The sequence below is a fragment of the Bemisia tabaci genome, chromosome 4, assembly GCF_918797505.1.
Source record: "Bemisia tabaci chromosome 4, PGI_BMITA_v3".
Taxonomy (NCBI): Eukaryota; Metazoa; Arthropoda; class Insecta; order Hemiptera; family Aleyrodidae; genus Bemisia; species Bemisia tabaci.
Genome location: NC_092796.1, coordinates 22465689 through 22537777, shown reverse-complemented (window position 1 = coordinate 22537777; position 72089 = coordinate 22465689). Strand labels below are relative to the sequence as shown.

The 72089-nt window shown below is 39.9% G+C and overlaps 1 protein-coding gene across 2 annotated transcripts; it reads left to right on the top strand.

The window, feature by feature from the left end:
• Nucleotides 1–21944: 21944 nt before the first annotated feature.
• On the top strand, nucleotides 21945–65771 carry RunxA (Runt related A). 2 transcript variants are annotated; one of them, XM_072299518.1, is made up of 5 exons: nucleotides 21945–23946; nucleotides 39726–39839; nucleotides 55851–56003; nucleotides 63324–63533; nucleotides 65052–65771. In XM_072299518.1, the coding sequence occupies exons 1-5, from the start codon at nucleotides 23553–23555 to the stop codon at nucleotides 65537–65539; spliced, it is 1359 nt and encodes a 452-aa protein (XP_072155619.1). In that variant the 5' UTR covers nucleotides 21945–23552; the 3' UTR covers nucleotides 65540–65771. The 2 variants fall into 2 exon arrangements, with proteins under 2 accessions (XP_072155619.1, XP_072155620.1); XM_072299519.1 differs by having other exon boundaries at nucleotides 21949–23946; nucleotides 55866–56003.
• Nucleotides 65772–72089: the final 6318 nt, after the last annotated feature.

Genomic DNA, 72089 nt, shown 5'->3' with positions numbered 1-72089 from the left:
AGAAAATTCCGAGTGCCCGATAAATTTCGCGTTGTTTGCTAAGGGATGGTCCCTCAAACGTTGAAAATTAAAGCTTCTGCGACTTCATAAGAAAATATACATAAGCCATCCTCTATATGTGAAGGGCTATGGATTTTTATGAGTAATAAAAACGTGTGCCAGAGATGCATACTTTTTTACAATTTTATTTATCAGGGGCTACTTTATTTCAGGACTCAGTCCTATCATCAGAGCATTACCTAAAAATACATTGCTAAGTTACCCATTGGAAAAATATTACAGACTTACAAAACCAGAGTTAAAGTGGAGGTGTAGTAAAGCGGGATATTAATAAAAATTGCGTAATTGAAACAAAATGCAAATACATGATACAAATTGAACCGTACCGATTTCTGGGCGGTGATAATGATAACAGCATATTGGTAAAACGAAGAGTATGAATTTTTCCAAAGAACATCAGCATACCTGATAATTTCTTTCAGGTATACATTCGTCAACAATGGAAACACACTGGAGATGTTAGGATGTATGAAGGGATATGCGGTAATAATACCATTTAATACCGGAGAGAGCTGAATTAAAAAATAAATATGGCCGTGTCAAGTGAGTCGGCGAGAGGTAAAAAATGATGTTACTTACAAAATTAAAAAAAAAGAATTTTTATTACGAACGCAGTATCAATTAGGCAAGTACTCGAGAGAGCAGAGCCACCCCCTCTCCATCCGCGTATGAATAAATGAAAAAGTGGAAACGGATGCATTTCACGGCCGCTTGCAATATCTCCACCTCAGCTCCCCCCAAAACTACTCATGATGAGGCATGCAATAAGAACACATTAACCGTGATGCTGTTAAGTTCTGCATAATTATATTATGAACTCTTGAAAAATAGAAAGCTTGAATTCAAGCGATGGGAGAGAGAAAAGCATAAAGATCTGGGACTTGTATTGGAAGTGGAACCATATACAAAAACGTGTATCTTAATGAAACTTACAAACCCCCCTTAAACTTACAAATTAACATAGGTACATTGAAGATCACAGGAAAGCATTTGAGAATTTACAAGGTAAATTACCATTTCATGTTCATCAGAGATCTTTACGTATTTAACAATTAAACCACACACATGAACCACCTTCGATTTTTACGTAAGTTTCAAGATCCGATTTGTAAAAGAGACACTTCCTCCTTTTTTGATGAGCATGTTATTATTTTTACCTTGAGATGCTGCGCAATCCTCACAGTAAGCTGCCTCCATAGTTGCGTACTTTGCACCTTCATCAACCTTGCAGTGAACTCTGTAAGCCCCTTTTTGGATCTTATGCTCCAGAGTTATTCTAGCAATGATGACAGAGTGTGCCCTCCCGCTTCAGCTGCACATAGCCGATCTCGTTATCTGAGTAGGTGTTATAGAAGTTTTATAGGTGTTGTTGGTAAGTTATTATCTCTACCTAGAGATACTGCGCAATCCTCGTAGTCAGCTACCTGCATAGAGAAACAAAAGGAGGTGTTCGCATTTCGGGCATCTTGGAATTGTTTTGATGACGTAGGTCGGTACGGCGACTTTTATCAGTTTATGGAAAAAATGTTTTTTACGTAAAGTGTTTGAAATTATATCATGACTTGATTTAAGCAAAAAAATTGGACGTTAAGGTCCGTTTTTCATACTTCGAATTCCGAATTTTTTTGACCAGGTTGTACCGACCTACGTCACAAGGTACTCAATCTTCAAGATGCAAACACCTCCTTTTTTTCTCTATGAGGTGGCTGAATGGTTGGATACTTTCCACCTTCATCCACCTTACAGTGAACCCGGTACGTACCTTTTTGAATTTTATACTAAGGGATAATTTTGGCAATTACGTGGCAGAGCCTGCCCTCCCGCTTCAATTGCACATAGTCAATTGTATTGTCAGGTTGCGTGCGCCGCATTGATCTGAAATATTATAAAATCAACGAGAACTTTTTTAGGTTTTTAAAAATAGATTCAAATCGGGCATTTAGCACATCCTCTTCTTCAGCCTGTGATCTCATATCTTTTTCAGAACTCATGAATCGTAAGTTAAGGATATGTAAGTGAATGGCCAAAAGCAGTTACTAGTAAACAACGCACATTAAATTAATACTTAATACTGGCAAGATAGTGGGTGTTCATTGAAATCTTACTAGTTTTTCCTTAAATCCTTTTTTCTTCAATTTATCATTTGCCTCATCTAGTTTAGCATCATTATCTATCGGGAGGCACTTAAAAAGAGGATTCTTCTAGAGAAAGGCACTGAGCTTGTTCTCAATCTGAGGATATTGCTACATATTTTCTTCATCCTTTCTATCGGTGGCACTAATTGGATGGATAGTAAAACGTCTTATTCAAGTTTTTCATCCAGTTTTTCTGGTCCTCTTGTATGTATTAAGTGTAATAGCTTAATTAGGGTCTTTGTACCCCTCTTTTATCCTCTTTATCAAAAGGAACTTTCGATTTGTCAAACCGAACAGCCAGCTCATGAGATCAAACTCTTCGATTGGACCGAACCAATGATCGAGACACAATTCCATGTCGAGTGTCGGAAGTTCGATCCTACGAACCGAACATTTTGATGGATGTGCGAACAGTTGGCTCTTACGATTGACCTTTGTTTTTCAATGTACAACGTAATTATGAGTGAATCAGTATACTAATTGAGCCTCACTGCCCTTTATAAAATGTAAAGTAATTTTTCCGAATTTGCTAAGAGCTTTTTTAGAACCGCTATTTTTTTTTTTTTTTTTTTTTTTTTTTTTTTTTTTTTTTTTTGGTACATGTTTGAATTCAACAATTCACACTTCCCTCTCTTTTCTACCATTTGCCACCCTGCTATTTAACTGATGCTACTTTAAATTATTATCAAAATGGATTTTCCCTCTCGATTTATCTATTTTTTATGTTATCTTTCAATATTCTTTTCACCGAAAATAAACAAAGAAAAAAAGAATGGATGAACAAAAAACCTGCACGCGACATCGCAGCCCACCTGTCCATAAGGTTGTATCCAAAGAGCACCTCTTTCATTTAAGCCATTATTCATGGTTTCAAGTCAGATAATTTTATCTCGCTATTATGTTGCCCACAGCGTATACGTGCGACCGAGAACCGACGCGACGGCCCGAGTCCGACAGAAAGTCGAACTTCCTGAAGAAAAAGAAAAAACCTCCTAAATCAAGTGTTTAACCCGATACAAATGCGTGATTTTTGCTTAACGCAGGAGCAAAAAACGGCGCACGCCGAGTTAATATAAAAAATGAGACGTATCATCCAGCACGAAAGATCCATCCCTCAAAATTTGGAAGCAACAGATACTTTCGACTCGGTGCCTCTCAAATCATAAAAGACGCCGAATGAAATCTATATTCGGATTATGTGGCCATTTTTTTCGTCTGGTTGCACGTTTTGTTCGTAAAACCATTCCGTCGTGCACGGTTGACGTTTTCGTAAAACGATACTAAAAATGGACCGTAAGCTACGTAGGTTTGAGGTAAGATTTTACAACGCTCTCATCTGACCAGTGGACTCTGGAAGCACTGGTATACTGACCCTTGAAACGTTTTTTTGTTGGCGAACTCCTGGGCTCCTTCAAGCTTCATTGACTCTTTTGGGCAGTGCTCACAATATTTACATTGTTTGATGAGGTGGGACGTAACATTCCCCAGTTTCTTTTACCGTCTTTCATCATATTTACTGACACACTCGCACGCCCCCGTGAGCTCAAGGGCTCCTATAAATTGACCTTCCTCAACATGTTCTTTATTGAGATCAGGGCTCGAATGGTTTCGGGAGAGCGTATACTGGCATTATTGTAGTCCTTGTTGAAAGATGACATCGTTTTTGAATTTTTAGAACCATGCAGTTTTCCCCGAAGTGAAATATTGCTTTTGCAAACATTCGCTATACGGATAAAAGGAGAGATATTTTGCAAAAAACGTGCTCAAAAATTACATTAAGTCTAGATTTTCATTCATAATTTTGCTCAAGGAATTCTCGCGTTTTTATGCTTCCTGCTTAAAAAAGTACGTACGACAAAAATAATAATAGTGTTTACTAAATTCCTAAGTTTATAGTAATGTTCGCAAGTACTAAACATAGCTCAATATATGATAAAGCCAACACCAACAGAAATATAGTACAGTTCACTACAGTACCTCAAAATCGTACATAACCATAAAGATGGCTAACACTTTTTCCCCCTCAGTATACGCAAGTACTAGGCCTTTTTTTCGCAGTATACTCCATGTAGAGCTTTTTCAATTGCACTCTGGCTTAAACATGACTGATTGTGAGCCTAAATAAAACTCGCCATTTCAACGCTTTCATAATGTAATGTCTGCATTCGGCAATAAGTTGAATGTTGTTGAATTAAAATGTGTCAATGTGTATCTTTTAATTGCTTAAAGTGACTCAAAATGAGCGCTCAAGTCCATTTCCAACTGCGCTCTTGTTGTATTCCTCCGGTTTATTTTTCATGTTTTCTTAAAAAAAAAAAAAAAAAAATTAGGGTTTCTGATGTAAGATAACCTTTCAGCTTTTTAAAACCTTTGTGGATTTAACAGTTGTATTTGGTAATTTCGTGATAAAAGCAGATCTGTACAGACCATGTTATGCAGTCCATGAAATTGTATATTTACATCGAAAGAGAAAAAAGCCTTCTTTTAATTTTAAGAATTCGATAAAAACAAAACCGGCCTAGAATGAGAAAAATATTTGTATGGGAATTTTTCTTACTCATTGCTTTCGAATTCGAAAGGATCTCAGATAGGGTGCTTCATGTTCATCCCAAAAACGCGTAAAAAGAGACAGTGAGAGCATGCAAGCGCGAGCCTCGCGGCGCTAAGACTGCCCTCGTTCTCGGCGCGAGCTTTTTTCCAAGCTCGAATGATGAATCTCCATGCTATCTAGCGGGAGAACTCTGAACTTTTTCCACCGGTCAGCTTTTTAAATGCTGGACATGGTTTCGCACCCTCTCCCTGCAAGTGCTTTAATCGCTCCCGTCCCTCCAATCAATACGCTTTAATCATTTTAAACGTCATTTGCACCACCGCACCGACCACGTTCAACTTTCCACTTTATAGTGTCCACTCTCGGCACAATGAGGGACAATTTCTGCATCACGTACTTTTCTAGGGGCGCAGCAAGGAAATAGCTCACTTAGCAACAGTCAGAGAACTAACGATACTGTAATTTTCACAGATTGACTCCAGTGTCATTAGTCTTAAAGGGAAAAAAAGAAGAAATGGAGCCTTACTTGGTTAGGAAACTGAGTAAGCTAATTTTGAATACCCTTTATTCATAACTATTATGACTTTGTCAATTTTTCACCAAATTAGCAAGCCCACCACTCAAGCTTGCAGACCACTCAATCACAAAATACACTCAAAATACAAAAAACCATATATTTCTCCAGGATCTCCGAAGCCAAAAAAGGACCAAAAAAGCACGAATTTACCTTCTTCCTTCTTTTCGATTTTGTCACGTCTTCTTCCTTCACGTCGCCTTCCTCATTTGTTCTTCATCGAGCTCTCTTTGTTCCTCCTCTTCGATCTTTCTTCTTTGTTCCTCCTCCTCCAGCTTCCTTTTGGCTTCTTCCACTCTGGCCTTTTCTGCTTCAACTTTGGCCTTTTCTGCTTCCATTTCAGCCCGAACCTTTCTCTCAACTTCTTCACGCATCTTCCTCTTGTCTTCTTCTTTGGCACGTCTCTTCTCTTCCTCGAGTTTTCTTTTCTCCTCTCTTTAAAGTAATGCCATTCGAGAAATGGCCAACATGTTATTTCAGACTCCTTTGACATTGTTCGCGCCTCTACACACAAAAAAAATAATGGGAACATCATTGCATTTTAATTTTAGTGGAAACAGATCGATCGATTTTCTCCACTATTAGCAGGTATTGTTGTGGGGATATTTGCATTTCATCCCTCCTTAATAATATGAAACAGAATCATCACGTAGACCATTCCTCTTCGTAGCGGTATTAACTCCTGAGGTTTTTTTTTTCACACAAATTTTTCAAAAATTGCTAGTTTCACTCTACATTTTTGTCAAAAACTGGACTTATTACGCCTCAATTTTACTATTACTATTTACTGTGCTTTACTATTTAGCTGTATTTCTTCCCCTAGAATATTTTATTTGAACCCTGACACAAATCTGGAAATCTGCGAACGCGAAATGTATCATTCGATGAGTCAACCCGAATGGGTATTATTCAGCGTTCGAATATTTTCAACTAAACGAGATATTTTGAGAATAATACAAGTCAAATGTATATCTAAACGTAACGAATCAGCTTTTTGCGAGTGATGAACGTAAAGAATCCAGTATTTTAGCAAAGTTTTTATTCAGCGTTTGCATCTTTTCAACTTCGATTCAGGTTTTAAAAACGAGATTGTTTGGGCTTGAAACAGGTGAAATGTACTTCCGGGCGTAATGAATTGACTTTCTGCCAGAAAATGAAGTGAATATAGCAGTACTTTAGCAAAATTTGTTCGGTTACACCATATTTGCTCACTTCCCATTACACGTTCATCTAAGGGTGATTCTGAGCTACTTCATGCATTAGCTTTCATATTACAATATTGCTTCTCAAAGACATAGATCATGCTTTAGCTCAATGCAGTGGCTTATCTCGTCGAGACATGATAATCGACCATCGATACTTCCGTATTTGAAGCTATGCTGAATAATCGATCATTATGGCTCTCGTTTCGAACGTCCTGATGATCGATCCTTTTCCATAGGTTTCGATGGAGATTAATCGATCCATCGCCAAAAGCACGTCACATCCCTGGTCCATACCATATTGCATTTGTCATATCACTTTTAAAAATCACCTTAAAAGGAAGACTACGCATCTCGTGCCTTCCGGAACGAGCTTTTCTACAATGATTGTGCATTTTATGGACCCCGTTCAGCAAAAAGGAACCAAGCCACATCAGATACTGCCAAATTTAATCATAACAGGCAATTTAATGTGTTACATGAAAACGGTCGTGTGGATTTTTGTGCAAATTACAGTGAATTTCCTGCCTAGTGCGAAGCAAAGTCCTGAACATTTTCAAAGGAATTTGCAGAAGTTTTCTCCCGCACTGGAAAAAAAACACATTGGATCTAGAGTCCAGACTCTTAAAAACATCGACAAAAAAAAAAATACTCTTGATTCAATCAGATTTAAGCTTAAATCAAGAACCAAACCTCTTAATTTGAGCGGATTTCCTTTTGATTTAAGCTTAAATCTGGCTTGGAGTAGAATCAAATAGCCATCTTTTTTTAAAAAAGTGACTTTAGTTATTTTAAGACTTCAGCATGTTTTCTGAAGTCCTCATACTCTTGGAAAGTCGATTTTAATAGTGGTCAATCTTCGTTTTCAACAGACATTTTTTTTTGGCCTCTTTTATCACTGGAAGTTAAATTTTTTGTCCGTACCGTAGACCAACTAAACAGGCTTGTTTTTCTATGAATACGTTTGATAATAATACAGTTTTAAGTTTTTTTGCACTCATAGAGCTATATTCTTGTAGAAGAATAAAACAAAATATCTTTCAAAGTTTTTACTTTCAAAAGTTAGCCCCCAAATTGCTCTAAAGTCCGATTTCTAGAATTTTGCGCCATCATTTTTCTCCTAAAAAAGCCAGGAAATGTAATTAAACGCTTAATTTTAATTAATTTCTTTAGAACTAACTTAGAAGATGTGGTAGACAACTTTATAAAGAATTTCTACAGGTTTGCTTTTTTTAAAGCTACAAATTGTACAATTTTTTACTGGTCTACGGTACAGGACAATAACGTTACGGTACGGACAAACGGGCTACGGTAAGGACGGAGAGGCGGAAGAGGCATTCGTAAATATTACTGTATGCAAAAGCCGAATTATAAAGAACTGAAATTCATAGGGGAGTAAACTGCTAAGTTATAGCATAGCTTATAAAAGCCACTTACATAAATAATACAGGCAATAAAGGTAAAAAGAATAAGTATATCAGTTTTTCAAAAATAATGAACTGCTTTTATTTTAAAGTAAACGCATTAAATAATTAGGGACAAATCTTAGAAGCTGAGTTCTTAAAACAAGCTTGACAACGTTAGAACGTTTTAGGTGCACTTTTACAAAAAAAGGAAAGAAAACAAAAAAAAAAAAGGTAACTTTATCGAAAATGTGGTCACAAATCACCTTAAATAAACATTTAAAGGACAATAAGAAAAAAATAAGTTAGATATTAACGAATAAATACTAAACGAATAAATTGCTATGAACTTCAGACGAAAAAGAGGACTCAAAGTTCTAAAAGAATAAATGAAGAAAATAAAAAGATGGCGATCCTTATTCAATCATCGAAAAAAAAGCCTCCTTCTTCTAAGTCGCGTCGTACTAAAAAAAAATACGTCTCTTTTTTTTTAAATTCCAAATTTTGGTGATAGATAAAATAAAGTAAAGTGGGATGATCTATCAAATAGCGCACCGATTTTTGGATGACTTTCGCATTTTGTCCGTACTTACCGTGGACCCGGCCGCATCGCGCGTGAGCTACGAGCTACGGTACTGGACGGCTACGGTGCGGACAAATCGTGTGATTATTGGCAACGGTGCTCGGGCATATTCACGCATGTGGTTGAAATTCTGGATTTGAGGTTAAGATATCAGAGCGTATCAAAACATACCAAAATTCGAGAGTTTGAAGTGATTTATGCATTCAAAAGGTAGGTATACGGTAAGGACATCCTATATGGTCGTTAAACCTAGAAACTCATGAAAAACGGTCAAAATATACCTTTTCATTCCGGTTTTTTCCTCCTCTCGGCTACAACGTGCACGACAGTTACGAAAACACAAAAAAAAGTAAACAAAGTTCTTCAGTGCTGCACTATAGCGGACGAAATGATGCTGAAAACAGGGGGCTACGGTACAGGACGCGAATTCCGCAGGCAAGGCTGCTTGACGCAAAGACGGTTAATATTTTCACTTATCTGGATGAATATAACTGAAAATAATAAGTTAGGTACAAGTTGAGTGTGAATTTACAGCAGAAGTGGAAGTATTTAGATGCAAGATGATGGTTATGAAGCGTTAAAGTTGCGCACTTGAGTCGCAGACAGGCTATGGTACAGGACATTTCAGCTGTTTAGGGCCAAAATTCTGATATTAAATGGCAAAAACTGCCTAAAACGATGTTGGGATCTGATTAAGCGTAAAATTTTGAACAAATTTAAAAAAAAAGGTCAGATTTTTCCATTTTGAAGGGCTAAAAAGTCGGGAGACATGGTAGAGCAAAACTTATTTGATTCTACTCCTTGAATCAATAATAGTATGTTTTCTTGTCAATGTTTTCAAGAGTCTGGACTCTAGATCCAATGTGTTTTTTTTTCCAGTGCGTAAAAAATTAAAGTGCCTAGCTAAATTTTGCAATAGCTGACGTGGCTTGGTTCTTTTCTGCTAAACGCGGTCCATATTTCCAAAACTCTCCCGGAATGCGGAGTCTACGGATGGAAACTCGTCGGACGCGGAGATCAAAGGGGCATCTTGAGACGATGGGCGGGCAGCGAGGCTAATTCAAGCTTAATAAGCTCATCCGGGCTGAATGATCGCATCACGGGAGGAAAAGGCGGAAAGCCGAACTCGGTGGCGAAAAGCCGAGCGCCTGAGGGGTAGATAATAAGCCGAACACGGAGTCGGCGGCGAAGAACCCGTTTCTGGCGACGCCCGACGGGAAGATGAACGAGACGGGGCGTAATCAAGGCAAAAGAGCGCGACAAGTAGGTACTTAAAGTTGAGTCAAACGGAGGAGTTAAAAGAGCAAATTGTAATAAAATGAGGGGCAGATGGTGGCGCGCCAACTCGCGAACGGCGAGCCCAAGTTTGACACAGATATAAATAATAACTTCATCCCTCCGCGACTCCGCGCGCGGCGAGGGGCTCCGCCGCGTCGCAGCGCCGTAAAAATGATTAATACAACCCTCAACGCACGCTGCCGGATAGAGCTCCAAAATCGTCGCTAAAGTCGTCGATGAAGATATCGTCAGAATCGTCGGTGAAGAGATTGCTTGATTCCATGTTATATAGTACACTGGAAAAAAATTTCTTGAGGTATAATTTTCACTTAGAGTGTCGTTTTGTTATCTTTAAGCTTAAGATAAAAAAACAATAATAATGCAAAGTTTCTTAAACTTCAAAACGCTTTAAGTCAAAATAATATCTCATGATAATTTTTTTTCACTGTATCGCGTCTTTGACTGTCGAATCTTACGGACTAACTAAAATTATTAATCGCAGTGCCGTAAAAATGATTAATACAACCCTCAACGCACGCTGCCGGTTAGAGCTCCGAAATCGTCGCTAGTAAGGTGCACCGAAAGACATCCATGTGTGTTACCGTACATTGAAAAAAACATTCTCGAGATATTATTTTGACTTCGAGTGTCGTCTTGTTATCGTTGAACTGAAGTTAAAGAAACATTGACAAAGCAACGTTTCTTTAACTCAAGAACGCTGTAAGTTAAAATAATATCTCAACCGTATAGAGCTCCAAAATCGTCGCTAGTGAGGTGCACTGGAAGACAATGGTGGAGTCCGTGTGTTACTGTACACTGAAAATTCTTTTGACTGAAAGTGTCGTTTTGTTATCGTTAAGCTTAAATTAAGAAAACAACAATAAAACAACGTGTCTTTAATTCAAAAACGCCTCAAGTCAAGACAATATCTCAATAATTTTTTTTTAAGTGTATCGAGTTTTGACCGTCGAATCTTACGGACTAACCAAAAATAATAATGACAGGATTTGTCCAAAACGCCAAGTTCCTACGTCCATTACTAACGGATCAACGTCTCCTAATAAAAAACCGTTGAAAATTCCGTCAAATCACAGCGTTAATAAGAGCATAGTTTACCCTCCTTGGATCTCATTCACTAACGATGGATTTTGTATTGGTTTGTGTATGAGCATCATAATGAGACTAAGGTAAAATAATTTTGGTTTGCAATGCCTCATCGTCAAATCTCGCGAAACACGATCTGTTTCATCATAGATCCTCGACCTCAACATTGAAGATTTCGGCAGCAACTATTTGAGCATGAGTGTAACGTTGGTCGGTATCATTTTTAATGAAGGCGTTTATTCTGCCTTTTCTCTTTTTCGATCTATTACAGCGCCGTGACACATTATTTAAGGTAGATGACATATTTTACTTTGTTGTATGATGCTCACAGATCTTATTACTGTATGCGTTGCATGTGCATTGTGGAAGTAACAAACACCATAACAAGATTTTGGAGTATAAACGGCTAACCTACGTAAGGGCTATATTTTCGAAAATTTCCAAAAATCGTTTCTTCTGTGTACGAATAAAATTAATGTTCGCTCACGGTAAATTTTATTGAGGAAACTATATTTATAAACGAAGACAAATGATGCTGAGTATCTTTCTGATGCAATGTTTTCGATGTAACATGTATCTCAACCAATTTCGCCGGTCATGCAAAAACTGCGTTTACAATAATTCGATCCGTAATGATTCGAGGAAATTTTCTCGCTCTGCTCATTCAAAAATCACCATTAAAAATGAAATTTTTTGCTCTTTGAATGCTGATTTAACAATTTTATAGTTGAACAAAGTTTCCGACTTGTTTCAATGTAACTTGTATAACAAAAAAATTCCGATTTAACCACCCCCGTGCTTCAATTAGCTTTTCACCATTGTGTAATGTACAATATTGAGACATGTCGGATATATCTTTTACCAATTCAATTGTTAAATCGGCAATCAATTTTTTTCCGTGTTGACGTGTAAAATTTTTAACCTCCTACGTTTTCCCTAATTTTTTGTGCAACGCGGCAGGACTGCGTTCCAGCGCCGGGGAAAAGGGGAACATCCTCAGCTCAGTGGCCAGTTATTGTGTCGCACGTTCCCGCGCTCAATTTGCGAGCTTTTTTATTCCTAGTTTACCTGTCGCACGCACTGTTAGGATTTACCGCCGTCACCTCGCGCTCCCGCCCTCCTCCCGCCCCGCTTTGACCGTATCATGATTCAATAAAAATCCTGTCGTGGCATTCATGAACCTGCCACGTCAGCGAGCGGCTTGTTCCGTTTCCACCTCATTACTCTTCCGAGTCCTATTAAACGTGACGTCACCGTACGGATTTTCCATTGAAACAGGCGCTAAAATAATATCAAATCGGATTTATATAATAAAACAATTTTAATTCCTTTTTTAAAAAAAACACTCACTTGCGTACTCGTCCGAGTCCTATCAAACGTGACGTCACCGACATTTTCCATTGAAACAGGCGTCAAAATAATTTCAAATCGGATTTATACAATAAAATAATTTAATATTTTATAAAAAAAAACTCTCACTTGCGACGATTTTTAATTAACGAGCAGATGCGTTTCGGGCCTGAGGCCCATCGTCGGTGCGACCCCAAAACCCGGCCGCATGCCTAAAACGCTTTTGCTCTTTAATCAAAAATCGCCGCTAGTGAGTGTTTTTAAATTTCACTCAAAAAAAAAACTACGGCCCTGTGACCCGGTTGCTCTGGACACTGGTGATCCCGGCGTTAACGCGCTGTGCGCCAGCTAGTACTGGACCCAGCGGCCGGTGTCCCGTGGACCCCGCGCGGCCTTCATGGCCGTAAGACCGGTTAGGAGCCGAGCGTAAGTTACGGGTTTCAGGATCGGAGCCAACCGCTTCCACGGCCGTTGGCAGTGAGGTGAGATTCAGTTTTCGGAAAATGGCGTCACCATCAGATTAAAATTGAGACGGCTACGTGTATATTCGCAGAAAATTATAATATTTTACGTCAATGTTATTCAGTGCGTGAATTTAAAGTTGCCGCCAGCCTTGAACATTTTCGGGAGCGATCGCAGCCACCACTCAGCGTTGTTTATTGAGGTTAGAATCTAGTAAATTGCTTGTCATTGTTGGTCATTGCTCATTACGTGTGTTCGTTTTTCGTTTAATTTTGGAGGTTTTCGATATATTTTCTTGATTCTGTGCGGTGCACGATTGATTCTAAAGTTCTGTGTGATAACGCTTGTCAAATACTTTCGGAAATGCGACGAGAGTTAAGTGAAAATTGTCAGTTTTACCTACACACTGAGCTCATATCCTCTCCTCCTGTAAGTTCGTTTGCAATTCACTTATTTTCCCCCTACTAAGGGAAAGAACTTAAATCCAAGAAAAGCAATCAATTACCTGCCACGCATCTTCCCACAGAGTAAATTACCGCCACACTAAAATACTGATAATGTAGACACAAGAATGTCTATTTACCGATTGCAACTTCATTGTGCCACCTTTGCTTGCTCATAAGATTGGGTTGATTTTTTATTCCATTTCAATCTAATCTCTGGCTTATACTTAAATGTTTTCAATTGAGAGTAGGTAGTATTTCACTCTCCGACATCCAACACCTCCCTTCTCTGTTGCCAAAATAGCTGTCCGCCAGCGGAAGCTATAAGCCAATCTTGCCTGCGTTGATTATCCGATAAGAGCCAGTGCAAACATTGTTGCTGTGAATATCTCTCTGATTCCATATCCCAATTCTAGGGAGCTCAGTGTACTGTAATAGTGGTAAAATTTTGTGTGAATCGCGCTTCAGTTTGCTGAAGGGAAGATCTACAATTTTAACAAGTGTGACAATTTTCGGTGGTATATTTCTTCGCTAATATTTTGTGGAAATTGTATCCGGTAGTTATTGCGGAGAGTTATATCTTGAAGTTTTGTCAACTTTTACTACTGAATTTACACTTTGAAATATTCTCAACCTCATTTTCAAGATTCTGAAGCTTTTCTAGTCGTAAGGAGTAAAAATCTGTAAGTACCTAGACCTACGCCTGTGCTTTTCCTTTGTTAATCATTTGGGTGATTTCCTACTTTGCATTCGTATTTTTTATTGAGGGATGAACCAGGTTTTGTTTTTGACAAATGCTGAATTCTCATTGAGTGAAAGTAATTACATTTATTGAGAACGGGCTGCCAAGTGATAAAAATGATTTTTCAATTTACATTTTTCGCTGCAATGAGTTTTAGCAATTTATCATACCTTGGACAGTCTGTTCTACATTTAAAATAGGTAGCATGAATTTTTGATCTATCTACATTTGTTCCTTCCAGTGCTTCCCCAGTGCTTTATTTATTTCTACGAAGGCTTGCAACATTAAAGTTAGGTTTTTGAAAATTTCTCTTGATATCTCTACACGATGAATAAGCTAACATTCATATGCTGATTTTCTTTCTCAATAAGCATCATCTCTTCTCTAAGATTCATCTCTTTTCTCAAATTGACTTGCTGAACTATCAGCCAAGGAGTTCAAATCTCTCTTGATATCTGAAACATGATCAACAAGCTAACGTTCATATGCTCTTTTTCTTTCTTAGACATTGAATTATCCATCACTTTCCTGAAACTAAATTGTTATGAACTATCAACAAAGAAATATATACCTATTTTAAAAAGAAGGAAAGAAAAAAAATCTTGTTCAGAAATTGACACAAGATAATTCACTCAATGTTTAAAACTTTGCTGGAAAGTTTTTCTTTTCTAAGTATGTACTTTAATGGTGAATTTTCAGCTGTAGTTCCGAAAAAATCCACCACGTCGCGGACAGCGGCGGCGCGCAGAGCTCCGGCCGTCCAGCCCGTAAGTAGCGCCTAGAGCGCAAGCTGCCTATGCCGCTCGAGGCCGCGACTTACGGTTTTCATGTCCGTAGGACTCCGCATCGTCCCCGCACGTAGCAATCCGGCCGTCAGGCGCGTAGGCGAACGGTAGTGCCATATAGCCCATCCAGTCCGTGCTCCAGGTCCGCTGCTTATGGCCTCCACGGCCGGAGCTTTTTTTGAGTGTTGTTTCATTATCTTAACTTGTGCGGAAATATCGCTCCCTCTTTTATAAATTGGATTCATGTATCAACCAGAACCAAGTGAAAGTGGAGCACAATTGTTACAGTATAAATCCTGTGATAAAACGATTGTTTCTTCGTAGAATCTACCTGACGTTTGAAAAGAGAAACACCTTTTTTTTCTTTTTTTTCTTTTACTTCACATGTTGTATTGTGAGCTTCACATTTGCGTAGATTTGTCTTAGATCTGCTGCGAATGACGCGGCTACGTGAGTTACGTTGATAACGTCAGATATCCAAGTTGCTGGCAAAGCTTCCCGCTATATGCTCAGAGAGGTGGTCTCGATGAGAAAATCCATCCGTTCTGAATGAATCAGGATGGAAATTTCTTGTAGAGAGGGTTTAGTTTCAGCGGAAAAGACGCATTGAATCAGGATTCTCGATGCAACCAAGCAGGAGTCATTTTGATATGAAGTTCGTCGTTCAAAATGTTCAGTTTGAAAAAACTATGCCAAATTGGACTTAATTATGCTTAAACTGTATCTTTTAAGATATATTAATTGAAATTTTCATCGATTTTCCTGTACCTTGTGAAGAATATTTTGTGAATATTCCACACAATTCCATCCTCTGGTTATTTTTTGAAAAATCAAAAAAACATACGAAATGTCAAGTTGCAATTCGTTGTTTCCGAGACGAGGAATCTTAACTCCATTCCAAAGTTGCAAAATTGACTAAAACTATTAAATTTGTCTATAATATATCACTACAATTTTGGTCCAAAATTTTACTGATTTTTAGAGTCAGAAGAAATTTTTCAGTTAACTCTGCACTTGTAAAAACGTTTTGCCAGGGCAGTTTCGTCGTATGAAAACATAATTTGCCATCGGAATAATTTCAATGTGGAAATGTAGTTCCGTTCTTTGTGTGGAGAACAACGAATTAAGGTACCTTTTTTTTCACTTTCACTATGATTCGTCTGGGGCTCACCAAGTTACACTCAAAGATCCCTAATGTCTAATCCCTCGAGCGGAAAATCGAGCGGCAACTGTCAGACTGTACTACCTTCTAATGGAAGAACGCCGTAAGTGCATTCAAACGTTACCATAAGTTCCTCCAAAAAATATTAATTTTTGAAAAAGTTTTAGTGTGTTTTTCTGTGAAATTCTCAGATTTACCAAATCAAACCGGAAGTCAATTTTGTTGGAATTTTGAGCAACAAAATTCAAAGATTTTTCTTTAAAATTCGCATTTTATCAGATGGAATTTGGCAACATTCAATGGTTCACACGCGTTTTTTCGGAGCACATCAGTAAACGCTTCAAGAGAAGCACAAGTCGCGGTGGTGAGCAATTAATCCCGAGTTCTTTGTCTTGGAAGAACGGAAGTGTTCAGGCGTGGCTCGTCGGTGAGGCCACGTGCGGAAGCTGTGTGGTGTGTGGTCGTCCGGCCAGATCTTGACCATATCTTGACCGGTCGGACATTAATCTCCGCCGCCGCGCCGATGGGTTGACAAATTCGTAGTCGAGAGGATGTCTTCCTTCCTCTGGTCACTCCCCGGTCAAGCACGAGCTCGTCTCGTCCAAGCTGTAGATCACGCGCGCTGTCAGGCATGATGCTTTTTCCAGAACACCGAAGTCATTTCGAACAAAGCCCAATTCACACTATCAAACTTTTCATCCGACATAATTGAACGGAAAGTTGAATGGAAAGTTGAACGCAAAAAAATTTGATTCAATACTCTTTGTTCAACTTTCCATCCAAAGTGACGTCACGTTCAAGTCTCCGTAGAATTTTTTTTAAATTGTCGTTTTCTCGCGTCAGTATCACACTATTCAACTTTTCATTACGACGAGTTCCATTCAAGAGTTGAATGATAAGTTTGATAGTGTGGATTGGGCTTTATGCTCATAATTAAGACCATTGTAATTTGTGCAGCTGATAGCTAGCATAGTTGAAAAATGCGTGTCTCTTTGAGATTTCTTCTAAATAATTGAAGAAAATTCACAGTATATTGCCAAAAAGCGGTTGTTTACTTTCTTTTGTTTTGAAAAATTAATCATGTGTACAGAACAGATTTTCTACGTCACAATCGGAGGTATACTGACGAAAAATGTGTGGCTGTTAAAGCTGCTTCCATGCTCTGTGGACATACCGTTCGTCGCGAGCTCAGAAACCGAAAGTTCCGGGTGTAGCACCCGTTTGTCGAAGTCGAATGAAGTCAAGGTTACGGCTTCAGTACCCGGAACTTTTGGTCTCTCAGCCCAGGACGGACAGTTTGTTCAGTGACACATTTCTTTTTACCGTGATCGTCCAAATTCAAAGTTAAAACTCGTATTTAAATAAAAACGTTTGTAGGGGACAGTCACAGACAATATTGTAAAACGGAGATAAAAGTTCATTGTCGGAAATATTCGTCAAATTCTTGGACATTTTTTCGCTCGTATCGGACACCCAAAAGTTCATAAAAGAGCTTAGCAGTGTCTGCACTAGACAGTGGATACTGCAGCTGTGTGCGTTAGCTGCACTGAAATAATGATTTAAGAAGGTGTAAAAAGATCACAAATTTAAACCTTTTTGACTTTCAAGTGAAAGGAGCGCATACCTTGAAGCTGATATTCTCTAATTTTATTTGTCACTTTGTACGAGTAGAGAACGAAGAAACGAATACGAGTGATGTGATGTGTTGATAAAAGTGGTTTCGAGTTGGGGCAAATAAAACTGAATAGTCGGGAACGAGCGGATGGAAAGATAATTATAACTGCAAACCGCCGTAAATAATAAAAGGGTGTGAATGACAGAAAACGTTGTTAAAAATGAAAACAATGGCCTATCCTCTCCTCCAAATCTCCGAAAAAAGTCACAGAATCCTCCACCATGTTGCGTTGTAAGCGTTGCGCTTTTTACGATTGTGCGGCAACGCTGGCGAACGTACATGAAGTAATAATGGGAGGGGAGCCTCGAACATATCGGTTTCGGCCTCTGCTTGTTTTTATTATCCCGTTGATAAATACTGCTCATGGCTAATAAACAATAATATTGATATTTAAATTTTATTCAGTTTTGTACATGTTACAAATGCCTCTTTTGGGTATACACTTTTCTTTCGACCGAACATGTTTTTCGCGCTCGTCGTTTTGTTCCCACACACCATTCTGGAAACGCTTTCTCTCGTATGTATTCAGATATTTTTCGCAGACTGCTTTTCTTCTTTGTTAGGTGTGATTTCTTTGCTTGGCTGGCGGAATTAAGTCAATAAAATGCAGAATTTTTTTAAAGGAATAACCTATTACTTATTTTTTTCGCAATTTTACAAAGAATACCTCAAAATGTAAATATTTTCTTTTGGGACTAATTATATGGACTGCGTGTAGCAAAAAGGAACCAAGTCACATTAGCTATCGCCAAACTTAACTGGGCAATTTAATTTTTTACTAAAGGACGTTTGTGCGGACACTTTTGAAAATTTTAATGAATTTCCTTCACACTTTGCAGAAAATTCACTTGAATTCGCACAAAAATCCGCGGAACCGTTATCATGCAAAAAATTAAATTGCCCAATTAAATCTGACAATAGCTGATGTGGCTTGGTTTCTTATTACTTAACGTGGTCCCTACTAATTGATACCACTTGAATGAAGGCTACAAAATTCAAGTATGTTCACGTATGATTGATCAAAAAATGTGCGGAAGAGGATAATTGCTTGTAATAATTACTCAGTTTTTTAGGTACAGGAAAAATTTTCAACGTATGAAATTTTCTAAAATACAAATCGAAAATCAAGGAAAAACCAAGTGTGGCACAAAATCCGCGAAAATCTACACAAACTAAGAATAAAAGTCCATGAAGACGGCGAGTATTTCAACAATTGCCGATTTTTTTTTTTTCGCATAAAATTGAAATATACTAAATCTTCACTTTAAATTGGTTGAAAAACTCGTCGCGTATTTCAGGGATTGCAAAAAGCTGCAAGGGATTTTATTTTTTATTTTATTTCATTTTTTTTTAAGGAAACAAATGAAAAAAAAAATCAATACAGTCGTGTGTAAAATATTGTCATGAAACTTCATTTACATCGGCAAATTTGCATCAAAGCAGACCCGTTCGTGTAGCGCAAAATGCGTTTCAGGGGCTGTAGCCGACGCAAACTTGGCGGCGGCGTGCTGATGAGAACAAGAGGAGGAATGCACGGCTCCCCACATAACGCATCAGCTGTGAACGGTTTCGCATGAGCCATGCGAGAGGGGGTCGGCAAACCTCTCTTCACCACTCTCAAACAATGCGCACCTTTCCACGCGCCGCGCCGCGGGGATGCCCCAAACTTCACCTAAGCTTCCCATCTCGGGGGTTCTTTGCGCTGCGCCGTCCCTCATCCGCGACGCAACACGCACGACGCCGATGCTCCACTCGGATGCACAGCTCATCACTTCCAGGGGCTTGGTCGAGGCGGGAGAGCGTATGATTGGGTCGTTGAAACTTTCCTCGCCCACCTCGAGTGTATGTATGTTCGAATCGTCTTATTACTTATTAACCTCGTCGTATGGATGCTGAGGTTAAGTCTCCGCGCCTCGAGGAGATATTCGTAGTCGTTCCCTAAACTTATATCTCTAAGTCACCGGCTTATAGCTTCAGCTCGCTGTTATCCTTCAACTCAGGAGGTATAAGGTGCAATGGACTATTCCACTTTTCGGTGAACTCCGCATAATTTTTTGTTACTCTTATGCAGAGATTAATTGAGTGGTTTTTCCCACACGGAGAAAAAAACCTTGTGCGTGGGACCCGAAGTTTAGGTCATATGGATCTCTGAAGTTTTCAGCTTGAGCATCTGAACACTTAAGGTCTAGCTGTCGTGGTTCGGATCACACATCTGAAACTTCAGTTCTTACATCTGAAGTACTTCAAATGTGAGAACCGAAGTTTTTCGGATGTGAGAACCGAAGTTCTTCGGATGTGAAAACCGAAGTACTTCAGACGTAAGAACCGAAGTTACAGACGTGTGATCCAAACCTCAGCAGCTAGACTTGAAGTGTTCGAATGCTCAATCCGAAAACTTCAGAGATGCATATGACCTAAACTTTGGATCCCACGCACGAGGTTTTTTTCTCCGTGCAAAGGTTAGTTTATTGATTGATCAGTGATCCTGGTCCTTTTAAAGCGGGCATCCGGAAGTTAACGTACTTAACTTTCAGGATCGATTTTTCGGCTCAAAATTTGACTTTTTTTTCATATACACATATATCCGAAAACGCTTCATATGTGAGCTGTGCGTTTCCAAAGTTGTCATTTTCTTTCTTTCAAATTGATTTAACTCCTCGTTATTTTGTTTTAAGTAGCTGAAACTGTTTGTAGAGCCGTATTTTTTAACGTGCCGTTCTGTGTTTGTGTTTTCAAGGGCGTGCGTCCTCGAAAAACGACGTTACGGTTCCCTGATTCTAAAATTGCGATTCATTTTTCGATAAACGATGTTTGGAAAAACGGAATACAGCACGTGAAAGAGCGCGAAAATTCAACTCTAGAAGGTATTGCACAAATTCTGTAGAAACGCGTCATTTTGTCGTAAAAGAGCTTCGAAAAACTTTTAGATTTTCGAAGCTCCTTGTTGGATAGGCAATTTTTACTGCAAGGACTGTAGAAATCATTGCGCATAGCAATAGAAGCGTATATAGCTCACTTATGATACGTTTTCGGGCCCACATGCATAGGAAAGAAAAGTCTCATTTTGAGCCGAAAAATTGATCCTGAAAGTTAAGTATGTTAACGTCTGGACACCTTGTATATTTGCTACGCTATATATTTTAAAAAAAATATATTTATATTTAAAAATGCAAAATTTTACCTTGTTTTCAGCTTGCAGCTAAATAGTAACACATATCTTACTGCAACGTTTCGCTCCGCATGGGGTGCATCTTCAGGCAGGCTTTATACACATTAATCACATTAAAACTTAAAACTAGCTGTAAAAGCAGGTCGAGTGTCCTACGCGAAATGTTGAAATTAACGTTTCATCAACGATTTCAGCTGGTACTTGCTGTAGTAGATTTACCACCAATCAGTCGTGTTTGTTGTTGAGTTGGTTGATGAGTCGGTTTTTAGCATAAAGGAACATTAACTATTGCCAAATTTAACTGGGCATTTCAATTTTTTACAATAGAACGTTAGTGCGGATTCCTTTAAAAATTTTAAGCAATTTGCTTCCTACTATGTGTAAAATTCATTGAACTTTTCACCAAAATCCGCACAACCGTTTTCATGTAAAAAATTAAATAGCCCAATTTTTGGCAATAGCTGATGTGGTTTGGGCCATTTCTGCTTAACGCGGTTGTCTAAGCATTACTCTATACGTGTTGACTAGAGAGCTGATGTTTTTGCAAGGCTATATACATTGTATAAAACATGACGGTAATGCCACTCTTCTTTGATTTTGTTTTGTTTTCATTGCTCTTCAATTTTTTGTTTCTTAACTTTCTCCGAGGAAAATTATATTCTTTGTTCTGTTAACAACAAAATACCAAAAATCACCCACGCCTTGTTCCTCTCAATCTTTTCGATGCTCACTCAGTGATCAATATAAAAATTAAATATGTAGTGTTGAAATTCGACAGCACTTTTCCCCGAGCAATGCAGGCGAGGAATTCCATATGAATATATTGATCTCACCTATGAAAAAAGTCTCCAATTTGCTCGACATGACGTTGCATCGATTACCTCCGGCGCAATAAATCGTATCATTGAAAAATTTAAATCGCAAAATTGAATTCGCTAATCGTGAGGGATGCATTGAAAGTGGCGTAGACGTGTAAAAATTTGGAAAATCCACGTTTGGGAGTTTTCACCGGTTCATTGTCGAGTTCCGGCAGGCGTTAATTATATTTTTGCGGAACACGGTGCGCTTCCTGTGTTTTAAATTCCGTCGCATTATTTATGTAGCCGAAAAAGGCGAAGGGACACGACGGTCGCGCCGGAGGGACATTCGAAGGGGGTCCAGCCCGGGTTGGGGCGAGGTGGGAGGGGCGCCCGGAACAACGGGGCGACCAAGAGAAAGAAGGTGGGAAGGGGCGCGCGAGGGGGAAGGGACAACGAAGGGCAGAGGTAGGAAAGATGGAGGAGGTCATTTTTAGGAAATAAGCGAAGGAGATTTAAAGTATTTGACGGGAGATTCATTATGAAAATAGAGCTGAAAGTTCTAAGGGACGGTGGCCGGCCGGAAACAAAGGAATGAAAGGGTTGCTCTTTTTAATGTTTCTCCGTAGGGAAGTACAAGTGGGATGGGGGGTTGTAAAAAGTTATTATCCCTTCCTCTCTTTCGCCCCTTTCTGAGGGTCAGTTGTGTGATAAGAAGCTCGGTTTAACTCGTCCTCCTGGAGTCCAGGAGGAGACGAGGAAAGCGGGAAAGTGGGAGCGAGGAGGGCGCCGCTCCGGGAGCCCGGGAGATAGGTAAACCGAGGGAGCCGCGCAAGTTGCCGAGGGAGAGAGACAAAGTCGCCGACAGGCATGGAGACAGCGAGAGAGAGAGAGACCCCGGTGATTAGAGGGAGGAGATTTTAAATTAGTCAGCTTCAAGTGGGAGAGAGACAGGTCGAGCGGAAGAGAGAGCGCGTGTTCTGTGTCCACATTTAGAGCCTGCGTCGTTTCACATTCCCTGCTCCTGCTTCGCCCACCCCGACCCGAACCCCTCCGCCTCCAGCCCCGAAGCTCTGAAATCTCCTCATTTGGTTTAAAACTATAAACTGGATTGCTACAGTATGGCTTTTCCTTTTTGCCTAACCAATCAAATCCTCCGCTAGCATCCTCGCCCGATAATTATAAACAACCCGCAAAAATTTCGCTCCCGACACTTACCGCGACTGGACGTCCGCGTCTCTCGGCTCCGCGCCTCGCCTCGCGTCCGCACACTCGTGTCCACCACTCGTGATACCCGTCACCTCTAATCGCGCTCCCAAATCCGATTAAAAAAGTGCGCCCACGAAAAGCGGGAAAAAGTTCCGCCGCCCGCGCTGCGCCCCACAGTGCCCGGTCCTCCGTCCACGTGCTCCGCCGGCTTCGAAAAGCCCGCCATTTTTTTCGGCGAGCGGAAGAAAAGGGAAAAAAAAGTGCGCGCCATTTTTCCCCCGACTAGTTTTTCATTGATACGAACGTAATTACCTACGTATCCGCTCCAGTAATTGAGCTCCCCCCACCTTGTCATTATCCCAATCCCCCCCGCCCCGCGCTCCTTTTTTCAGCTCCCTTCACTCATGTTTACATTTCATTCGAAGCTATTTTTTAAACTCTTTCCGATTGACTTTCCAGCCTTTTCCGTTTTATTTATCTCCCCCGTCCGCGGTCCGGTGCGGTTTGTTGGAAACCGTTATTTGTGTTCACCTGTTTTGCCGCGCGTTCTGTGATAATGTGCGTTTTTAAACTCGGGCTCGCTCCTTCTTTCTCCCCCGAAACCGATTTATCTTCCGCGATCGCGTTTCGCCCTCGCCTCGGCGGCCGGCCAATTGATTCGAGACCGGTCTCATTGATTTCCGCCCCGCTTTGAAATGGCCGTTTTGACGTTCTTCGACCAGCGCATCCCGGCCAAAAAGATCTACAACTACAAACAATATTACTGTAAAAATGTGCGCGCCCAACATGTGACGTAATCGGTGTGCCAATCTTTTAGTGTTCTAACAAGTGTTTTTTTGTGTGTGTGTGTGGGTGCGTGCGGGGGAAAATGCACCTGACGGCCAATACGGGGACGTCAGCGGCGACGCCTTGCGAGGACGCGGGCGGTTCCCTGATGAACGACACGTACACCAAGATGACGTCGGATATTCTGGCGGAGCGGACGCTGGGCGATTTTTTGTCGGAGCACCCGGGGGAGCTGGTGCGGACGGGGAGCCCCCAGTTCGTGTGCACGATCCTGCCGCCCCATTGGCGCTCCAACAAGACCCTGCCGGTGGCCTTCAGGGTGGTGGCCCTGGGTGACGTCATGGACGGCACCGTCGTCACCATCCGGGCCGGCAACGACGAGAACTTCTGCGCCGAGCTCCGCAATTGCACGGCGATCATGAAAAACCAAGTGGCCAAATTCAACGACCTCCGATTCGTCGGCAGGAGTGGTCGGGGTGAGTTCCGAGTCCCTATCTTTTTTACACGTTTTTTTAGGGGGATGGGAGCCGAGAGACTTGAACGCTCTGAAAAAAGTAACGCTCGAGAAAAGATGGGAAAATCACGTGAGAATTTAACTTTTAAAGCATGGGTGAACGCAAAGTTTGGTAATTTTAGAGTGATCCACCGCATCTGACAATCATCAAAATTGTAGATCTTTCAGTGAGTTAGTTCACTGAGAGAATAATACTACTCGAAAATTCGGTAAATATGAGAAAAGAGACATGAGGTAAACTCAAGTGTCCGGTTCATTCAGCGATATCCCGGTTTTTCAATTGTTTTCTGTGTTAAATTTGCAGTAAATTGCACCGAAATCAACTCAAAATTCGAGTTGGTTTGTGTTTTTTTTTCCTACATTATCTCAAGGTAACGCGAGAAAATTTTTCTCGGTGTCAATGCGCCCGATTATAACAGTCGGTTTAAAGTAGATTTCCCATAATCGACGATAAATCTGAGTAGTTTATGTCATTTTTCTTCATTTTTCCTCGATATCATTGTAAATTACTGTACGTCAAAAATTGATCTACAGAGATACGGATAAACATTCTTACCGTAACATCACAGGAAGAATCTATCACAGAACTCTAACAGTTATGTATGAACGCACCGATAAGTGTACTTCCGATGGGATAGTAATTCTACAAAATTTTCTTCTTCTCTCCTAAGTTGACCGTGATTATCGCGGACTGTATAGCAACACGTACTAAAAAATTTGACCATAATCAGTAAAATAATGCATTCCAATTACAATGTTTGTGCATTAATGCTTCGCGCTCTTATTTTGCCGTGGACTTTTTAGCAAAGGAAAAATTGAATTGTGTATTCAATTGAATCCTGGCTGGAATGGATTTGCCCCATAATTTTACGGATTTTATAAATCATTTGCTCAAAATTAGGTTTCTGTCACTAATGAAAATTCAGAAAAAACCCCAAATTTCTGTGAGGAAAATTATCCAGTAAGAATATTTTGAAATTAAGTGTTAAGTACTTGATGTTTATCTCCCCAAACTTTCTGAATGACTAGAGAAAGACGACAAAATTCTTGTTATTTAGCGCAAGTTTTCCGACTACTTCACCGTTTTTGCGATAGCTTTGTATACATTTTGCCGAGCTCAGTGATACACTGTCATTTTCTTTTGTTGTGTGTGTTTTTAATGGCGAAAAGTATGTCTCTCCTCAAGAAAGTTTCAGCTGCTATGTAGTTCCCGTATTTGATTTTTTTGTAGTCTTCAGTGCCTTAAGTCGAAAATACCCCCTGTAGCTCCCAAATTTTCTTCGGAACCCCCCTAGATACGTTCATTTACTTTTTCTAGCATGTGCAGTTTGAGATATTGCCTGTTTCACATGAGTAAAATCCAGGAACCGCCAGAATTAGAATTCATTCGTTCTTACGCCCTAATTTTACGTCCTGGGTAACATATTATTTGCCTAGGATTTGGTTATTCCGACTGACGTCGAAAACTGTCGCGGTGAAATTTTCTCATTTGAAAGTTGGAATTTTCCAAAAATAGGAAGAAAGCACCGGCGTATTTCTTAACGTTAGTGAACAGAGAAATTATGATACTTTGATTACGAAAATTTATCGGAGGGGAACAGCCAGCATTGGTGTTCTTTTCCTATAGTTTGCGCACAATTTTATGGCTCAGCTCTACAAAGATTTAATGATAGGGACGTCGGATTTATAATGGTAATTCATGTTCATAATTTTCTTGTATGACAAATGTGAAACGTGAAAACAAATGTCTTTTTATATCTTTTGTGAGGGTGCGATTACACTTTCAAAAGTGATTGTGTGGACTTTGAAGTTAAGTCAAAGGAACTTACGTCTCCATGCAAAACATAAAAATTTTGGAGACATGTGCATTTCAGCAACTTTTTTTTTCTTACTTAGAATATGGAGTTAGTTCGATCGCAAAGATCAGCACTAATTAGATCGAGTTTTATTTACAAAATTCACTAATATCGCCTTTCGCGTACAAAACTTCAATGAACACAATTATTAGCGGAACGACAGAGGAAAATGTGTATCGACAAGCTTTCTTAGTTTATCAAAATTTAAACTTTATTTAGGGCCAAATGTATACTTTAAGAGTCTAAACTTCTAAAAATTCAGTCTCGTGATGCATATTTATAAATAATCACTGACGTTCTATTGCAAGCAAAATTAAATGTTAACATGGAGGATGGTTGGCCGTTTCTTTTTTTTTTGGGGGGGGGGGGTGAGGGGGTTGGAAAACGATTAGTGTAGGGTCATTCACTCTTTGGGAAAGGTTATTGAGAACGAGCAGTTAAAGGTGTCCAAATTTTTTTGTGAGGACGGAAGGGATGGAGAATTAGGACCCTTATAGCTTAAATCCCTTTTCTAAGCCCTTGAATTTGAGCATAATAACCCAAAGAAACATTCAGCTTGATTTTAGATCTTACTAGATCATACTGAAACGTTTCATTATTGCCATTTTCACCCATAAAGTAAAGAGAGAAAAATCTTCTCATACAAACCTATTGGTAGTTGAGGAACCAATAGCGGATTTGAGATGTGCAGTATGAACGTTTTGTCTTTTCTGTCCGTAAACCCCTTTTCACAATTTCTTTTCCTTAGTCGGGTACGTTACTGAAGTGACATGTTCAAGAAGACTTGTAAACAATTTCGTGAGAAGGTGGCACGCAATTTTACTGAATTTACTGTTTTGATTTAATTTTTGTTTTGTTTTTGTGGGAAATCAAGCTGATGGGAGAAATGGAGGTCATTCACAGGACCAGCAATATGAATTCACCTAGACTACTTTTAAAGCTCGTGTTGACCAGTGTTATCTACTTGAATAAATGTGCTTAGTGTGGTCCACTCCGTCCACAAAAGTATTGCCAGCATCTTGCAAAACTTTAATTAATAGGCAAGTCCTGTTGAATATTTTAATACATACGTCTGATATTGTAATTAGTATTGACTCTGAAAATAATATAATCAACTCCGAATATTTTTGAAGAAACCCTCTTAACTTTTTCCTGTTTTGCTTTCTCTTGCACAAGAAACTGCTCCACATTATTCTCTCTTTTTCATTTGATACGTTTTCTTTTTTGAGCGCAAATTTGCAAATGTAGGACACATTTTTTAGTTTATTGTTTACGCCAAGCCAGCTTATTTCATTCGCGTGTTATACACTTACATAAACTGTAATTGAGCCAAGTGCAACAATGATTGGATCAACCGGGTCAATCAATATTCATCCATCCTGAGCAAAAAATCAATTCCATATTTTTTACGCTGAAGTTTAATGTTAAGGTTATAGTGAACGCTAGAAAAGTTTATTTTTTTTCTTTCCATATCATTATCCTTACCATATAATTATAGTTTCATAGTTTAATATTCATAAGAATTTCTAAACTGTTTGACTTGAGAGCATTAAAACCGTAAAACAATGATATAAAAAAGGAGTTTAAGCGTCAAAATTCTGTATTAGTTACAAATACAATGATAGGAATAGGGAATCGATCAATGCGAAGATTTTTAAGGAATCTTATGATGCGGAAGTTTAAGGAACTAAAGTACATGTATTAGATCATGAATTTCGAACCAAATATTAATCATTTGTACTTTATGTAACTAAAGGAAATCCTCATCTTTTAAATGCCTTTTTAGAACTTTTATTACAAAATTAACTATCCCAAGAATTAAGGATTTTCTACATAGGCATTGTGTGCCTACCTGCGTCATGCTGAATCCAAGTAAGATTGTTACATATTACGATGAAGTTTCCCAAATAAAGTTTCTCGTTTCTGGTGTTTAAAAATGTTAACTCCCGGTCTTAACCAGTCGGAACGGAGTCAAGACCAAATGGTCTCATTTCGCCTTCAAGTTTGATGATACTTCCAGCACATCCGTAAAGCACGATTAGTTGTGTCAAAGAGCTGTGTGAGTTCGAGGGCCCTGTTCTGTTGTCATCTCCTGATTATTCACATCTCGACGGCATTGTTCGATAGTCTTGTGAAATTGAGAAAAACTCAAATGAAGTTTTCATGTGGAGGACTTGTGTTTCGTTTTGAAAGATTGAGGTCTTTTTTCATTTCCAGCGTTTTTGGTAGCTTTAGAAATGATGCATTTCAAACGTTTTTCACAATTCTGCAGAATATGAAGCTAGATTAGAGTATTTGACGCAGTGGTCTGCAGCGTTTAGAAGATCGCTCAGCATGAAAGACCGAACATTTTTCGTTTATGACTCAAATCAATCTTTTCAGCAGGGCTCAGCAATCGCTGAAAAAACAAATATTTCTTAGGATATTATTTTACTCAAAGCGCCGTTTCTTGTTGACAAAATTTGTTTTTTCTTTTTTTAAAAAAAAAGTTGAATCCGCGAGGATTCTACTTGACACCAGCCTTTTTGAGTTAAGAAACGTCGTTTTGTCATCGTTAAGTTCAAGTCAGAGAAGCGATAAAAAAACAACGGTTATTGAACTTAAAAAAAAAAAAAAAACCAAATTTAGTCGACAAGAAACGACGCTTTAAGTCAAAATGTCTTAAGAAAATGTTTTTCAGTGTTAACTGTAGATTCTGACTCATGGCACATCTTATCTAGTACTCACAAAATCTCAAATATCAGTTTCAAACGCATTGTATGTGTGCATTTTATATACCTTCTCTCCAATTATATTTTTTTTGAAGCGGAACAAATAAACATCATTTGTTGAAGTCTTTTTTTAGAATTTACTTCGCACACTTACGAAATTTACTTCGCACACTTACGAAAAATAGCGGAAGTTTTTAAGAATTGACTTTAGTTCTTAATTAAAAATATTAAGTATGACAGGAAGTCTACAACGTCGCAATCCGAGATACGTGGTTTCGGAGTTTCAGCATCGATATTATGTAGAGTATTATGTTAAAACATCATCTCCACTCTTGTCAAGTCTGGAATGGTGACGATTGAACGAGTACATTCCAGTGACAGTGGAATGATTCACATACGCTGGTTATGAACTTATTCTCAAAACTGTTGCTCGTTCATAGAGGGAGGATAAGGGGAGTTGGATCAGTTGGAATCTCTGTACTTTTCCAGCAAGTATATAGTTCAAATATTTTATCCTTTTATACAAATACATCGTGATAATCTTGTGATCATCGTGATCATCTTGTAATTATCATTGATAATCAGCAACGCAACAGGATGTTCGTCTTCGGATTTATTGATGATAATTTCACTCATCCAAGAGTTTACATTTTGCAAATCTCAGTCGTTTAGAACCATACTATATTAGTACTAACTATTATACTAACCTCCACCGCGACAAAACACTACACGACGTTTCGTTTCTGTCCGGACAGAAGGACGTAAAATGACAATTTTTTCCACGGTAATTCGCGATTTCCCCTGTCGTGGGAAGGACAAGAGCTCGTCAATGAAAAAGCGTGAATGGCATTCAAAGAGTCCTAGACGGAGGGTCGTATAACTCATGCCATTCAAGGAGGAAGCCCCCACTTCTCCCTCCCTCCCCGTCTTTTCACCCCTCGAAAGTAAGCAAGCTCTACTTTCTTGAAACTTTTCAGCTCCGCGAGCAGGAACTTGCTTTGACAAATATCGCGGTCGCTTGTCTCTTAACTTCCAACTTAATAGCCTCTTCCCTACAGGATATTTTATCCCGCCATTAATAAAAGCCAGCTCGCCCTCTCGCAACACTTAACTTTTAAATGGTTAGCGTGGCAAATTATCCGGTCAATTTTTCCCCAACATTCACAGATGTACAGCGCGAAATTGAATGTATCTGTGTACGTGTAAGACGTGGACGATCAAGCAAGAATTAATTTTCATAAAACGCGAGTGAAAAAATTGACATGCATTCTTGGTGGTGGGATATTTCAGATACTTATCCAAGAAATTTGTGATTTCCAGCGTTTCATAGGGTTATTTCCAGTGTTCGTTTACTTTCTCTCGCGTAAAAATTACTGGATCAATAATTTACTTTATAACTGATGATCTGATGCGGCTTCGTAAATTATTATTCTCACAAATTAACTGCATTGTTTGATTTTATTTTTCTTTTATACCTCTTTTACAAAATTGGTTCTCGGTCAAGTCCACGAAAAATTTTTTGTTCTCTTTTTTAGCGAGCCTCACAGATTCATGTTCAGGCACAACTTGGATTTCGTTTTAGGTAAATTGTACAGCCAAGCACTGTTTTGTGCATTTTTGAAAGGGATTTTGTGCTGAATCGTATATTCATCGTGTTTTGCCTTCCATTTCTTTGTGGTATGTACAAAAAGTGTAGGTTTTTTTAATTGAAATGAGTTATTTGGCAATTGCGACTCCTATTCTTAGGGGAATTTTTTGGAGTTTTGTATAATTGAATTCTTCGTGTTTTTGCTTAATCTTTGTCTCTTTAAAGACGATTCGATTCCAAGTGCTTGAGTTGTTTTCATCGAGGATGCCAACGTGGCGATGTCTTTTTACAGTATCTTTGTCAGAAAGTACAGTCTCTCTGGTATTGCTTCGCAGTGAAACGACTTCTCTTTCGAATCTTTCAACGCCGCGTGACGAGGGAATACACAAACGCTTTCTTGGAGCATTGAGAGCATTTAAAGCACCTGAGAGGCGCCCCTTCTCTCGAAGGGGTCGGAATTTTTTAAAAATCAGACTCTTCTAAGCAGAATTTTAACGAATTTTCAAGTTCAAAGTCGATTAATCTTACAGAGGAAAATTCTGAAATTGAACATTATTAATAGAAGTATCGGAAGAATTGTGAGATGAAAAATGTAAAATCGATCAATCAAAGAAAAGCTATTGGAGGCATCTAAGCACCATTATTTGTGGAAGGAGCAAGCCAAAGCAAGTAAACAAGAAATATTTCAGACCCTGTATATTGTATAAAAAACTAATACAATATATTTTAAATTTAAATGTAAATTTTTTAATGCCTAAACTAAGTAGGAACAATAAATATACATACTACATAGCTAAAGAAGAGAAAAATAAGACAAGGGAACAGAATACAGATCTTTTACATGCTCAGGAGTCACGGAGTTCTGTGCTTTTCTCGCAGAATTTTTGAATGATCTGTTCATCAGAGATACGCAGTAGGATGTCTCGTTCGACAACCATCAGCATAAATACTTCAAGATTGTCTTGCAACATCACTGACCGCAAGCGCATTTTTATTGTTTTCAGCTGCGAAAAAGTTCTTTCACGTGAGACTTATGTCATGGGAATTGTCAATAAAAATCTATAGACTTGGTACAACTCCGAGAAACTTATTGCATACATGTTATATTCATAAATGACAATTCGACAGTGTACCTAAGTCGGCCATCACATAACTCGATTTCTGTCGGTTTTGAGTTAGCTGCAGAAATGAAGTGTAGTACCTAAAAACATAGAACTCAAAGCACATATTTCGGCCTTAATTCCAACAACACATAGCTCGCACCGACGCGCAACATTTCATACAACGCGCGTTCCCCCGGGAAAAAGTCGTGAACAGTTTAGGGGGGTGATTTTTCCTGAATTTCTTTTACGGGAAAAAATAATGAATCATGAAAAAAATCCAGTCAAGCTTCGATGAAATGCATGCATTTCACTTCCCTCACAACCAATGAAGTATTATTAGCGGAGATTCTAAACCACCATAATCTAGAAGTTCCCTTTTCGCACCCAGTGCCTCATTTATTACAGAAGCTCAGCAGTTCGTATAGTGGATAACCATCGAATGTAAGCAATTTTTTTTCTATCTGAAGAGTGGGCCTATACTTTTTTGTGTAAATATTATGTACACAAGTGTCTTGAATCGATAGTGTCCTGGGATTGAGATATACCAAGATGAAGTTCGCCTAGATGCCCAGGAGAAGTGTGTAGCTCCATTTCGCCTTCATTTTTAATGATACTTCCAGCACATCCACGAAGCGCGAATAGTTGTATCAAAGAGCTGTGTTAGTTCGAGAGCCCTGTTCTGTTGTCGTCTCTTGGTCTTTTAATGCCGTAATGGTATTTTTTACGCAAGTGTCCCGGTTCGACAGTGTCGTGAAATCGAGGAAAAATAAGATTAAGTTTGCTCAGATGCCGGGGATAGTTGTTTCGCTTCGATAGAAAGAGATCGTCTCTAAGAGCGACTCGAAGTCGGAATCAAGATGAAGTGTCTCATTTCACCTTCAGTTTTGATGATACTTCAAGCTTATCCACAAAGCACGAATAGTGGTATAGAAGCGAAGTATCGAAGAAATCTGAGGTTTGATGTGGTGTTAAGTGGTATTAAGAGAATCCAAAGTTTGGTCATGTTCACGGTCAGCGTGTTAAAAATTGATATATTGATATCTTCCCTCCAAAATACAAAAATAAATGTAAATATCCTCAAAATTCGAGAAACTGCCTAGTTTAGAATTTTGGTGGAGTGCCCGATTGATTTTCGTCCCTTGACTAAATATACACCGATAAACCACGCCGCTTTACTCTGAAGTGATTTGCTTGTCGCTCAAAACTATTCGAAATAGACTGATTTAGTGGCTACGTCATTTCATAAAATATCGAATCCTTGTTTCAAATTAAAAAAAAAAAAACACGAATTCTCGTTTCTGATTCGCGCCCTTAGCGCCATGGTGGTAAAATGCGTCCAAGTGTTGCTTACAGTCGAAAGTTCTCGTGTTTAATGAGTCTTTGATCGATTTTAGGACCGGTCAATGACTAAATTTTAACAAATTAACACAATTACCTCATGAAGAATTCGAACATGAGGTTACGTTAGTTTCTTTGGGTTTGAACCAATATTTCGATAGTAAATCGAAGGACGTATTCACGAAATCAGTCTATTCGGAAGCGACAGAGTGTCTAAAATGAACTCCGCTGTCCTAAGCGAAAACGCCGTAAATCCATCAAGACTTTACCGCGTTTTTTCGAACTTAACACTTTATAAAATAAAAACGGTTTCACCCATGCACCTCAAATTTTCAGGTTAAATTCTCGATAGATTTGAAAGATAATTCTGATAGAACATTTTCCCTAAGTACACAAGTTTTTCTGCTATGATATACTGTCTACAAAAAAATTTAAAATGGCTTTTACGGCGTTTTTACGTCGCACGGCAGAACAGCACAACGCACTTCAGTGTTGCGGGCCACCACCACGGAGCGCGGTGAGGTGTCAGTTCCTGTTTACAGAGGGTTTAAAAGCACCCTGTAGCACTTGGCCGCTCGGAAATAAAGAGAGGAAGATTGGCCGAGTATGCAATTAAAAACACCACATTTCAATGCGGGGCGATAATAGGAGCGAATTGAATGAAGCGGTATTTGAACTTGTTTTAATGAAAAATGAGGAGAATCCAACAACCGACACGAGCGACAAGATTTTATTAAAACGACAACTGCGGGTTCGCCGAGTGGATGCGCCGAGGGGGGGGGGGGGGACCGGGGGCGCAGAGGGGTAACGAAGTCGGCAAAATGGTTGAAAATTTCCTTTCGCTTCAACAAAAGCCCCGTCACCAGTGTAACACCTCTCTTACCCGTTCCTCTCTTTCTCTCTCTCTCCCATTTCGGAGCCCCACTGCCGGGTGACTCTGTCTCTCTCTGTCGCTGTATCGCGGGGGCTCTCGGCCGCGTGTGACTGGTTCAGATTTAACGCGATAATCCGACTTCAGCGTTCATTTCCGCTGTTTATTGCCCTTGTCCTTGTCGCGGCGTGCCTCGTCCTGCATGGCGATCCTATGCAGCTCTTTCAGCGTGTCGCTCTTCTGCCGTCCTAAGGAAAAACGCCGTATGAGCCTTTAGACGTTGATGAATTTCCTTCGATAAAAAATGAATTTACTCGGAAAATTTTGAATTTTTCTCTTCGACTTTTTCGGAAAATTTTGCTCTCATTTTTTTCCAACATTCTTAAAAATTTTAAAGAAAAATTTGAATTAGTTTTCTTCAAAAATATAAATTTTATGCAGGGGAATTCGGCGTTTTCCCCCAGCAGCGTGCCGCTCTTCTGTCGTCCTAAGGAAAAACGCCGTATGAGCCTTTAGACGTTGATGGATTTCCTTCAATAAAAACTTAATTTTTCTCGGAAAATTTTGAATATTTCTCTTCGACTTTCTCGGAAAATTGTGCTCTCGTTTTTTTCCAACATTCTTAAAAATTTTAAGGGCAAATTGAATTAGTTTGCTTCAAAAATATAAATTTTATGCAGGGGAATTTGGCAACTCTCGAATGTTCATATGGCGTTTTTCCTCAGCACGGCAGCAAGGAAAAGAGCTGTACGTATACTCTGACTGTACTCACGTAAATGACTGTTTGTCCGAAACTTTCATTAACTTTAGGGGTTACTAAATCGCACAACACTAAGTTTTCGTTTTTATAGACACCGTTCACTCCTCGAAAAGCATTATAATATTGTGCCGTATAATCTCCTCCAAAATAAAGTAGGGGAGGAAAAATTGCAACGGTGGCCTAAAATTGCCTGTCAAAAACCAAAAAATTGTTAAATGTGATCGCGTTTGATTTAATGAATATAATGTGGTCGCCATTTATTCAGGCTTCGCTGAAGTGTAATGTAAAGTAACCGAAGAGTATCAGTTTTTTCAAAGAGTCTCTTTTGAGTATCGATCAGTCAACATTTTGGAAATGGCGACGGAAAACGCGTTGAACCCCCGTGAAAAAAACCGGAAATCTCCCGTCCTCTGGTAACGCTTGGGTTATGCTCTAGGAAGTGGGAAGTCTCTGATGAGGCATCAAGCGAAGCGTTACCCAAAAATTGTAAGTATTTTACACTGGGATTCATAGAATTTTTCGTCCATCACTTCCACGAATTTCGACGTTAAAGAAAATGTTTCCAAGAGAAAACTGTCGTCTTTTTTTATTTTATTGACTGTGAGTACAATGAAAAATCTGCCCTAGCAAGTTTCCCTTTGATGGTTAACCAATTTTTTTTTCTGTTTTTGTGCCAAAGAGGCGATACAGCTCCGCGATGTTGAATACTGAAACCGTTTTCTCCCACAAAAAAGTCAAACTCGTTAGGAATGATTTTCCATTTCAAAAAAGGCAATGAAATAATGAGTTTCACGGAGGAATATAACAGAATAAAATCTAGGTCCGGTCGTGTTGCAAGTTGGTTCTCCTAGGTCAACTAAACTCAGGACAAATCAGTCGCTCCTTCATTTATCCGCGTCAAATCTCACACCGAAAAGTTTTCCGAACTTTTTTTTCCTTCCTCAGATTCAATCCGTACCCCAGCATTACGCTGCTAGATGCAGGAACTGCAGATGCGTTGCATAGGAGGACGGGTTAATGCGATAAAGGTCCACGAGGACAGGGAGGGGGGCGGGGGGAGAGTGCGGAGTGGGAAATGGGAAATGTGGTGAAAATGGCTGGTCGCTTTGCACAGTCCGCTCCGACCCGCCGGGGGTGAGGGAGGGCACCGGGGGGCAAACGCCAGGAGGGGTGGCGGGAGCCCACTACAAACTACCCTTGCGACAATCAATCCGTATCAATGTGCTACCTCGCGCCCCCTCCGGCTTCGCTCCCTCATTCCAAGAGATTTATCTATCGTTTATAAATTATTCCAACTATTTTCGTGCCTTCTCCTCTTTTATTATCATTTCATTCGTGATTTTTCCCGTTTTTTCCTCTCGATTTTTTTCAAAATCAGTCGTTCGCCTGTCGGTGAGGAGCATCTCAAAGCTGAGCTCCAGCACATTCTTGTTTTATTAATAATTTTTAATTAATCCTCGATTTCATTTCTTCGTCGGCCGCCGGCAGTTTTTATTCGTCCGCAACCAAAATGAGTTTTGAGCAACGGGCGAGCCGTGTGGGGAAAAAATAATAAATAATTTAGTTTTGCTCGTGTGCACTGAAACTATGCGCAATTTCTCTTTTCCTTCGGCTTTGTAGTTTATTGGTATATGCGTATCTGTCCAATCACAAATTTTCATTTTCAAACAGTATACCAAACTTTCGCTCTACCACGTTCCGTAACCAGTATGATTTTTGATGTCGGTAAAAGCACGAAGAAAGGAAACTCCCTCTTGAATACTTAACTGAAAAAAAAGTTACGGGATAATAGATATATCGTCCGTTCCGAGCTCTTAGGCCGTAAGTTCCGGGTGCTGGAGCCGTAGCTTTGACTGCTACGGATGCTACACCCGGAACTTCGGCCTGTACGCCCGGGACGCGGATGGCATGTCTATATTACGGCTAAGTACGGCTTCCACAGTCGAAGTTTTTTTGGCAGTGTTAGATGGATGGTCGAATCACTTATCCTTCAAATGTGATGATGATTTTAGGAACAGAGCACAATGTCAATAACATCAGTGACGCCGCGCCCTTTCAAATGTTTTCAGATATTGAGGGATGAAGTGATCTTTTGAAGAACCAACAGTTCGTTGGAGTCTGACATAGCTAACTGAGAGACTCGATACGGGCTAGACTCGTGATCGAACTTTCCTCCTTGGTATTGAGCAATTTTTGGTGATAAACTGGTGTTCATTGGAACTCTCCCTTTAAGTGTGCGCCAATCGTTGCGGTGGAGGTCATATTTGCTCGGCAACTTCAAATTCGGATTCAGCAAAAATCAGTGGGGGGGCATGCTTTGCGATATATCGATTGATCTGTCATTTAAACCTGTGGAAAAGGATCGATTAACAGGGTGTTCGCAGCGAACACCTTAATAATCGATTCTTTACCACGGATTCAAATGGGGAAATATCGATAATCGATTATTCACGCCACGCCACAAATTAAATACATGAGATTTACCTGTATCATCTTTGTTGCATCCATATTCTTTTATTGCATTTGAACTATTACTTTTGGGCGCAATTTTGGCTTGGAGCTCCGTAAAGGTGAAACCTTGCCTTATATTGAGCGTGATTTTATTATTATGGTACCGTTGGGTTTCATTGACCAATATGCGTATACGTTCCTGCGGGAGAGGAGAGTTCCTCCTTAATGAGTTGTTTGGGTGTCGCGGAGGAAGAGGGGCTTTACATAAGGGCACGAAAGTGGTTTGAGTCACGGCAAGTGGCAAACACGGAATGCATGCGCCAAGAGATTCAGCATGTGCCCCGGGAAAGGACCCAGTCGTAACTATCTTTAACTGACGAGGTGACAATTGTCATTCTTGTAAGTTTATGTTACGGAGTGTCAACATAACTACAGCTGATGCGCCCGTAAATCCTCCTGCAACACTCCAAACATGACTTCTCGGCCGGCTCACCCCGAGGCATGACGAAAATAGTGCCAACACCACGAACCGCGTCAGTCTACAGGGTGTTCCCAAGTTTACTGATTTAGGTATACTGTATACGTACTGTAATTTAAACTAGCAAGTTTAATTATAATTTTGAAGATTATTAGTTTAACTTAACTTAAAATTTTAATAAAAAATAAATAGAATAAAATAAGATATTAAAAATTAAAATCTTTATAGTCCAAATCTAAATTAGCACGAAAAAAAATCCAATAGAAAATCTTAAAAGTTCTTAAAGTATAGAAATCTTCCAATAGAAAAATTTTACACCAATAAATTATGAGGCATCTCTCATCACATGAAATTAAAAGATAACTGAGATATATGTGAGAAAAATATTTTTTCCCAAGTTTAACTGAGACAAAATTAAATTATGTTCTAATTAAATTATGATTAATAATTAAAATGGGTACATTTCCTTTCCATATTTGGTTGATTTTAATTTGTGGAAAATACTTAGCGTAAATATTTTACCCCCAGAACACAGAGAAGTGTTTTGAGAACGTTACCGCCGGAAAAAAGAGCGAAAATATCAGACAAAATTGCATTGCGACCGGTCAAGACAAGATTTTCTATTTCGCCTTCAATTTTGATGATACTTCAAGCACATCCATAAAGCACGAATAGTGGTATCAAAGAGCCGTGTGAGTTCGAGAGCCTTGTTCTGTTGCCTTCGCTTGATTTTTCAAACTTCAACGGTATATTTTACGCAGGTATCTTGGTTCGATACTGTCGAGAAGTTGAGAACAACTAAAATAAAGTTTGCCCAGATGTCGGGGATAGTTGTTCTGCTTTGATAGAAAGAGATCGTCTTTAAGAGCGGCCCGAAGTTGGAGTGAGAACCAAGCGTCTCATTCCGCATTCAATTTTGATGATACCTCAAGCACATCCATAAAGCACGAATTGTGGTATGACGTCTCGACGATATTTTTTACGCAAGTGTCTTGTCCTTTTAGTACGATGAAGAATAATCCGAGTCTTCACCTCGTTGTCCTCATGCCTGACTTATTCCAAATATTGTTCAAAAAATTCTCTAATAAGATTTTTGACGAACCTTTAAAATTGAGAATGGAAAATATTATTGCTGAAACATCCTCAAAATACCAACAAAATTCTCTAAAAATACTTCGAAAAGACTCTGGTAACTTCCCCTCAGGGTTTAAACTGTCTGCAGGAACCACTAGTAAGTGCTTTGAAAATACTTCGATATAAGTTTCAAAATGTCGTATATCTCCGTTCTTATCGGACTTTTTTTTAATGAGTGGAAAAAAAACGAGTCAACAACAAAAAAAAAAAAAAAAAAAAGCATTGAATTCACCCAAAAGGTAAAATTTATGCAGGTGCTTCAACAAACTTAGCATCTAAAACTAAACAAGTATAAGAGATCTTTTGAATACAGTGAAAATCGGACACAATCACCCACCAGGAACCGGCCGAATTCGATCGTTCTATCCGATTGCCGTTGTAATCGATGCTTAAGCACATCGAATAAATAGGGTTTCAGCCACGGGATCGGCCAGATCGCAGGTCGTTGAAACCAATATGTCGTTAAAAGCGATGTCCAAATATCCGTCTTCCACTGTACTTATCAGAAAAGAACTTATCTAAGAATGTAATGAACGAGCAGGTGTGTATATTTATAAAACAAAATGTATCTAAATTTAGTAGTCAAAGAAGAAGGTCGGTGATGCGACCAGGGGAGCTTTCCAACTCGCTATGCAAATTGAATCACTCCGTGTAAGGAGAAGGGTGGGGATTCGCGCTGGATTTTCACGGTCGGCTTTTCTCTTGGCGTAAAACGTAGATTGTACGATTTGATGGCTGGTGCTCAGCAACCAATGGCGGTCACGCAACGGTGTCAGGCACCGGGCCGCAACCGGGCCCGGCAACCGGTAAGACAATGTAACAAGTAGACAGCTCCTCTCGCCAAGCGCCTCCCGATTCCCGCCCGCGCAAATAACTCAGCCCGTGTAAACACCCGCTGCAATCCCAACAGCTGCGAAAATTGTCGGATTAGCGCTAAGCCGCCCGAGTAATTATGTCATAATTTTCGGTTTCCCGCGTTTTCCCCCGAGCTTCGCCGATGAAAATGCCATCTGACGACTCGAGCTGCCCGTCAAGGAATCAAGTTATGCTTTTTAGAGCGTGTCTTAAGGGATCATTCGTGACCTTACAGTGACTTATAAATAGCTTTTTCGTAGGGCTTTAAGGATGTTGACTGTAAAATGTAACGGTTTTTAAAGCCGCTGATTATCATCGAGGAAGCCCAATGGCTGGTCTTCTCGTCTTAAACCATGCTCTTGGGGCTTGTTTTTAAAGCTCTTGGGGAGGTTTTATGAATCAAAACATATTTATCCGTCGAGATGGTTCCACACCTCTTTCTACGGATGATCTTTGTATTTTTTTTTTAATACAATATTTTTTCAACATTTAATAATATAAAAAAGTATCGATGAAATAATAAATTCAACCCACTCGAATCTGGAGCTGTACATGCTGTTATCAATATTGTAATCTTAATATTTGTTTTCTTACAGGTAAAAGTTTTACGCTGACAATAACAATAAGTTCCTCTCCACCTCAAGTAGCAACGTACAATAAAGCCATTAAAGTTACCGTGGATGGTCCCAGAGAGCCTCGATCAAAAACTCGTGAGTATTTATTTTTGCATTCATTCATGAGTGTATAAGAGCCGTGTGGAAATACATGTCTGTCTTGGTAAGGAGCGCCTCATAATTTTTGCTACGTACACTTCTAAATTCAAAGGGAACTGCACTGGCACAAATTCCATTAAAATTGATAACTTTTTGATTATTTAAATAGCTCCGTTTGAGTCTTATACATCGATTATCGATGTCTTACCGTGCTGACATGAATTTGAACCATCATTCCTAAGAGACCGCCGCGCCGACTCGCAATTGATTGTTGAAAATTTTTATAGTACTCTGGTTCAAATGTGGGGAGTCTAGCAGTATTTATTCTGTTAAATTCTCACCAAAACTGTTTGCATTAGGAAGCACAAAAAAGAGAAATTCCTGATGAAGATAAAATCTCCCCATATCTCATCAAGACAGTGCTTTAAGTGAAAACTATTCATAAAGCCCGATGTGCCTTCAATCTGTTGATTTGTTGATTATTCCACTGAATAAGTTGACTCATCTGTAATTAAGCTCCTTTGCATCATCGGAAAAATATTAATGTAATCTTCGCGGGTATAACCATCTCTCTCGCCGAGGAAATCGCGATGGCCACCCAATCATCAGGTTGATATAGTAGTGGTTGAAAATCAGTGACGACTTAAAAAACTAATGCAAAAGTAGTGCAAAAATAGGGTAAGAATGTATGGCATACTTTTTTATAGATTCAGTTCCAATAAATTTTACTGAACATAAAATATTTTGTGTTACGTGCGATTATTCTCAACTGATCAATAATCGCAGATGCAAGCAGAATAAAACGCGTAGCGGGGAAATTGAACTCGTTGCGTCTCTACCTACAAATTGGGAGAAGTTACTTTGTACGTGTATTAAATTGGTAGTTTTTCTTCTGAAGGGAAGCTCTAGCAAAGGACTCTTATGATAGGTCCCTTACTCATGAGTACTCATATCGAAAATAAAATTGCAACTATTGCGTTCATATGCGCTCAGATTTCTTCGAATCCCACCAAATGTTAAATTCAAGGGCATCGGTGGAACTTGCACGAATCGGAGAAGAAAAATCCCATCCACTTATTAGCGATTAAAATTTTACAAATACAAACTTGGCGGGCGGTCATTGACATCGTAAATCATTCGCTCTTCGCCGCGGGAAAACCGAGAATGCTAGAAATACCCACCACGAAAGCCCCGCGCAACGAAAAACACGAAGGGGAGTCCGCACAATCGGCAAATATCCCATAGTTGGGCCCCGATTCTTGAAAATTGCAGCTTAAAATCCCGATTTTTTGAGAGACTTGACAACAAGCCAGAGCGAAAGACGTGTGAGGGATTAGCGCTTTAGCCGACGAGAGGAATCGCCGATAAATCCTTCCGTGGAATTTAAAATGTTGATGTTTTGTTTCGTTGGCCAAACTCCCTGGGCTAATGTTGTCGGTAAATTAACTTTTCATTAACGTATTTGCTATTAGAGTCACCACATTAGCTATGCTATAATTAACCGCCAAATCTTTATTGCCGCTTGCCCATCACCTTTCACGCGGACATTTTAATGGGTTTCAATCTGGAGTGCACCTTACGTAATTATTTAACTTCAGCTACTAGTTTCAAACAAGGGGGAGGAATCGAAGAATTTGTTTTTTGCAGCGGTTGTGCCACATTCGTCGACCTCACGACGAAGAGGCGTATCAAGGCAAAAATAAGATTTTGGAGAACTTAACTTTTTCGCCCCCAAGTCCCTAATTAACGTATCTGATTTTTTTTCCGCATTCAGAACCGGAAAAAGGTCAGAATTTTAAATGTCTAATTGGATTTGTAAAATTATGACTAACAACCTTGATATCATCGAAATATTAGAATAGGGTGCTGATACGCCTGTTGGAGTGTTGGGGAGCACTGAATTGGACTCCTCCACTGCTCCGCTGGGTCCTCTGGGCGGGCGTATCACCTTGTTGCGTTATCTTTCCCCTATCTCATTCCTTACTTGTTAGCTATTTCACCTAATTTCTTTTCTTTGAGTTTGATTTTTCTTCAGAATTTTTTCTTGGTTGTCGGTATTGTGCAGACTATGGATTAATGTAAAAACATCATTTTTGAGGTCTCTAAAAGGTTATGAAAATAAAAAAAATTAAGAGAACCCAATATCCATTAGAATTTTCAAAAGCAGTGCCTTGTGAATGAGACTTAAAAAGAATCTATGCTGATGTTTAAAATAATGAGAGCATGTTTTTTATGACTTCCTAGAAGCTGACATACTTCAATTTAGAGCTGTAAAACAATGCCTTGATAGTAAAATTTAAGAAAGAAAAATGCTTAAAATAAAAAAAAGTGTCAATACTTCAATTTCGTGGCAGATTATGACATTTTATTTTAAAAGATAGAGTAAAATCATGTTTCTTTTTATTTCCCAAAGACGACATACTGTTTATTGTTAAAATTGACTGCATAAACAATGCCTAATTGTATTTCTGCCGTAAGTCAAATTAGGTAATCTAAATTGACTTTTGGCAAATAAGAGCACGCAGCTTGAAGTATTCTAAAACAAAATTTTCATTGCCGCTCCGAATGTATTTTCTCCATTCTTCACCACTGAAAATTAACAATCTTAACCAAACGCTTTGATAGTTTGAATATCGCTATCTCATGACCTGAACAAAACGACGGACAAATGTTTTCTTTAATTCAAATTTTAAACACTTCATTTTGTTTACTCTTGAGGGGCCGGGTGGTAAAAGCTGTTTTTTATGGACAAGATTAGAACAATGAAGTTAAATATGAATAATGAATTTGTAATTAAATGAATAGGCAAGAATTTGACTTAAAAATCAATCAATCAAACACGAAAACTTCGATTGTAGTTAATTGTAATTACATCAATTGTAATTGCAGGTGGAAGACAAAAGAAAATGAATATAATTACATTTGATACGTCGCTCAGAAAAACAAAAAAACAATTTGAGCTAAATAGTCCATCAAATGAATGACTTTGGGCAGTATCGAGTATCCTGCAGATTGTAATTATGATAACATTAATTCAAGACATGATTTCGAACTTAACACATTTTTCTATTTCCATTTCTTCTTTGCAACTTGCTTTTTTACGATTTGCTTTTTCACAACTTGCTTTCCTACAAAATGTTTCCTCGCTGCTTTCTTTTTTACAGTTGCACTTCTCTTTTTGACTGCCTGTTTTTCACAGTAGATGTCTTTAAGTGGGGGAAATTCTTCTAAACAGATACATGTTCGTAACCACGAACCACTGGACACTCTCCTTCACAGAGTGATAGTATATCTAAATATTTCGCATTTGTGAGCGGCTTAAGAGTGTGATTCAGTTGTTTTAATGACTTAGGAAACTTGAAAGATCTTGTTGTAGGCTCTAAAGTTAAAGTTGAATAGTTCTCATCCAAATGAATTTTCTTAAAATAAATCATTTTCGGGTTTTGCTTCACAACTTTGAGTTCCTTCAACTCTGGCCAATTTATCTCATTATCCCTGCAAGAAAGTATTTTTAAATTTTTCGACAGTTCTTTAAAATCATAAATATCATTGTATTCTAACTTGCGAACAACATAAGGATTCTGTTTACGAGCTAAGGAAAAAATCGGTAACAGTTCAGAATGCACATATAAATTACCTGCCTTTTTTATGGCATATGAAATAGCGCTGTAAACAGCGTCTCCTTCACTTTGTCCATGATTCGTCTCAAAAAATCTCAAACTCACGTCAATTATGTTGGTGCTAAATCGCAGAAAAAACAGAAGCATTGCAGCCATCATCGAATTTTTATTTTGTCCACCACATCCGTCACAAAATAAGTGCACAGACCTTTTCCATTTCAGTCTTTATACATTGTATAAATACCGTTTTTTTTGCATCTATTTACTAGCACAAAGAATTTAAGCTTAGATACAGCAGGTGAAAATAGTAATTCGTTTCCAAAAAAAAAAAAAAAAAATACTTTTAACTCTTAATAAAGCATGTAATTATATTAAAAGCCGAAACAGTATGATTTTCTTGGACTATTTTTAGACCAAATTGAATTATATTATAAATATATGTAATAAGTATGTCTCTGTTATGTTTAGCAATGTTCTGCTCAGATTCCATAACGCGATAAAGGTTTTTCCTTGACCGGCACCTTTATCCGACCACGCGGAGATAATTTACCGAAATATAGGAAGATGCACCTATTGTAAAGCTTATTGTGCAAGATCTAATTAAACTGATGGCGAAAATTCTCGTGAGTTCTAAATAATTTAGAGGAAGCACGTTTTTGACTAGTTCCTCTATTTTATCTTTGAAAGGTGGCAAATATCATATTTTCTAACTTCTTATAGTTCTCTACCCAAATGGCTCCTCTGTCTCCTTATACCTAGCAGGACAATCTTAATATTCCTATTCTGTCCTCCGCAAGAGTCAGAATATAAAGTAAGATGTTTTACCCCATCACTAACATTACTTTGATGTGTTTCAGTAACACAGAACCAATCTCTTGGGCCCCACGTCCGGCCTGGTTCTCCGTCCAAGGATAGAAGTACCCTTGCCCATTTTTCAAACAGTGAACCCCAGCATTGTAGAGCCACAATTGGCGTTTGTAGAACACAGTGTTTGTGGGAATTCTGGGCAAGGGTAACGTTTTCTCCAGGTCGAACGTGAGACACTCAAGGGTAAAAAATGGAACGCTGAAAATTGCACTTCTTTTTATTATTGCTATCTGTGTAACTTTTCTGACATCTATAATTCTTTGCGGTCCAATTGAACCGAACTTCCGAGCCGCAAGTTGGACAAATAACAGTTTTTGCGATTACCTATACCATGTCTTAATAAAAAATCTTTGACTTCATCTTCACTTAAAGTTAGTATTGTCACGTCCACCACTCTCAACAAACAACTTTCACAAGATTCCATTCTTACGCGAAAAATTAAACTTCTCAGAAACAATTCACACTAACAAAAATACGCAAACTCGCAAAAAATTAAACTTCTCGGTACCAATTCACACCAACAGAAAAACGCAAATACGCAAAATTCCCGCAGAAATTGACACCTATCGAAACATTAGTTCCGTAGTTGACCACCCAAAACGCTGCGCAACCTCCAAAGGGTAGCGCGACCCACTGTAATTTCTACATCCTACGCGTGGAAACGGAGCAAATCAACGATCTTCATTTTTTACAAAAAAGTTAAAAACGCGTGATTTTCTTCTTTCCGCAAGTTGAATCGTCCTGCTTCTCTCATTAAAAGCTTGAAAAACCTTGGTTTGAAACAATTAATTCATAATTCGGAAAAGTGCGTAAACTGCAAATTTAATCAGTCAAGAGATTGGTCCTTCTGGGCGGCAACCTTATCACGCTGCATCTCTGCCCTGGCGAATTGCCATTGCTCGTAGCGGTCTTTCTGCCTTTCTTCGAGAGTTTTGCGGGCTTCCCCATTAGCACTAGCTAATTGCGCAGCTAGGCTATCACACAGCTGACATGTGTCTTCTTTTAAACTTTTGAATTTCAAATTAAAATATAGGTAAAATATTCTTTTATAAATTGATTGGCTTACGGTTTTTACTTCCTTAATCATCGTTTTTTTCACACTGCTCCTGTACACTTCGATTTTCTTTGACTCACCCTCTCCTATCATATCTTTAACATACAACTCAAATTTTGACAAGGTTCATATGACAAGGATCAAGGGTAACGTTTTCTCCAGATCGAACGTGAGATACTCAAGAGGTTGGTCTTTCTTGGCGGCAACCTTATCACGCTGCATCTCTGCCCTGGCGAATTGCCATTGCTCGAAGTGGTCTTTCTGTCTTTCTTCGAGGGTTTTGCGGGCTTCCCCTGTAGCACTAGCTAATTGCGCAGCTAGGCTATCACACAGCTGACATGTGTCTTCTTTTTAAGCTTTTGAATTTCAAATTGAAATGCTGGTAAAATATTCTTTTGTAACTGGATAGGCTTACGGCTTTTACTTCCTTGATTATGTTTTTTTTTACACTACTATCAGCACTCCTGTATACTTCAATTTTTTCCGACTCACTCTCTCCTATCATATCTTCAACATACAACTCAAACATTTTGACAAGGTTCATATCCGGGGCCAAGAATTCGCTCTCTGACACGGACCGCCGGTAATGCGACTTGTATCGTGGAAATTTTGCAATGTGGTTTTTTACCTACTCTAATTGCACGGGGGTCAAGGCATTTGACCTCCCCCCCCCCTAATCACACAGTTGACATGTGTCTTCTTTAAACTTTTGAATTTCAAATTAAAATGAAGGTAAAATATTCTTTTATGGCTTGATACGCTCACGGCTTTTACTTCCTTAATCATCGTTTTTTTCACACTGCTATCACCGCTCCTGTACGCTTCGATTTTCTCTGACTCACCCTCTCCTAACATATCTTCAACATACAACTCATACATTTTGACAAGGTTCATATCCGGGGCCAAGAACTCGCTCTCCGACTCGGACCGCCGGTAATGCGACTTGTATAGTGGAAAATTTGCAATGTGGTTTTTTATCTGCTCTAATTGCACGGGGGTCAAGGCATTGACTCCCTCTGCGGCCTCCCCTACTGGTCCTGCAGCGTAAGAGATCTGACCTTCTTCAGTGCAGTGTCAACTCGCTTCGAGCTGATTTGCAGGGTGTTGATGAAGGTTTCCCTACAGTCTGGGACAGAGTTGAGGTGATAAACTCTAGAGATCTCCTTATTTGTAGCCCTTTTCTTCGTTTTTGTGCTGGCACCGCTTCTTTTATTACATGTTCTCTCCTTTTCTCTCTCGGTTATATCTGCCGCAATAAACATATTTTGACTATTATAATCACCCAGTGCCCAGTATTCTTTAAAAACTTTTTCCTTGTCAGCGTAAAGATTATTATAAATCACTGAGACATACTTAATGTGTCAATAATATCCAGTCCAGGGACCTCCTTCTCAACAAATGCTTTGAAGTGGCTTTCTGTTTTAAGTTTTCTTGCGGCTAGATCTATTATTTTGTCCTCCAAGGTTGGCCACAAATGTAGGAGAAGATTCTGTTTACCCGGATATAATTCTTCAAAATCCAGAAACATCTGCAGAACAGAAAATAAATTTGTACTAAATTAAAAACATTAGATACATAGATTCACTGCTTTTATGAAGCTCGGTAGGTTAATAATCTCCCATTTACTATCTCCGGCAGTGAAGTGCAAGAAGTCGCCCATGCTACTCTGCTAACATGAGCCGTCTCTAACTTCAATTTAAACAACGTAGAACCGTGGAATGCACTGAAGGCAGCAAAATATGACTCCTTCATTTTGCGGTGTATGCAATCAAGGGTACTCATGCATGTCACCGCAGACACTCATATTTTATCGTAAATCTTCTGATCTATCTGGACCTGATCGACGCTGTAGAAACAATTGACAATATCTCGTTCTGTAACGTTCGTTTTTGAAATGAGATCCGCCATTAATTCGATTCGAGCTGCATAATTCGTGGACGTCGTCGTCAATACGTGTTCTGTGTTTCACGGTAGCGTCGCCGGTTCTGGGTTGATGGCCGAACCGTAGAATAGTTGCATCAGATTGTGGATAGAGTCTCCCATTTTTCGTTGGGGGAGGGCGTTATTAGTACAACGTGTAATCGGCGGTATTGTGCTACGAGGTTTGCGTCGACTGTGTTAGCTGTCTTTATACGATTTCGCCATCTTTTACGTGCAAACGAGCATTACATTTTATGTCCTTATTCTTATTTTCAATGCACCTCCATATACTTTTTTCCTCAATTCCCGCCTCTCAAAACAATACAAAAACCCTTTCTCGGCTAATAAGTCTCTCCCACTCTTACTCTTGATGAACTCCATGGTTCAGAACAATGAATATTAATATCACAGGAAACAGAGCACAGAAAAAAGCACAACAAAACAAAAATTACTACATCAATAATTACGCAGTACCATCTCAACCATCTTAAACATCTCAACTTCGACTGATCATTTGTCACAACCACGTATGTAAACATTCCATCACTCATCCCTATAATCAGAAGCGAGTTCCGCTTCAAGATAAGTGATCAGTGCGACGAGTTATGAGGTGCCAGATTTACCGTCTATTGAATTACACCAAAAATTCCGTGCGCCGAAAAGTCCGGCGCCCAAACGGTCGCGCCGAAAAGTCCGGGAACCGTGGTAGGTACTCTAAGTGTGGTTAACATTCTATTACCGCGATTGGCGGTTCAGGGACCGGAAAAATGTCCTTGGTGCTGCACTGTTATATTACCTCGTCTTTTTTCTCCGTGCAGTTGTCTACTCCGCTTAACTGTCAAAGAATCACGTAACCCTGATTGAAATTACACGCAGATGCGAGGTTTTTCACCATCGGGGTCGGTTGGAGGGATGATGGGGAACGCTCGGCGCAACTTGCACTTTACCTTCGCAACCTCGCAATTGCAGCGTCGTCCTTATTGATTGATTGTCTGACAGTAGGTTAGGATGTATCTGATAGAGTCGGTGCGAACGAAGACTCGAGCGTGGAGGGGACAGGGGGCGCTAGGGGGCGGTAATTGAGAAAGTTCGGGCTGACCGCACTATTCACATCTGTTGGCTGCTCCCACGGACCCAGCCCGTTACAGCATTGCCGAATTTTATGCTCAAGTGCATCAATGGTGCCTAGTAATGTAATTTGCGATTTAACTACTTACTCTCGCCGAGTATGTACCTCGAAGTACATAATACAAGGGTGCCACCGGTTCTTGCCAAAATCTATTTTAAGCGACTTAAAAGCCCTAACCGGCCGTGGGCGACAAGCGGCTATGGTCTTTATTTATTTAGCATTATGAACAAGTCCACATCATCCACTTGTCAAACTCTCTTTCCAGAAATGTGGCTAAATAGGCGAGCAGGTTTGCTATGTACGATTATGTGCTCGAATTCATTCGCGAGCCTGATATATAAAACTCACATTCTTAGAGCAGGTGGAGGGTTGAGTGTTTAAAACTGCGTGATTTCATAAAAAAAAATCTCGTCGATTTTTTTAAAATTTGCGACAAAATCATTGACTTTTTAAGGAAAGAAGAGTATCATCAAAACATGACGTGATTTCAGAGGAAGGGGCTGCAATGAGTCAGTTGCGCTGGTCACAGAATTGTGTTTTGATGCTTCATTCTTGTAGGGTAGGTAAAAATATTAAGATCTGTCCAAACTGCAACTTTCTACGTTCAATATTAACTGAGATATCGCCCTTTGAAAAGTTGGGTTTTTGACGTCATCCACCGCGGTAGTGACACCCTTAGTTTCTTTTACTTTGCTTTCATCCACGTTTCACGTAGAGTAACCTGTGCTAATGTGTGTCTCCCTGACTGATAAAACCAAGGTGGAAGAAACCCAGGGTGTCACTACCGCGGTGGATGACGTCAAAAACCCGACTTTTCAAAGGGCGATATCTCGGTCAATATTGAACGTAGAAAGTTGTCGTTTGGACAGATCATAATATTTTTAGCCAATCTACTAGAATCAAGCACCAAAACACAATTCTGCGACCAGTGCAACTGATCCATTCTGCGTGATGTTATGTGGCAATGCATCGACAAAAAATATGATCAATTGATTTTACAATTCTTGCCACAGCGATACAAATAATCTTTCAGGAGCTTTATCTCAGCACAAAATTAACCCATCCTGAATGTTCAATTCGGAACTACAAATACCCGCCCTCTCTAACGTGACAATTCTAGGGAGTCATTAGTCCCATTCGACACGTAAATACACCGCGCAATTCTGAAAGTAGCCTCTAACCTTCCTTTCAAGTTTAATTGATTAAATAATATGCAAATACTAATATTGTGGCTCAAAAGAACCCGCTTTTGCGTATCCTGTCAGTTGAAGGCAAATCTTGCACGGAGGGCCGTAAAGCCTTTTGCACAGCCGTTGCGTCTTAAAATTATTACAGACGAAAGTACCTCTTATCTATTGAATGTAAATAAAGAGTAAACGTTTTGAACAAAACTGAAGGTGGGTGGTTATTAAACAGAAACTGACAATAAATGCCGAAAATCATGTTTGTGTCTGAATTCAATGCCACTTTTCAATTGTCCAGTTTATTACAGACCGAAGTCTGAACGGTGCAAAATATTTTTATTAAGAAAATGAACAAAATTGGTTATTATGAAGTTGATTTTATAATGGAGTTGATGGGGAAGAGCTACATTTCTGGCCAAAAGATCGTATATGCGGCAGTGCAGCACCTTTTAGTGTCAGTTTTGAGGAACAAAAAGGATTTTATAGGGAAATTACACACTGACCAAAAAGCGGTTCGTTTAAACCCCTTTTTGTGGGCGAAGTACAAAGCAGTTCACTGATCAACTACTTTTAATGTTGAAATCCCTTTTATTCCATGGAATCAGCATTCAATCCGTTATTGTCATCATTATGGGAGCTTGAACAATGAATCGATGTAACGCATGTTTAAATAGGCTAGCATCGGTTTCATTGTTTCCTTTTTCGTTTCGGTTTCCACCCCCTCAATTCCCTCTCATCAGGAGTGAATTAGGGGAGCAATTCTTCCCCAATTACTGACGAATCAGAGAAAAAACAAGCGGGAAAGCTCTAATACGTTGGTATTAGAGAAGCGCTCAGCATTGAGGGTCTGCCTGAAGTGAAGAAATATTCAACTTTTAAACCAATATATATTTACTTTATTTCAGAATTTTTATTAAAAACTAAATTACAGAAACTAAATTAAAGCTTTCTTAAATAGAATTTTTTTTTTTCTTAAAATTTGAAAATTCAAATCTATAAGTTTTCGCGCTTTTTTCGAAGAATGCCGTGGTTGGAGCTTCCTATAGTCATACTACTCGACATCAGCTGATAGCAAACAAAGGTTACCAAGGAAACCGTAAACGCGTAACAACTACCTACCGTCGCCAGAGCCAAAGACAAATAAGTCAAAGACACATAACCTAGATGTAAGCGAATTCTACTAAGGTCTCCGAATAAAGTTATCACCGGTGGAAAAGTTTTCGGAAATCAGAACGCGCATCTTGAACTTTCGAAAGTAATTATAGAATAACTATAAACCGCATAGCGAAGAGAGTTTTAGGACTGTTATTTATTTCTCACGCTAATTTGCATTTAATCGTATTCACAGAGCTATTATGAGGTAATCAAAAAATAAATTTTCCTAAATGACGTTCCGTGCATCGATGAGTTGGTGCGCCATTTGACCGCTTGAGCGCCCTACTATACTAGAGCTCTAGTGGCAAATCGAAATCAAAAAGCGCCGCCTATCGGCTGAGCGCTTAAAAGGTAACCCATATGCATTGAAAGTTGAATGCATCTAGGAGACATTATCTCGCATCCACCACGTATCATCTTGTGTCATCTGACAATACCTCGTTCGGGTGATCCAACTTCGGAATTTTTCTCATGGAAATATACTGCGCATAAATTCATACTTGTCCGTAGAAACATTATTCAGAGTGATCATCTTCTTGGTAATGAGTAATAACTAATTCACGGGTGTTCACTGTATGGACTGGACTTTGCGAAACAGAGCAATTCAAATCTACGATAAATTCAACGGAGATAAAACCAGGATGATATAGTCAGGTCTTAGAGACAAAATACTCCTCTGGGTATCAGGCTGCATGGAAAGTGGTCGGAAATTACTGTATTTTGTACAATTTCAAAATATATCACTAGGTCTGCAGATTTTGCATCCACCCACGTAAGATCGACAATATTTTTAACTACGTTATTGACGAAAGTAAATTGTGTAGGGGAGTTAGAGATCGTGCAGCCCGTCATGAGAAACATCCCTGCCGCAAACATAATTTCAGTTAGTGCGACTCCATATGAATTTACTTTTTCATCGTATGACTTTCTAGTTAAAATTTTTTAGTGTCCCCGTAAGTAATTATGACCCTAGCAGTTGATAGTAGCTGGTTTAATTCTCCAACTCTGGCCTCGAAATCCCACAATACAATAAAATTGGATTTTACCATTTTCCCCTCTAGTTAATTTAGTGTAGTTTCACAGAGTTTGACTTGGTCAACCCAAAGAAACACACCGATAGTCGTATCGGTTAGTCGGTAGTTTGCCCATTTTAACTCGCGTTGGAGGCTGGTACTCATTATTGTGGCGACGGGTCAATTCACCTACGACGTATAACGACAATCGTGGATGAATTGATCCGTCAAACTCTCCGCACCGGCACTTTTCAGCGCTGTTCGTAGCTTCGTGGATTTGAGCGAGGGCTGCCTAAATTGATTGATGGGGACGATGAAGGATGAAAGAAGAACGTGAAATTTAACTTCACTAGAAACAAACCAGCATCATATAAACTCTCTCAAATAAGCTCTCGTCCTTATCGTCGGGAGGTCGTTACCGGAATACCGGACTGCCTGACCACAGTCCGGTCGCGCGCTGGTTGCCCGAGAGCGCAACTAGCGGCCCCCTCCCGATCGCCGCTCGGCACCGCGCATGTGCGCCGTTCGGTGCTTCTCCTCTCTAGCGGCAGCGGGGAGTATCACATTATTTTGGGCAATCACATTTTCCTTACAAAACTCCATCGCAATTGGCGTACAAGCAGATAATAAATCAGGAATTTTAAATGCATCGAAAACAAGCCCAATACAGTGGCAAAATCTAGGAAAGAGGAAATAACTTGGGATCCGAATTCGAATCCGATCCTCTTACCAATCATTCAATAGCCACGTCAGTGCTGCCACTTCTCCACAAAAAACAAATTTTTCAGCATATATTTATGCAAATGTTCTGTAGCGGCACTTTTTTGGCTAAAGGCTTACCTGCGAATTTCCCCGAGATTATTAGCAAAGAGCTACGATTGCATGAGCTATGATTGATAGCTATGATTGCAGCCCATCTCTGCTACGTAAAAAATTATGTTTGGAAATAATGAGAGAGGCTTTAAAAATAAGGGAGGGTTAAAGTGGAAAACTCATAAAAACTCACCACCGAGCCTCAAAAGACATCCCTCAATCCCATGGACTGCGTTGATTATGCACGATCCATTGATGAGGCCGGTATGACACGTGTCACTCAAACACCAGGTCCGGATCCCAACGTGGAGGCGTGATGGTTACGAGATTTGCGTGAGAAATCCGCCAAAGCGCGTTGTTGTCGGTATGTGCATGAAATATCTCTCTAGTCTCCTCTCAAACTACACATAAAATAAGATATTGATGAACAATCCAGCAACCCTGTACCACTGGTTGCTTCTCTAAGGCTGGCGCAAATTATCACGGAGAACCACTGTTGAGACTAAGCTTTCAAATCGGAAAAGTGTGCTCTCCAACGCCACGGAGAGTTCGATTTTTTTTAGGAGAGCCTGGCAATGGTGCATCGCTGTGAAAATATTTGATGTGAAAAATTACAGTTTAAACACACCGTGCGCCTTTTTTATTTGATGTAGTGTTTTTGTTTTTGAGCGGATGCGGTGTTAATTGTGTATTAACGCGTAAGAGATGAACGCCGTGTTGCCAAACTGCCGGGAGCACCCTTCACACCCGGCCTGAATCGTGGATGCACTCGTGACCCTGGTGGCAACACCGCTCAGTATTTACAGAGAGCTCTGGGACGCTTAACGTGAGGCGATAGTGCTACATGCGTGAACAATTTGTTTGTGGACTCGATGAAATTGCACTACCGTGTTTGCAAAAATCCGCAGGTTATGTTGTTCTAAATTATTCTTCGTTCGTGCGTAAGGATTAAAATATAAAGTTTTTGGTGGGTGTTTATACATTTTTCCAATCCACTCGCTTTTTTTATAAAAAGCGTAAAAACAATTCGTGGATTTGATGAAGGTTTAAAACAGGTTACAACGAGGAGAGAGGCGCGCGGGTTCCGAGTCGGTAGCGTTCTTTTTATAGAATGTAAAATCTTTGGCGAAAGACTGAAAGCTGTCACAAACGATATATTCAATACCCTCTCACTCATTGTCACAGTGCGTAACTCTACACTGATTCGTAACTTTTTCCATGTAGCTTCACCTAGATAGGGATAGTCCTAAACGTTTGAATGCGCGGTCAGTCTTGTTGGTTATGCAGCCCTATTTTGATTCTTATGTTTTGTACATTGGCTAAAATATGTATTTAAATCCATCCAAATCCCACACCGAAAAAAAATTCGGCCGTGGGAGCCGTACTTACGGGCTGTATACATAAACCATCCACGTTCCGGACTCAGAGGCAAAAAGTTCCCCTTCTACAAACAGAGCGCTAGCACTCGGAGCAGTCAAAGTTACGCCTCCAGCACCCGAAACTTTCGGCCTCTGAGCCCGGAACGGACAGCATGGCTGTATAGCCGGCCAATTTTTTCAGTGTATGTTCTATACGAGGAAATATACAGTCCCTTTCAAGACGTCGGAATTTTCATCAGCTACTGCGCTGGTGCACACCATGGTTCTCTCTTTCTTGGTTTATCGATCAGGGATTCACACTTTTGAACTAAATGAGCAAATTACCTTCACCATTGATAAAATCCGAGTGGATAAAACCATAATACTCATGTGTGATGTGTGGCACATTGATCAACATGTTCCTCGAAGAGCCTAGTTTTATTTGATATAATCGAAAGTTGAAACCTAGAGCCTCAACGGATCTCATTGTTTTTCTCTGGACGTATGTTTATGCTAAAAGGAACTATGTTACATGCAAACCGTAGTAGTTCCTTGTAGCATAAATGCGTCCTTATAAAGATACTATCGAGACAAGATTCTAAGGGAAACGTATATTCAATAATACAAATTTGAGCACAGAGAAGTAAAAGCTTGGTTTTATTTCACAATTTCTCGCGACATCGTATTATTTTGCCTATAAATCACAGAGCAATTATGCATTTAAAAAAATGTATATTTTCTCCTATATTCTATGAAAAATATGAATATTTAGGATGTTTTTATCCCACGGCAAGAGTAACTGAAAAAAATTTCCCAGGCAACTGCGGAACACAGCGATACACTCACGCCTATATCAGGACCATGGGCCATTTAGCAAGAAATCAAATTAATTCCGGCCTGCATTGCTCAGAATTCGGCTCAAATAAAAGACGGCGGGCTATTAACCAGGTTAAGTAACGGGATTTAAAAGAGTGTCAGTGTGACAGAGCATGGTGCGGTCTTGATTCAATGAAAAAGGGGAGGAAGGAAGGAACCCAGTTATTATGCCGAACGCTTCTTTTTTGTTCATTCCTCACGAGTAAACATAACGGTTCACCGTAAAGAGGTCACCGTATCCCACTGATACTTTTTATAATTGAGTCATTTCGAGCAAAAGCCCCCTCGTTTTTGTGGGTATCCTGCTCCGCGGCTGGTGTTGTCGCCGTGTTCTCACCGGTTTCACGCTCCTGTTGACGCTAAAAGCGGAAAATTGAACATTTTAACTCTCGACTGCAATAAAGTATATCTCCGGCAAAAGATCCTGTGAGGCGTACATTGCGGCCAAAATCGCACGATTTTACATCGTTTAGGGGGCTAAGCCCTCTTAACCGCTTCGCGGTGCAACCCCCCGAAGCGCCTCGCACCTCAGGCGTTATGCGTTTCGCGTTACTCATACAATTGTACAGTATAAAGTATGATTTGTAGAAGTACAAATTATTTTAGCCAAATTATTTCCATAAGAATTAGGGAGTATGAAGAATTTAGTAAATGCATCGCATAGCTTTTTGGATCGACTGCGTTTTGAAATTGAGAAGTGGGAACCACAACTTTTGGCCATTGCATTGTAGAAACTCAATATACTTGTATGTGCTTTTATGGATCAGGTAGAACAGTTGTTGCTTAAATCATTTTTCACTCGAAGAGACTACGGTACAGAAAAACTGCAGTACGCACCGGCACCGTGGTAAATGGCGTCATTCATAGTGTTTCGCAAGGAGCTTGAATCTCCCACTGGTTCACGCTGATCAACGAAAATCAACTTTGCAACCAGCGTAACTGATGTTTCTTCGCAGTTTAAATTTAATTTTCCTTCCCTCACAATCGTTTACCAGAGCAGGTTATAGTGCTGAGTTCAGTATTTTCTATTCTAGGTCAGCAGCAGCAGTTCCATGCCTTCGCTTTCGGGCAACGGCCGTTCCTGTCCGGGCATTTCGGAAATCCCTTGGACCCCCTCCAAAGGGCGACTGACCCTCTAGCCTTCCGGATGCCTCCAATGTCTCAGTGCCAAAGTAAGTATCATTCCTGGAAAATCATTTTTTCCGTTTTCTTTGCTCTTAAAACGAATGTATGGTATTTTTTTTCTTCAAAAAATTGAAAATTGGTAGATGATTGCGAAATCAATTATGAAAATAATCAACTAAAAAGCCCATTGATTGATGAAGCTAATGGAAATAAGAGATTATAAAGCGCGGTACCGATATGTTTGCATAATGAACGTATTCCCCCTCTCTAGGTTGTCTCACTTTGAAGGTCACATGCGAATTTTGATGGTGGTGCTCCCTAAATCGTTGACCACAGTTACAGAAATAAGGTTTCACTAGAAAAGAAAAAATCCAAAAAATGTTTTAAGGATCGCGCACAGCCTTCGTTTTTCGGCTTTCGGCGTCGCGCCTTCAATTTAGCGCATGCAACACGGACATCCATCAAGCACGAATAGTTGTATGTTTGCGCCGTCATCAATGCGCGTTCTTTCCTTTGTTCTATACTGCAGCTCTCCCGTCCCATACGTGCTAATTTTTCGTTTTTAAAGTGTGCATTTTAGCCTCGAATAGGTAGACTATATGTGCAGCGTAGCTTGTTTTCCTTTATGTTAACTGACATAATTTTTGATAAGACGTCTGAATATCAAAAAAGATGTCAAAGTAAAAGATTTAACTGAATTTTTTTAGGCTTATTGTAAGATCTAAGAATGTTGGGATATGCCTTGAAAAGAGAACACTAAACACTCTTATCTTTCTGAGCGATCCTCGATGACTATGAAAGTAAAAGGGGTTACGTTACGTACCGGTGAGAATTATTTTTAAAAGGAAGGAAACGAAAGGAAACTTTCGGGCTGAAAGGAAGGCGTTCCGTAGGATGTTACAAAATTTACAAGGAAGATTTGGGCCCTTGTTACGGGTCCGTTGCATCGAATGAGGTTGTCAAATGACAGAAAGTGTGCGTCACACTATACTTAAGGGGCTCTCACAGTGAGATTGTGAATTTAAAAATTCCACAGGAGCGGGAGGAAAGTGAAGATTAGAAACGCAAATCGTTATCCACACCGAGGGGGTCGAAACCAGAGCGAATTCGAAAATGAGATCGTTTACGGACCCATTTGTCCGCTTGAAATGATCCAAACATGCTGCATTCTCGCTGAGATCAACCTCAAAAAACCACCGCTTGAATTATGTACAACAGTCGGTGCCACGTCATCTGCGACAATAGAAAACGTGTCGAATCACCGAATTCTTTATTTTACGGTTTGGTCATCTTCAAAATAAACCGAAAACAGGCATCGGATCTGTCATGTCGTTCGTTAAAATCAACCTGTGTCGTGGTAGCGGTGAATGGGAGATAGGTGTTTTTATGTTTTTACCCAGCTGCTCCTGGAGATCATGAATGACCAGCATCCGATATTCGAGAAAACAAAGAGAGGCGGGGACCGGGCCAGAGTAACGAAAGATTAATGACGAAACGATTCTGACGAAACAAGAGACGCGCGGGGGCGGAGATCGGTTGGAGCGGGCAAATATCGGTCGGATTAGGTGTTCGCCCCTCTTTATATTCGATCATGAGAGGCGACTTGAATGAGTCGTTAGAAAAATGAATGAAAAGTGGAAACAGTCTGACGTCATTGACCACCATCTGGAAGCATTCCGGGAGTACGGAGCTGTCCTCATGCTGAGGCGGATTGGCCGAGCTCCGATGTTGCCTCACCGGAGAGAAATAGGACCTTGTTATTGTACAGTTCAACAATCCTACTTATTACTATACCTACCAAGTTCAATCCAGAGATAGCGTATTTTAGACCTCCCTTCGCCATTCTTCCTATGCATATAAAGTTACAAGTTATGTTCGGAAGTACCCCCTTACCAGCTTCGCCCAATGATGATTATTATTGACCAAGGTTTTGAGCAAGCCCTACCTTATTTGCGAGCAGTGTTCAACCTGCACTGGAAAAAAAACACATTGGATCTAGAGTCCAGACTCTTAAAAACATCGACAAGAAAAAGTACTCTTGATTCAATCAGAATCTAGCTTAAATCAAGAACCAAGCCTCTTAATTAAAGCGGATTTCGTTTTAATTCAAGGAAAAACCCGATTGAATCAAGAGTATTTTTTCTTGTCAATGTTTACAAGAGTCTGGACTCAAGATCCAATGTGTTTTTTTTTCCAGTGCGAACTTCATCAGTCATCGTCAGGCAAATTATATGATCAGAAGGTTGCTCATCAATGGTCATCAGGCGAAAAATAACGTTGATTTCCAAACTTAACTTTTGCCTCATCCAATAAAGACATTTCTTAGATCATTAGTACGGGGTCCCTGAAATACATCGGCTCTACTTGAGCCCGCTAATTCCAAGTCGATTCTACTCAACTTGGGGTTACCCCCCACACAGCCTCGCGGTCCAGCCCCGCGCAGAGCTTCGTGCCTTAAGCGCTGAAAAAAAAAGAAAAAACACATTCGATCTAGAGTCCAGACTCATGAAAACATTGACAAGAAAAATACTCTTGATTCAATTAGATTTTTGCTTAAATCAAAACGAAATCCGCTCGAATTAAGAGGCTTGGTCCTTGATTTAAGCAAAAATCCGATTGAATCAAGAGTATTTTTTATTGTCGATGTTTTTAAGAGTCTGGACTCTAGATCCAATGTGTTTTTTTTTTTCCGGTGCAGCTGCCGAGGTTTGGATCACTCATCTGAAACTTCAGCTCTTTCATCTGAAGTACTTCAGATGTGAGAACCGAAGTACTTCAGTTGTAAGAACTGAAGTTTCAGATGTGTGATCCAAACCTCAGCAGCTGGATACCGTAAGTGTTCGGATGCTCAATTCGAAAACTTCAGAGATCCATATGACCTAAACTTTGGGTCCCACGCACGAGGTTTTTTTCTCCGTGTACAACCCATGAGTACAGCAGCCATGGCCGGAGTTTTTTTTTTTTTTTGGTGCTGGGGGTTCCTCATCGGCGGATATTTAGCAACGCTGTCGTAGGCTATGTAAGGCTCCTGCGCTGAGTGACAGGTCAGGAAGCGGGCGATAAATATGGGTCGGAACGGCGAGGCACGCGTATGTTTTTTAGGAAAACGTACAAATTATGGGGCGCGGGTGCGTCGGTGCGGCGGCCTCCCGGGGCGCGCGCGCCTCGGATTTTGATATGTGGCTCGTCTGGCCTTTGAGCGCTCCAAAGTGGTCAAGCTTATGCAACGCCTCGTTTCCGCCCCGGGGCCTCTCGACGTGCCTTTTTTGTCCACCAGAGCGGTGACCAACTCACTCCAAGTGTCCTTTTCCAAGTGTTTACACGCGGACACACTTCCTCTCTCGCGCAGACTTCGCAGCTGCCACAGAATAAATCTCCCGTCCAGTTCCCTTCAATAGATACTTTGTAATGTCATTGAATTCGACACATTAAAAGTTTCGATCTTTCCGAACGCTTAGAGGTTTAGACCTTGTTTAGCAGAAACGTACCAAGTCAAGGCTTCAGTCCCTATTCAGGAAGAGTACGGGCATTGCGAGAGTACGCACACTGGGAAAAAAACACATTGGATCTAGAGTGCAGACTCTTCAAAACATCGACAAGAAAAAGTACTCTTGATTCAATCAGAATCTACCTTAAATCGAGAACCAAGCCTCTTAATTGAAGCGGATTTCGTTTTGATTTAAGCAAAAATCCGATTGAATCAAGTGTATTTTTTCTTGTCAATGTTTTCAAGAGTCTGGACTCTAGAGCCAATGTGTTTTTTTTTTTGTGTAGAAAATCGCGGTAACTTTTTTGGTAGATGATGTTAGGAAAAATGGATTACGACACGTGAAAGAGCGCGAAAAATTAAATGGAGAAGGTGTGTAAAAAATTGTCCAGAAACGCGTCGTTTCGACACAACAGAGCTTTGGAAAAGTTTCAGATTTTCGAAATTCCTTGCTGAGCAGGCAATTGTTACTGCAAGGACCGCCAGAAAGCAAATCTCATGGCAAAGGAAGCGCATAGCTCACTTATGAAGTATTTTTGGGCTTATGTGTATTGGAAACAAAAATCATATTTTGAGCCGAAAAAGAGAACCTGAAAGTTAAGTATGTTAACTTCCGAACACCCTGTCCAACGCCCAAAAGCCTCCGAGTAATTAGACTGCACTTTGCAATTTGGAACTATAAATTCTAGCCCTGTTTAAAAACAACGTTTGTACCATTAGTTTCCCTATGCACATACGTGTTTTTTCAGATGAGCCAGAATTTATAGGTCCAAATTGCAAAATGCAGTCCAATTCATGTGCGAAGTGAAAGTAGCACCATTAAAGCGTGTGACACTCCGCAAAGAGAATAAATTCTGCCCCTTTATGTGAGTCACTCCGTAAGGTGCACAGTTCAAGGTGCTCCGCATTCATATCATTCGGGGTTTTTGGGTGCTATATAGACTCCGCCATACAATTTCACTCCAACATTTTTAAAAGTCCATCATATTCCCTCCTCCAAAACTTCCAAACGTGAGACTTGTTGGTCGAGTCAGCATCGAATTCCATCAGGATATAACTTAAAATGCTCTGTCTCACTTTCAAGGAGAGGCGCAGCGGACTGCCACGGATGCAGCGCGGAGTGAATTACGTGGGGCCCACCTGCGCGGCGCTCGGAAGAGGACAGAGAGGGGTAATTTAACTGTCCTCCTGCTGTGTGTGGGTGTGTGTGTGTGTGTGACAAGGAGCACAGATGGGAAACACGTCGTTAAATCGTTTAGCGGGGAAATGGCAAGCAAATAGAATACAGGGAGTAAATTAAATGGAAACCAGGAGGAAACCGAGAAGCGAACCGAGTCGCGTGACGGACGTCGCCGTCGGACAAATCAAACCTGTGAAACCGCTTTGTGAGCCCGCAAAAATATGTAATAAAAAGTCGAAGGGAAGAGGTAATTTTGAGACTCTTCTTCCGGCGCGGTTGCCGCGCTCGCATTTTTAAAAGCTTTTTTCTCGTCTCGCTTGTGCTATCGGGTCGAATTGAACATTTAGCAGCCCTTAGAGCTTAGGATCGGTCTCAGGAATTGAAGATGAACCGTACACTGAAAGGAGAGGTTACGGGCTATATAGATATACCGTCCGTTCCGGGCTCAGAGGCCGAAAATTACGGGTGCTGGAGCCGTAACTTCGGTTGCTCCAGGTGCTCCGCTCAGAACCTCCGGCCTCTGATCCCGGAACGCGGACGGTATGTCTATACATAGTATGTGTTTTAAAAAACATAAAACAAAATAAACGAATTATTGTCCCCTTTTTTTATTTTTCAAAAGGGGGATGTAAAGGTGTGCTTTCTTCATTTTCTCCACTTATTTACTGCACGTGTGTTGCTTCCAGAGATAATTCTTGCCTGGAAAAATCGATCTTTTTAAGAGAATCAGGTAAATATCAGGGAGCTTTCATGTATTTCGTTTGATCCTCGATTTCTTCTTATTCAGGTGAATGACGTAGCTTAAAATTAGTAAAAGAAATGTGCAAAAAAGTGTAACGATCATGGGAGTCACCGTAACGCATCAATTATGCTTGGAAAACCATTCCTTCATTCTGAAATATTTAAGGTACTTCCACTGCTACCCTCGTTGAGTTTAATTGTGACTGATGAAAATGACGTTTGGATGCAAAATTGAAGGTGTTTCTCATACCTGCAATTTAAGGCCATCATCTGAGAGTTTTTAAAGTTTTGTCTTCTACTCTACAAACGTTACTACCTCCCGACAAGTTCTCACCGTTCGGTGTAAAATAACACCCCTGAAAAAAGTTTTAGTCTGAAAATGAAAAGTACACCTTATTCTTGGGCATTAAGTATCATATAATTCATTTTTCAATTGTCAATGAGACTATCCCATCGATTTCCAGTTGATGTGGCATCGTTGCGCTTTCTTGACTGATGCGCACGAAACATCGGTCATGGAGACAGCAACGTTCGTTCGTCGATGGCATTGCGATTTTCTCGTTGACTCGCGAGGGTGGATAGGGTGATGGGAGGTGGGTAGCCACGCCAATGGGGTTGTGGATGCGGGAAAGACATATTTTTTCGACCGGATCATAACTCATTCGTTATCCGCGGCGCGAGCCGTAATTGAAAACGAAGTCTGTCGCTCAGCATTCAGCCGGCCTGTCCCGTTCCCTTCTCGTCATTTCTCCAACAACCGAATTTGGTGCCAAACGCCATTATTTTTGTTTCCAACAGCATTATTCATCCGAATGCAATTTCTGGTCCAATTTAAAAGCAATGGTCAATCAGTTGGTTATGCGTATCCGCGAATTGTGTTCTGAATGTCAAAATTTACCGATTTGTAAGACATGATTAGATAGTCCGTGCACTAAGTTTTGGCCCATTATAGTCGGATGAATTGACCGTCAAAAAAAAGTACTAAATGGCCCAACTTATTTGGTGCATAATTTCTGCAACTTCAATACTATCAGTACTGAACAAGTAGTCACTTGTGCAGCTACTTTCTACATGATTGACATGACGGAGACGGAAGAAAATGTGGCAGGTGGAACTTCCTTCAGGGTACATTTACCGCTAAAAAAACAAACTATAGAAAAACTATTATTGTTCTCCGTGTTGTGACATCAGAAACATCAAATAAAGGTATCACTGATCAATCTATTCTAAATGTGCAAGGCCTTTATCCGTCATCTTGTTGTTGAGCTGGTGCGCCATTTGAAAGCATTGCCACCAGTGTACTAAAACTCACGCATATTGAAGTCAAAAAGCGCTCCTCATCGGCTAAGCGCTTAAACAATGTCCTGAAATCAATCAAAATTGACCTATGAATTCCCACTGACAGGTTGTACCTGGAATGTAAGGGGATTCAGCCCCCTTGGTGAAATGAAATTGTTTTGGCTTCGTCACTGCTTTCATCAGTTTTTTTGTTTTTGTTTTGAGTAGGCCAGCGGTGACTTCACCTACGTGCGCTCAAAAATCGGTCTGAAACTTCAGTCTCATTACTCAGAGAAGAGACTCATCCGAACACTTTTCTTAACAGGGATTTACGCTGTTGAGCCTAATTCACACTATCAAACTTTTCATCCAACTCATGAATGCAATTTGTCGTAATGAAAAGTTGGATTGTATGATCTGATACTAACGCAAAAAACGACAATTTGATGAAATATTGAACGGAAACTTGAATGTGACGTCACATTCAACTTTCCAGCCAATTTTGGATGGAAGGTTTAACGGAGAGCAATAATTGAATTACATTTTTGCGTTCAACTTTCCATTAAACTTTTCCTCCAATTATGTCGGATGAAAAGTCTGAAAGTTCAAATCGGGCTTTAGATGCAACAAAGACGATTTTTTATTTTGGTCTCAAAAAGGGTTTTGGGTTTGTGTTGACAGATATGGGTCAGTTCGGGCTGAATAACGGGCACCACTGGAGCTGCAGTACTGCCACGCCGTACTCGAGCTACCTGGGCGCGAGCTCCTTCAGCAGCTGCGCCGCGTCGGGGGGCTTCAACACCCCCGCCTTGGGCTTCACCGCCAGCGCCGCTGAGGCCCCCGTCCACGACAACTACTCTTCACCAACCAACGCCTCCAACGCCTCAGCACGTAAGTTCAATCCAGCCACCTCTGAAAAACTGTTGGACATTCTACCTGGACGGGCTTAAGAAGCGCTCGATACGCTCTAACTTGTTGCGTCGCAAGTATGGGGGGTCCTCATTTAAAAATGTCGATAATTTTGAATGTACTCCCCTAGGAGGTCGGGGGTCGTGGAGCCCACCCGAAAGGGTTTCCCCCTCCATGGTTAGGAAAACAGTCCAAACTGATACATTTTAACCCAATAATCGAAAAAGTCATGGCGTATTGGGCGTAACTTTTGCCCATCCTGGGATTAAGAGGATTTTAAAATACTTTAAAATTCTAATTAGCCACCGACCGGCCAAAGTATCACAAGCGTATCTTGTGCCAACATAATCTGCTAAAATATGGTAAATTCGTATTTACTAAGGGGGGGGGGGGAGGTAATGCTGTGTCCTGTAACCGCTTCGTGGTCTAACTTCCTTGAGCGCTTCGCGCTGCAAGCGTCGTGCGGGCATTTTATTCTTATGAATTCATATTTTGACTGCATTTTGCAATTCGGAATTATAAATTCTGGCTCTTCTGGGAAAATACTTATGTGCATAGGGAAACTAATGGTGCATATGTTGTTTTTAAACCGGGCCAGAATCTGTAGGTCCAAATTGCAAAATGTAGTCCAATTTTTAGAGTATAATGTTAATTCATTCATATCAAAAGACATGGGCCAATTTTAGGATGAAAATCAAGATACAGGGTTATTCATAAGTCACGCTCCACTGGCCACGAGGGGAGTGGCTATTTGAAATTTTTGAGTTGCCCCCCCCCCCCTCTCCCAAAGGGGATAAAAAACTATAATGTACCTTAAGAAGTTTCCTCCTCGATATGAGCAAAAGTGCCTTAAACTGCAAGTCGATATCTTAATTAGAACTAAAGTTATGGCCAGTGGTGCGTGACTTTTGAATAACCCTGTAGTTCATTTTGATTAAAATACGTCCATAATTTGGATTACATTTTGCAATAAGGAACCACTTTTTCTGGCCCATTTTAGAAACAACATACATGCCATTGGTTTTCCTATGCAGACATGTGCTTTCATGGGAGAGCCAAAGATAGTGGTTCCTTTTTGCAAAATGTAATCCATTTACTATTTGGAACTCTGAGACTGTTGCCACTCAACCCTGCATTGAGACAAGACTTCCTGCGGGCCGATTATCGAAATTGATAGACAAAGCTATGGACAAAGAAGACAAAAGAGGTATGGAGGGATCCTATTGGTGGAAGCGGGTGGTTGCAATGGACAAAGGAGGTAGGTAATAGACTAAGTAACGGCAATCCCCGAGGAACCCGACAGTTCGTCTATCATTTTCTCCCTTAGTCTATAGGAACAACCCATTACAACCAATAGGATAGCGTCATACTCCCTATGTCTTCTTTGTCTATCGCTTTGTCTATCAATTTCAATAATCGGCTCGCTGGTCAGAAGTTATGCATCTATGATGCGAATGGTTTTGCCCCAGTGTGAATCATTTCCCGTTCTTGTGATTTCAGTGGGGCTCCACGACGGCGTGACGCCCGGGGCGACGGACATGGACCAGCAACTGATGTCCTCGCAGACGCAGCTCCAGGCGATGGACTCGGAGTCGAACGGACACGACCGCTCGCTGCTGTTCCCCAAGTACGGGACGGCCGACTTCATGGCCGGGCCGCGCTCCCTGTCCGACTCCTCGACGGCCGACTCGCCCGGCGGCAGCGAGGACGTCCTCCTCCCGGCCCCCGCCCCGGCGCCCCCGGCTCCGGCACCCGCCACCAACGGCCACTTCCACCACCACCACCATCATCACCACGCCGGCTCCCACGGCTACACCTCCCACCCGGCCCACTACCCCGTGCTCCCGGCCTCGCTCCTCTACTCGCAGCTCTACAACTCGTCCAGCTCCCTCGGCCGACACGCCGGCGAAGAGGATCAGCGCTGCGCCACCAGCGTCTCACAGCACCGGGCCAACGCCGACCACTCCTCCGTCTGGCGCCCCTACTAACGGCTACCATTCATCGGAGGCTAGGCGGCACGTGAGAAGTTGGTAGTGATCCACTGGAACGTTAAAATGCACATTGAGTCCCCTTATTTAAGGTGATCTCGTCACCTCCAGGCAAAGTATCACAAGCGCCATGCGACGTTTAAAAATTTCCGCCGCCATTATATTTTTTTACAGAGAAATTGTTCAACGAAGCTGTCCGAAAATTACACCGAATTTTCTTTGTGCTGCCGATAGAATTGGTCACATGCGCTTTTGCGCAATGTGAATGCGTGTTATCACTAAGTCATTCGCGAACTAGGGGTCCCTTACGTTCAATTTACGTTGAAATAATTACACAGAGCAGTAAGGTGTACAACACGAGCCGTATTTTCACCTTCGGCTGCCGATGTGCGACGTTGCCATTTTTTGAAGTGAAAACTCTTAAAGATGCATAACTCCGCTGCATTTCAACCGATTTCAATGAACTTTTTTTTAAAATGTTCCTCTTAAATAGAGCTATCTAATGGCATTTAGGTTTCTGGATTTTATTTACCTTAGGGAGGCACTTAGGTCGTTTATATGGTTCTTTGCAGAGATTTTTCATACAAAAAATAGTGTTGCTATTTATATTTTTTTTTTTCTCGGCGGATTGTGGGAGGGTTTAAAATGGCAAAATTTAAAAGAAAGAACTTTTAAAAAAAGGGATTCTTTTAATCACTATTCTTACGTGTACAAATATTGAAAGCGACGCTCTCATTGTACAGGAGAAGGTGGTGTTGCTAATTTACCAAGATTTTTACATTATACTTTAAGCGATGGTGATCTTCCGATCTAGTTTGAATGTTAAAAAAAATCGGGGGAAATACAGACCCCCTCCTGAAAAAAAAGAAAAAAAAATAGCAACACTATTTTTTGTATGAAAAATCTCTGCAAAGAACCATATAAACGACCTAAGTGCCTCCCTAAGGTAAATAAAATCCAGAAACCTAAATGCCATTAGATAGCTCTATTTAAGAGGAACATTTTAAAAAAAAGTTCATTGAAATCGGTTGAAATGCAGCGGAGTTATGCATCTTTAAGAGTTTTCACTTCAAAAAATGGCAACGTCGCACATCGGCAGCCGAAGGTGAAAATACGGCTCGTGTTGTACACCTTACTGCTCTGTGTAATTATTTCAACGTAAATTGAACGTAAGGGACCCCTAGTTCGCGAATGACTTAGTGATAACACGCATTCACATTGCGCAAAAGCGCATGTGACCAATTTAGTGAAATATTCGAACAGATTCAACCAACAATTTCTCAGTAAAAAAATAAAATGGCGGCGGAAATTGTTAAACGTCGCATGGCGCTTGTGATACTTTGCCTGGAAGGTGACGATCTAATAGTCCCGCACCACAAACACCAGACAACACTGCCGTCCACAGCAAAAACGCCGGAACTCCACTCAAAATGGTCTCATTTTCACCAGCTTGTACCACCAGCTTGTTTCACCAGCTGTATCACAAGAAAAGACAATTGCCACAAGGGTTCATTTTCTTTATTTTCAGTTCTTAATGGTGTGGCGGAGCAGTATTGAAAAAATGAAGGATGAAAAGTTAGGTTTCTTGGAAAACAGCATTACGTCAGGAAGAAATTCAAAAAGTGTTGAATGGAGATTCGGCGTTTTTACTTTGGACGGCAGAACACTACTGTGACTTTTGTACAGATTGAGATTGAGATTTTGTGAGTGCTCCTAGGTCAGAAGATCAATATTTTAAAGGCAACCCTAAAATTTCATGGGCACCGCCCTGAAAAGTGGCGAGATCTCGCCACTAGAGTTAATTAACTCTAGCGTTTATAGAGGTGGCGCGAGACTTCGTAGGATCACCCTCTAGAGAGAGTTTGGTCACTGGAGGCTCCACTTCTGATTAGCGCAGTCATCCTTCGCTTCTCGAGGCTTTTAGAATAAACTTAGAGGGCGCAGAAGAGATTAACGTCATGGTTTGGTGACAAATCGCTCCCAACCAAAGTTGTCGCAATTTTTTTATTTTAAGGGTCAGTGACCATACTCTCTCTGTGCAAAGGCACTGCAGACGCACCTAGAGTTCCATTTTAAAGAGAGTCAAGAAACGTGGAATCCATCTATGATTAACACCCGTACTGATGGTGAGTCTTTATAACTTTCCAAGAACGATTTTATAATGCAAGATGTCCAGCCTCCCCCTACAAAGTAACTCTACTTATATCAATACATCAGTGAACGGACATAGGTTGACGGTCAGCCAAGTGATGCCATGAATCCACTGCATTACGGTCTAAACTCTCACAGCTAACGGAGGTCACCCATAGAGTCTGAATATTTTTCCGAGGGGTATAATTTGAATATTAGTATGCATAATATACGCACAATACATGCATAATAATATTCAAATTACACCCGAAGAAGCGAGCCTTAGTTACAGCACAGTTAAGATAGCACGAAAAGAGACGTTACTGCTTAGTTGTGGGCGTACTTTCGGCAGCGCTGAATTAATTTTGCTCCAGGAGAAAGTGTAACACTACGCGTCATCGTGAGGTTTCTTTGTGTGAGTTTTATCAATAACATCACTTTGGCTGACCACCAACTTCAGTCTAATTGGAGACCGTATCGTTGACGAATATTAGACATTTTGAGCAGAAATGAAGGTAACCACTATTACAGCACGTTGGAGCTCATTTTGCCTACTTTGTGAAATGAAGGCAAACCGGTTTGTAAATGTACTGAATATTAGACATTTTGAGCAGAAATGAAGGATACCACTATTACAGCACGTTGGAGCTCATTTTGTCTACTTTGTGAAATGAAGGCAAACCGGTTTGTAAATGTCTCCAGTACGTCTCATGAGACGACTATTGATAATTCCGTGTAAAATTTCATAGGATCTCACTCTGGCGCGTCTGCCTATTTCAGTTGATTGGTGGACTTCTGGAGTTAAGGTGGACTTAAAGGTGGTTAAAGTGCGTGCGCATTATATCTTTTGGATTGTGGTTCACGCGCTTTAGGCGTAATTGTGATATTTGTGTTATTTTTTCATGTTTCGTTATAGGTAGGTAATTTTATTCTAATTGATTCCTTTTTTTTCCTTTGACACTTATTTTTCGAAATCGGTCACCGACTTGTTACTAGGCTCGTAGTCCGGGAAAGGAGAACGCTTTCTCGGAGAAAACCAATTTTCCTAGAAAAATCATGATGAGCAACAATAGACGGACTAAGATGTCGAAATCCGATTTTATATGATCCACGTGGAAAAACTTTCACCCTCTTCTTTCGCACAGTTCCAATGTAACCATCCTGGCAAAACTGTGCATTTGTACGATTGGTACATCGAAAAAAGTGAAGTTGATTTAACATTCTGAATGTAAAAAAAAGTGTGCGAGAAGTTATAAAATGCTGAATTATCCGCAGTTTCTTTATAGCAATGCCAAGATGTAAAACCAACTTCTGTGGCAGGTAATTCAGCATTTTATAAGTTTCCGCACACTTTTTTCACATTCAGAATGTTAAATCAACTTCAACTTTTTTACGGTGCGTTCTGAACTAAAAGTAAAGCCAAATCGCAGCTATGAAGTAATACATTCCATCGGAATGCATCATACTTGAGGACCGATATTAGACCGCGTGTAACATTAAGAACGGTTACCACATTTTATTTCTTTTCGGTGGCCGATTTTATGTGAAATAAATTATTCTTAAGAGATGAACATCAAGTGGGAAAATCGTAACTTCGTGCCAAAGATTTTTTATTTGAACCTCATCCTGCAGGCTAAAAATAGTTGTAAAATATTTTCGAAGTATATGTATTAGTAAGCAGTATTGTAAATAATATTTTTAGATGTGTATGTATAGTTTATCATAACCTCTTAACCCGCTGTGTTAAGTTTGGAAATATTTGTTTTATTTCCCAAGTTCAGGATCCTCGAATTCCATCTTTGGTTCAGTTGGTCCTAATTTTATTCTTTTAAATTCAACTGGTCCTTCTGAAAAACAAAAATATCTCCTTCCCAAAGCGGAACTATGAACTTAATGATATGGCTGTAGATGTATGTAATAACCTTATCCTATCAGCCTAAGTATTGGTAATTACTTCCTCTTTACATCTTCAATGAATTTCATGTTATTATGTATACCCCCTTTCAAAGAATCCAGTTTAGTGAAGATGGTGAGTTATATACTGTGATATTCATACTAATATTAAATAATTTGTCTCATCATACTAAAAAAAAATTAAATCAAGTAATACGAGTAAATACAGTAAATTATCTTGAAGTTACAGTCGATTGCAACCAAATATCGGACTTCGCGCGGAAGAAGCGTGATCTAATGAGATCTTTCTATTTTCTCCTGATTTGTGTTGTCGGGAGAGTTTTGTTACAATTTATAAAATTGTATGTATTTGGAGTGCATCTTCTCAAATCCGTTCATCTTTCCGTGGAAATGAATTCGATATATCGATGATATAAGTTCGCAACCGCACTTATCTCTGTTTGCGACGTGGCGAATTTCCTGTCATACCTCAGTTTTCAAATGGAAAACTACTCGCTGACAATTCCTGAAAATGGCCGTGATTTTTATCCTCTAAAAGAAAAATTTTCTGCAAAAAATTCAGGGAATAATGTCGCTTTGTTCTCCTGTAAAAAATTGAAATAAGAACGGAGATTTTCAAACACCGCAAACTAGTTACGTGGTTGCGGATTTACACCGTCGCTATATGATATTGTGTTGAGCCTATCTCGAACTTTACGATCTATTTCAACATTAAAGACAGGTCATCGAGACCTACATAAAGTAAATATACCATTAATATTATAGAAAGAAGAAGAGACAAATGTTTTCTCCAATAGCTATGCATACTTCCAGCCCTGATCCGAAGTATTGTCAAATCAACAGTTTAAGTTTATACAGTTGTATACCCGCATAAAAAATGAACTTTCAGGAATTAAGTTACCTTACCAAGCAAAAATAAAGTCAAGCGGTCGAATAAAAGAATCGATTTTTTCATACCACGTAGTTTCTGAAAATTTAAAAATCGAATTGAGATCCATTCGTAAAATATTTTTGAAGGAAATCGTTTTGAAATCTAAACGCTTACATTTTCATAAGCCGAAGTCTTCTGCGTTCTTTTGACCATACATTTCTCCGAAAGCGAAGATAGAATTGCATAACTCTACTTTTCTTTCTTTTTCTTTTTTTCCTCTTAATTTGAAATTTTACATGCCTGCGCGGATTGGGGAAGAATCGGTTCATTGCGAATTGTTTTGTTACTGTTCCTACGATACTTCTTTTAATTTATGTATACGAATTTTATGTTGAAATGCATTAATTTTGTTATTTTTTCAGTTCTTATAATGTAATTTTCGTGCTTTATGTGCAATAACTTACGTCTAGTGTCAACCCCACCTACTAATAATACAAAGACTTGGATTTTGTGACTGAAAGGTATGAAGATCTAATTTTAAATTTTGACCATCTAGTCACTCCATGTTACAGCTCGAAAGTTTGGGGGAAATAATGACTATATTGGATAAAATTCACCGGGTAATTCAGCAGATGAAAAGGGCAGCTTTATTTGAAAAGCCCACCAATTAAAAAGATGTATTTCCATTTTACAGCTCATATATCAAGACAGAATCAATGTAGCATCATTTTCTTTGATATTGTTTGATAGTTTGGCAACGGACGTATAAACTTAAAATACATCGCCAATGTACTTCGTAAAGTTACGTGGTAAGTATTGTTTTGCAGAATTCTACCACAGGAGTCTCTTGGAAACATATTTTATTTCTATTAAGCTTCAATAATTTTCTTGTGACGATTTAATGATAAATATACGGAACGAGTGAAACCTGGACCTACATTTGAAATTGATTTACCAGCTTTTCTTGTATCCCATTGCAAATGTTAAGGTATACCTCAGTTTTAAAACTACCTTGCCATGATGTTTTATTGTAAATTGGTCTGCTGGATTCCTAGACGAAGCTATCTATCAGTGACAAGTTTTTACTTTTTGTGCAATAAATGGAAAAATTATGATACATTTTTAGTTTATTTGTTTTCTTTCGTTAAGGAGACCATGGCACTTGGGCCGTGTCTTAGTTCCTCAGCGATTTTCGTCTCAACAATTGAACAATAGCTAATATTTGTTGCAATATTCCTCAGTCGGGTCATTCAACGACCAACATGTATGTTTAAAATGGATCATGGCGTTCAAACGCTGCTTTTTTTTTTGACAGTGAGTGAGATATGCATACTTAGGATTGAGTATGAGGGCTGAGAACAGCTTAAGATTCCTCTTTAGCTAACTCGTTTTTACATACAATTTCAGAACTAAAACTACTACGCAAACGATGAAAATATTTCATTATTATTCAAGCCGTAGAAGAGTGACAGCTATTAATTTAAAAGAATTCCTATGTCAACATTCGAAACTCCCGATTGTTTTACTGAATATGTCACCCAAAAATACAAACAAAACGATTATTAATTTTGGTCATGCTCTTCGCAAATCTTCTTTTCCATTGTGATAGGCACAGACACAACGTATGCATTTATA

Coding starts and splice junctions, on each gene's coding strand:
- RunxA (XM_072299518.1), top strand. CDS start 23,553: ATGCACCTGACGGCCAATACGGGGACGTCAGCGGCGACGCCTTGCGAG. Junction 39,840..55,850: donor AGAGCCTCGATCAAAAACTC/GTGAGTATTTAT, acceptor TGCTGAGTTCAG/TATTTTCTATTCTAGGTCAG. Junction 56,004..63,323: donor TCCAATGTCTCAGTGCCAAA/GTAAGTATCATT, acceptor TTGTGTTGACAG/ATATGGGTCAGTTCGGGCTG.